At 44.2% G+C, this 72,089-nt stretch overlaps 2 protein-coding genes across 2 annotated transcripts; both read right to left on the bottom strand.

The window, feature by feature from the left end:
- Positions 1–35,413: 35,413 nt before the first annotated feature.
- LOC114811159 (tumor necrosis factor ligand superfamily member 15-like) lies at positions 35,414–37,708 on the bottom strand. The gene is given in 6 exon segments (XM_029062716.1): positions 35,414–36,455; positions 36,458–36,571; positions 36,574–36,616; positions 36,618–36,721; positions 36,724–36,790; positions 37,694–37,708. Coding segments are annotated over 6 exon segments (459 nt in total). The 3' UTR covers positions 35,414–36,339.
- A 602-nt stretch (positions 37,709–38,310) lies between these two features.
- On the bottom strand, positions 38,311–51,839 carry LOC100076790 (TNF superfamily member 15). Its single transcript, XM_029063534.2, has 3 exons — positions 51,520–51,839; positions 41,284–41,326; positions 38,311–38,427 (listed from the first exon to the last, which is right to left on the bottom strand). The coding sequence occupies exons 1-3, from the start codon at positions 51,766–51,768 to the stop codon at positions 38,366–38,368; spliced, it is 354 nt and encodes a 117-aa protein (XP_028919367.1). The 5' UTR covers positions 51,769–51,839; the 3' UTR covers positions 38,311–38,365.
- Between the last annotated feature and the right edge of the window lie 20,250 nt (positions 51,840–72,089).

The following is a 72,089-nucleotide window of genomic DNA, read 5'->3' as shown; positions in this document are numbered from 1 at the left end:
AGACACAATCTGACAGGAGCAATGTGGAAAATTCTGGTTTATCAGATGGCCTAAGGAAGATGAGCTCCTATTATCTTTGAAACTGTTCCTTCCATTTTTTACAGGGCTTCCAGCTGTGTTCAAATCTTTCATGACTGGAGGGTACAATTTTATTCACTGAAGTAATGTTGACACTGGCAGAATCAAACTCTAAGCAAGCTTATAAATTGTTAATAAATGTCAAATATGTGAGCCTGGATAGGCTGCTTATCGTACCAGAATTCCCCTGCGGGGGAGGAGGGAGCGGGGGAGAGGGGGAGGAGTGGGGCTGGGCTTTGAAACTCACCTCCCATCATCTGGAAAAAATTAAAGGTCAGTGGAGGAAGTGCAGGGAAGAGAATTTGAGAATACTTCAATTATGCTCTTCTTCCACTTTAAAAAATGGCCTTGGAGGATTCCTTCTCTTCTAGGGGTTGGAAAATTGTGTGGGTGGTGGTGAGAAGGGGTGAAGCAAATTTTGATTCCAGATGAACAGACTATATGGGGCTGTGACCCATTAGAGTCTTTTTTTTTCTTTTTTCATTATGGTATTTGATAAGTGCTTACGAAGTGTCAAACACTATTCTAAGTGCTGGGTTAGATACAAGTTAATTAGGTTAGACACAGTCCCTGCTCCCTTTGGAGCTCACAGTTAAAGCAGGAGGGAGAACATATATTTAGTACCCATTTACTGTTGAGGAAATGGAGATACAGAGAAGTTGAGTGTCTTGCCCAAGGTCACACAGCACACAAGTGGCAGAGCTGGGATGAGAACTCAGATCCTTTGATTCCCAAGCCCAGGATCTTTCCCACTAGGCCACGCTGCTTTTGTGTTCTCTGAACCTCTTCCCTCCTCCTCCTCTCTCCCCTCATAAAATGACAAGTCTGAATTACAATCACTCACCCGTGATTGTTTAGCAAATATTCCATTCATAGTTTCAATGATTTGTGTTTAATTGTTTTCTTCTCACTTTATTCTATTGGACTTATATTTGCAGCCTGCCTTAATTATATAGGAAGTCATCCTCCCAACTGTGTTTTTCATATCTCTCTGAAGTGAGAGCCAGTCAATCATCAGTTTTTATTGTTTCCCCTATGTGCTGAGAACTGTCATGAGCACTGAAGAGGATGGCTGCAGATTGTACCATCCCATTTAATTAGCATAAATTAAAGTAGTCCATTTTTTTCAGATCTGAATATTATTTTGACTATCCTTTCTCATGTCTGAACTTGATTTCTATTTTAAACCAACTTTAGCTTCTACAAATAGAGTTGTTCCTATGTCATGATAAAAAGGGAGAAAAACCCATTAAAAGATTTGATTTTAACAGAAAAAGATGTCTTTGTTAAAACTTAATCATAAATATTAAGGATATAGGATAGAGTATAGGAAACAAAAATATAGCAGTTCTTTTTGCATTGACTGATAAATCTGATTTTCACCTTTTAATCAAAGGCAGTAGATGATTTTTGGCATTAGCTGTCTTTTACATAGTACTCTGCAGGCTCAACATTCCCTACTTTATTAAAAAGTCAGTTGATGAGCTTTGAGCAGAGTTGACTAAGTAATCCCCCAGCAAATAGTCCTCCCAGCACACAACAGCATTACTAAGTAGTTCAAATGAGTGTGCTTTTACAGAAAACTCAGTAACAGCTTTGTCAAATTGTTTTGTTATTACAAGGAAACTGAGGCACCAATAAGAAAAGCATCTTGCCCAAGTCATTCAGCAGACAAATGGAGGAGCCAGAATTAGAACCCAGGACCCCTGAATCCTAGGCTCCGGGCTCTTTCCATAGACTCCTCCCTGAACCTCTCTCACTCCCAAGTGCCCCCAGGACTAAGAACAGGGGCAATAAGATGGGGAGGAGGGTGAGCCAGTCAATCTTATTTATTGAGGGCTTACTGTGTGCAGAGCATTGTACTAAGCATTTGGGAGAATACAAAATAACAATAAAGAGACACATTTTCTGCCCATAAAGAGCATAGAGGGTGAGACACATATTAAGTACTTTCCCTACTACTATTGGTGCTGCTGCCATCATGTCACCATCGTTGCTAGACTGTAAGCTGGTTGTGAGCCGGGAATGTATCTACCAACTCTGTTGGATTGTACTCTCCCAAATGTTTAGTACAGTGCTCTGTACACCTTAAGTGCTCATTACATGCCATTAGTTGATTGATTCTCTTGCCCACACATTTCAGGTGAAGACGCTGGTAGGGGTTGGGAAGGCAAGAGAAGCATCATGGCCTAATGGATAGAGCACAGGCCTGGGATTCAGAAGGAACTGGGTTCTAATCACAGCTCCATGACTTGTTTGCTGTGTGACTTTGGGAAAATCACTTCACTTCTCTGTGCCTCAGCTACCTCTCCTGTCAAATGGAGATTAAGACTGTGAGCCTCATATAGGACTGGAACTGTGTCTAACCGATTTGCTTGTATCTCCCTAGTGGTTAGTACAGTGCCTGGCACACAGTAAGTGCTTAATAACTACCACCATTATTATTAAATAATAATAACCTTTGACCCCTTGTGGTAGCTCTAGTGCAAAAACCCAATTTACCACTTAGATTTATAGCTCCCTGTGGTTTATTTTAACATCTGCCTCCTCCTCTAGTCTTTAAGAGCCTTGTGGGACAAAGGTCATCTATACCCACTCTTTTGTATTTTGCTATTCCAAGTATCTAGTATAGTGCTCTCTATACACATCCAATGCTCAGGAGAGTCCACTGATGGATTGAGTGATTGGATAAGGATGTCCTGGTTCCTAATTGCTCTGCTGGGTGACTTTGAGAAAATTACTCAATTTTTCTGGGGCCCCGTTTTCTCCTCCCCACAAAAGCTGGTCCCTCCCTTAGAGGGGTCTTAGAAAATGAAGTGAGCTCATGTACATTTCCTGTACACTTGGACAGGAGGAGCCTTGTACACATGATGGTGAAGGCAGGCAAAGAATTATGATTTTTGCTTCAGAAAAGGTGCTCAGAGAAAAAGAGAATATTTCTGAAACATCAAAATTAATATCTCTTCCCAATCCCACTGCATCGTCCACAAAACCCTGTCCCCACTGATGCTCTGCCACTGCCAGTGTGAAGGTCACAAACCACAGACTCCAGGGCTGAGGAGATGAAGCAGCGGGAATGAAAACCTAAGCACAGTCACTGCAGTTCCTCCGAGGGCCTGTCTGTTCCTTGGCTGTACCATCCGGGAGGGGTGGGGACAGGGCTTCCATGTGGCCCAGGCTCCATCTTGGCAAAATCATTGATTCCTGCCCATTCCGAGACTGTGCCTCCTGGGCAGGGAACAGAGAGTCAGTCAGTCAGTCAATCACATTTGTTGAACATTTACTGTGTTCAGAGCACTGTACTAAAAGCTTGGGAGAGTACAATATAACAATGCAATGGACACAGTCCCTGCTTACAAAGAGCTGACAGTCTAGAGACCAGCTTACGGTCTAGGGAGGCCTCTGCAAGAAGCTGGGAGCAGGGCAGTAGTGGGGTCACGGAAGTCCTGTCTGCCACTTCCCTGCTACCTCCCCCTTGTCAGTAGGCCAGCAACTATGTAGTTTAAACCACCTATAAAATAAATGAGGTGCCAGGATAAGCCTCCCTCTTACAGGGTAGTCTTGTGGAGTGCTCGTAATAAATGTGTCATGGCTCTAATTGCTGCTACTCCTTCCTGGAATTGGGATAGTCCTTCCAGCAACAACATACCTAGATGTAATAGGAGCTGAGAGAGGAAGGGGAGGGATTTGGGGAATTATGTTTACTGAAAATGCCAGGAGAAGAGACAAGCTGAATCCACTCCCAGTGATATTGATCCTGGAGAGGGAATACTGCCTAGTCAAAAGAGCATAGGACAGGAGAAGTGGTTTCTAGACCTGGCTCCACCACTTGCCTTCTGTGTGACTTTAGGCAAGTCCCTTAACTTCTCTGAGTTTCGGTTTCCTTAGCTGTAAAATGGGGATAAAATTCCCATTCCCTCTAGACTGTATGCTTATTGTGGGCAGGGAATGAGTCTACTTACTGTTATATTGTGCTGTTCCAAACACTTTGTACAGTGCTCTCCACACAATAAGCACTCAGTAAATACAATTGATTGATTATTCTCCTTCCCTCTAAAAGTATGAGCCCCTAGAGAGGCAGTGGTTCTATCTGATGAGATTATCTTTTATATACCCCAAGATTTGGGAAATAGTAAGCCCTTAACAAATACTATTATTATTCTTATTAACTTAGGATTCTAAAATCAATATTCAAGAAGAAGCAGTGTTGCCTAGTGGAAAGAGCCCGGGCCTGGGAGTTAGAGGTCATAGGGTATAATCCTGGCTATACCACATGTCTGGTGTGTGACTTTGGGTAAGTCACTTCACTTCTCTGTTCCTCAGTTACCTCATCTGTAAAATGGGGATTAAGACTGTGAGCCCCATTTGGGACAGAGACTGTGTCCAACCTGATAATCTTGTATCTACCTCAGTGCTTAAAACAGTGCTTGGCACATAGTAAGCCCTTAACAAATATCACAATTATATAATTATCATAATTAAGGAAAATAAAAAGAGCAGCCTCCCTCTTATGAGCCCTGACTAGGACAGGACTCTGTCCAGTCTGGTTATCTTGTATTTAATTTAGTGGATGTCGTATAATAAGCACTTTTCAAATTTTATTATTATTATTACCTTGTATTTAGCTCAGTGCTTGACACATAATAAGAACTCAATAAATGCCATCTTTTTTATCACTTTGCATTCTGGAAAGTCATGAAGCCCTTTTTCCTTTTCTGTACCCCTGCTTCTTACTTGTTTTCACACTCTCCCAAAAGGAGACTGAGCAACACTAGATTTAGTCTTAATATTTAGGAACTGTCTGAGAGCTGTTGGCTTCCATCCATGCAGACCATGGTTTTGTCCAGGAGATGGCGTCCTCCAATGGGCTTCTAAGGGAATGTTGCCTGCCACCTTGGTGTGCTGGTCTTCTGTGTGGCGCTACCAGCCTGGCTGGATTCTGTGGGCTACCATAAAGCTACCAGGTCATCGAGGGGAATGGAGGGGCAAGGCTGGGGTCAGGGCTGGGCCACGGAAGTCATATTATTGGTTGATGTCCTGGTTCCTGGGTGGGCTCTAGGGTGGCTGTAAAGGTAAATGGCTCCCCAAGCACCCTCCTGCTTTGAGGAGGCCCACTCCTTCTTCAGGAGGATTAGCCAGGCAGTGATACTTCAAGTGTCCTTGGGAGCTTTGGGTCAAAAGAGGACTTCCATACCAGGAAATTTATTTCCAAGCGATTCCTCTTCCTTCAAGACCCATCTATTGAACTCATACTCTTCTAGATTGCAAAACCCATCCTTTGAAGTTTACAATTGTTGGGAGGAGTGGGTGCTGGGTTAAATAGTGATAATCACACCTCAAATCTGTTTAAAGCACTTTGGCATTACTTATTACATTTCATCCTCCCAATCCTGTGTGATAGGAAGAGGTAGGTATTACCATGCCCACTGAACAGTTGAGGAAACTGAGGCCCAGAGAGGCTGATGACTTGCCCAAGGCCACACAGAAAGGTGGTGGAAGTGCTAGGATGAAGAATCTAGTTTTGTGACCCTCAATTCTTGCACTGTCCATTAAGCCTCACTACTTCCCTGAGCCAAGCCCCTTGTTTTCCATTTCTTCACTAGGATTCTGTAAAGTCTGGGACAGCAGGGGCTGTTTATCTAGTGGAGTCATTCATCTGGCAGAAACTAAGGAGTAGAAGTAGATGGGGGAGTTTGCTTTTCCTTTCACAACTCCTGAGGATGGGAAGTCAAATCGAGAAGCAGTGTGTCCCAGTGGTAAGAACAGGCATGGGAGTCAGAAGAACCTGGTTTATAATCCTAGCTCTGCCACTTATCTTCTGTGTGACCTTGGGCAAATCACTTAACTTCTCTGGGACTCCGTTCCATCATCTGTAAAATGGGGATTAAGACTACAAGCCCCATGCAGGACAGGGACTGTGTCCAACTTGATTAGCTTGTATCTACTCCAATACTTAGTTCAATGCCTGGCACACAGTAAGTGCTTAATGAATACCATAAAAGAAAAGTCCCATTGGGAGCTCTGGAAGGAAGAATCAAACTCATGATGGACTCAGGAGGTTAACTGTAAGCTCATTTTGGGCCGGAATGTGTCTAACTCTGTTCTGTTGTACTCTCCCAAGCAGTTAGTACAGTGCTCTGCACATAGTAAATACTCAATAATACCATTGATTGATTGATTAATTGAGAAGCAGCATAGCCCGATGGAAAGACCATGGGCCTGGAAGTCAGAGGACCTGGATTCTAATCCCAACCCTGCCAACTGCTTGCTGTGTGGATGTTAGGCAAGTCACTTAACTTCTCTGGACCTCAGTTTCCTCATTTCCAAAATGGGGGATTCAATACCTGTCTTTTCTCCTACTTAGACTACAAGCCCCATGTGGGACTAGGTCCAATCTGATAAACATGTATCTACCTCAGTCCTTAGAACAGTTTGACATATAGTAAGCACATCACAAATACCATAAAAAATTTCCCCTAGATACTTTTTGTCAATTTGGCATTGATAATAATAATGGTATTTATGAAGCGCTTGCTATGTGCCTTGTCAAGCATAGTACTAAGCACTGGGGTAATAAATCAATCCATCAATTAATGGCCTTTATTGAGCACTTACGATGTGCAGACCACTGTACTAAATCCTTGGGAGAGCACAATATAACAGAATTAGTGGATATGTTCCCTGCCAATAATGAGCTTGCAGTCTAGAGGGGTAAATAAAAGATAATCAGGTCAGACATAGACTTGTCCCTTATGGGGCTCACAGTCTTAGTAGGAGGTAGAACAGGTACTGAACCTGAATTTAGAGTTGAAAATATTCATTCATTCATTCATTCATTCATTCAATAGTATTTATTGAGCACTTACTATGTGCAGAGCACTATACTAAGCTCCTGTAATGTACAATTCAGCAACAGATAGACACAATCCCTGCCCAGTGATGGGCTCACGGTCTAAATGGGGGGGGCACAGACAGCAAAGCAAAACAGAACAAAACAAAAACAAGACAACATCATCAAAATAAATAGAATCAAGGAGACATATACCTTATTAACAAAATAAATAGGGAAATAAATAATATATTCAGATGAGCATAGTGCTGAGGGGAGGGGAAGGGGGAAGAGCAGAGTGGGGGGGGGAGGAGGGGGAGAGGGAGCAGAGGGAAGGGGGGGCTCAATCTGGGAAGGCCTCCTGGAGGAGGTGAGCTCTCAGTAGGGCTTTGAAGAAGGGAAAAGAGTTAGTTTGGCGGATGTGAGGAAGGAGGGCATTCCAGGACAGCATTAGGACGTGGGTCAGGGGTCGACGGTGAGATAGGCATGAACGGGGGACAGTGAGGAGAATGAGCGGCAGAGGACTGGAGTGTATGGGGTGGGCAGTAGAAAGACAGAAGGGAGGTGAGGTAGGAGGGGGCAAGGTGATGGAGAGCTTTGAAGTCAAGAGTGAGGAATTTTTGTTTCATGCAAAGGTTGATAGGTAACCACTGGAAGTTTTTTAAGGAGAGGAGTGACATGCCCAGAGCATTTCTGTAGGAAGATGATCTGTGCAGAAGAATGAAGAATAGACTGGAGTGGGGAGAGACAGGAGGAAGGGAGATCCGAGAGGAGGCTGACACAGTAATCTAGTCGGGATATTATGAGAGCTTGTACCAGCACAATAGCAGTTTGGATGGAGAGGAAAGGGTAGATCTTGGTGATACTGTGAAGGTGAGACCGGCAGGTGTTGGTGATGGATTGGATGTGTGTGGTGAATGACAGAGCTGAGTCAAGGATGACACCAAGGTTGTGGGCCTGTGAGACTGGAAGGATTGTAGTGCTGTCCAAGTCAGGGAGAGGACAGGGTTTGGGAGGGAAGATAAGGAGCTCAATTTTAGACATGTGGGGCTTATAGAAATGAAATGACTTGCCCAAGGTCTCATAGCTGGCAAGTGGCAGAGTTGGGAGTAGAAGCCAGGTCCTCTGATTCCCAGGCCTGTGCTCTTTCCACTAGGCTTCTCTGCTTCTCAGTTTAGCTTAGGGCTGAGCTCTCAGATGATGTAGCATGACTATCCCCAACTACTTACGGCTTGACAAAGTATCCGTGATTTATTTTAAAGTTTGTCTCCCCCTCCAGGTCTCAAAGTCCTTATGGGCAGGGAATGTGTTTAGCCACACTGTTGTATTGTACTCTCCTAACTCCTTATGGGCAGGGAATGTGTTTAGCCACACTGTTGCATTACACTCTCCCAACCATGGAGTCCTGTGCTCTTCACATAGTAAGCTCTCTATAAACACCATCAATAGATTGATTGCTTGTTTAATTGAACCTGGGCTGGCTCTAAGCCAATGCCTTCTCTGCTGCTGGCTATCCCAGGTTGGCCAGCTACGGCCCTGCTCCTGACCAGGTTGGGAAACTTTTGGCCAGGTGTGGGTGTTGAAGGGTGCCTGGATTTCTGGCCCCATACAACTCCAGCTGGAAAGTATTTTGCAATCCAGAATCTGGCACACTCGTAAGTTGACACAGTGTTTGATATAATGAAGTCCAACCCAGCTTTACCCAGAAATGATCTTGTGCCCCCAGCTTCACACAAGAGAAGGTTTATCCCTCCCATCAGAGAGAAGTCACAAACTGTGCTTGACAAGCCATGCCTCAGACCCGAGTGGTGGGGCTATTAAAGAGAGCTGCCTTTCAGAGCTGCCTGGCTGAGATCGAAAGGTCCCAGAGGTGAGACGTGGGGGTCTTGGGAATTTCCCCATGTGGGGCTCCAAGTATGGTCCTGGGCCCTGCTGCAAGGAGGGCTGACATTAGGAGGGACTGACCATCTGATGGGAACAGTAGACAGTGCTTGTGCTGCCTGTTGACATGAGGTCTCTTCCTGCCTGGAATTTCCAGCTTCTCTGGGAAATCACATGGAGCCACATCCAAGGGTCATAAATGGAGCTGCTTCAACCTCTGGGAAATCTGGGTAATTGCCCAGCACCCACTGCCTTCAGTTCTCCAGAACTGTGGCTGACAGGGACCCCAAATGTCTGTAACCCAAAGGGCCCACCATAGCCCACTCAACAATCCCCACGCCTACCTCCACTGCTGCCATTATTAGGGGCTGAAACTAGACCTTAGACCTGGAGAGTTGTAATAGTTGTCATAGTAGCTGTAGTCCTAATAGTATTAGTAGAAGTAGAAATAATGGTATGTTCTAAGTGTTTACTTCAACTTGCTTCTGTGTCACGCTGAGTTGCTCCCAACCTAGCCCCACAGCACTTATGAACATACCTGTAATTTATTTATATTAATGTCTGTCTCCCCCTCTATACTATAAGCTCATTGTGGGAAGGGAATGTGTCTGCTTTATTGTACTCTCCCAAGCACTAGTATAGTGCTCTGCACCCAGTAAGTGCTGACTAAGTGTGATTGGCTGAGTGATTTACTGTGTGCAGAGCATTGTACAAAACACAGGGGAAAAAACACACAGTTGAGAGTTGACAAGGTCTCAGGCCCTCCAGCCACTTACAATCTAGAAACAAGGTGGGGAAAAGTTTGGCAACGGACAGAGAAGGAAAGATGACCCATGTTTCCGATGTTTCTTTGATCTTAGCCCTACTGCCTTCTACTTGCTCCATGCTGGGCTCCCAGCTGTCTCACTACTGTTAAATACCATGATTGGAATCAGGCCATGGGAAGGGGTTGATCCTACTTGTCTTTCAAATGGTGAGGTGTGAGTTGAAATTTTATTATGGTCCTGCCAAATGAGACATATCTGGTAATTGTGGTTTAGCTCCGGTTGAGAAGTAGCATGGCACAGTGGATAGATCATGGGCCTGGGAGTCAGAAGGTCATGGGTTATAATCCTTGCTCTATCACTTGTCTGCTGTGTGACTTTGGGCAATCCACTTCAGTTCTCTATTGGTCATTTATCTCGCCTGTAAAATGGGGATTGGGATTGTGAGCCCCACATGGGACAGAGGCTGTGTCCAACTCAATTTGCTTGTATCCAGCCCATTATTTAGTAGAGTCCCTGGCACATAGTAAGCACTTAACAAATACCACAATTATTATTATTACTGGTTCAAGGGGAATGTGGCTAAAATGCCCAGTTTCCTCTCTGGTCATCACATCAGGTGGTTCCTTCCTTGACTGTTCTTGTTTGTGTTTCATAGCTCTCCCAGTCTACCCTTTCCTCCTTCCTGCCTCACTAAGATCTGTCTCCATCTTCCTTTCTTATGGCTTCTCATTTTGACTGACCCATCTCATCCTTTCTCCCCTCTTCGTTCTTGGTATGGGACCAGAGTGTGGGACCTGGGCCTGGACCCTGGCCATGTACCAGCGCTGGGCAGCTCTGACCCTACCTGGGTCAGACCTAATCTGACCTAAGGCCTTGTCACTTGGCAGTATGGGGGTGAGGGAGTGGAGGTTGGGGAGACCATAATGGTTTTGTTGGCAGCAACAATACTGATAGGGCTGTCTTCTTATCATCAAGCCCCTGCATCCCCCCAAAATCCTGTGCTCCCAAACAGTACTCTATGCCCCTGAACCCTAAGCAACCCTAATAGTATGCTGCTCCTCTGTTCTCCCAATCAATACACTGTACCCCTGCATCTCTAAACAGTTCCCTGTCCCCCATAACCCTGGATACTCAGAGTACCCTGCTTCTCAGCATCCCTAAACAGCACCCATACCTCTGGACCTTCAAATGGTGTCCTGTGCTCCTGCCCCCTGCAATGCAAGCAGAATCCTGCTCCTCTATACCCCATCAAAAACCCTGCACCTATCCACCCTCAAACAGCACCCTATGCCCCTGCACCCTGTGAGTCACCATCCATGCCAATATAGGCTATGAAGGACACCTCTATTGACTGAAATGTGGTGTGAGGAGGGGAGAATAAGTCTCTCCCCTGTATCCAGGGTGGAGGCTTTGGAATGCTACCTTGCTTGGTATACACCCAGCAGGGTTGCTCTAAGAGTAGGGAGGCAGAAGAAGGGCAGCTGGTGTTTGTTGACTGCAATTTTCCTGCCTATACATCCACTCCAGTGTCTCTGGAACCCAGCTCCAAGAGCAGCTGTAGAGGGAGTCCCTGGCAGATGGGAGAGCAAGATGATCCTACTATCTGGGCAGAAAGTCTCTGTTTGAAGAAGGTGAAGCCAAGTGAAGGAGCTTGGTTTCCTTGCCTGGCAGTGGGCCTCTTCAGACAAGCTAGAAACAAGATGACAAGAGAATCAGGAATACTGGAACCTTGCCTTTCATCACCCCTCTGATAGAGAACTCATTGATATTGTTAAAGCAATTGGCTGGCCTAATTCTACCTCTTTCAGAATCCTCTGTTCTTCCAACTTTCACGTCAACCCTTCCACCCCACTTAAGTATTTACTTGTAACCCCCATAGCATTTAGGTAGATGTCTTTTATATATTCTATTACTTTCTCTTATTTGTAATTTATTTTAGTGTCTTCTTCCCTGATAGGTTTTAACATGCTGGAGGGCAGAAGTCATGTATCCTAATGCTATTGTACTCTTCCAAGTACTTAGTATAGAGCTCTGCACACAGTAGGTACTCATCTAAGCTACTGATTGTTTTATTCATGGGGGCAAGTTTCCTCGTTTCACTTCTCTGCTCACCCAGTGGGTTGTATTGGGAAATATCCAGATCCTAGTAAGCTTAGTTGGAAGCTTTTGTCTGCTCCTGCCTGTAATCTGGCCAGTACATTCTTAACTTCTATCCAAAGCTTCATTAAGTGAACACCACAGCTCATTCTTGGTCTTCTGCCCATTCTGCTGAGACTATGGCATCAGCATCAGTGAATGCTTATTTATCGTACTACCCCTGGTGATCACTATTACACTGAATGCAATTTAACACTTTCTAGAGAACACGGTGATGTTTGAGTTTCCATCCTCAAAGAGTTTTAGTCTTGGCAGGGGGATGGGAGAATTGAACAATAAACCAAAATGACATTCAAAGCCCAGCAGCACTGGCATTCATGCATTCATGCAATCGTATTTATAGAGCGCTTACTGTGTGCAGAGCACTGTACTAAGAGCTTGAGAGGTACAATTCAGCAGCCAGGCTGGTGTGAGAGCCACTGTCTTGTGGGAGAGCTCTACAGAGGCAGTGGGGTAAGAAGAGGAGAGGAGCACACCAAAAGCACAGCTAGAGAATCCTTGACCATAGGATAGCTGGGGAAAAGGAGCCACCAAAGGAGAGGAAGAACAGGCTATATCCAAATAATAGCAGTAGTAATGGTTATCTCTTGAGTGTCCACTGGGCTCAGTGCACTGTACTGTGCTTGACAGGGTACTGCTCATGGGGTTGGAATACCCCAGAGAGCCTTCAGGCATTTTCCTAGTGGTCTATGGGTATACCATATTTTTGCCCTCTTCCAGGGTAGGGGCATGGGTGGGGCAATAGGGAGAAGCAGCATTCCTCCAAGGTTTCTCAGGATAATAATAATAGTAATAATGATTGTGGTATTTGTTAAGTGCTTACTATGTGCCAAGCACTGGGTTAGATGCCAGATAATTGGGTGGGACACGGTCTCTGTCCCATGAAGATCTCACAGTCTTAATCCCTATTTTACAGATGAGGTAACTGAGGCACAGAGAAACAAAGTGACTTGCCCAAGTTCACACAGCAGACAAATGGCAGAGCTGGGATTAGAATCAGGTCTTTCTGACTTCCAGGTCCATGTATTTTGCACTAGGCCACCCTGCTTACTCAGTGGCCAGTGCTGATATCACACATACTATCACCATTTTCCAGTAGCCTCATCCAGGGAAGGGCCTCAGGACAGAAAACGTGTCTATCAATTCTATTATACTCTCCCAAGAGCTTAGTACAGTGCTCTGCACCTAGTAAGTGCTCAATAAATGCCATTGATTGATCAGGAGACGGTAGTCTATTTGTCAGTGTTAGATATAACAGAGTACCTTGAATTCTCTCCCTGGTCCTCGGTTCTTTTGGGAACAGTCATCTCTGTGGTCTCCTGCTCCCTCCATTTCCACACAGCTTTCCAGGGCTGCCATTTTCTGCATTCCCTGAAGGTGAAGTAACCCAGACAGGGAGACGAGGCTGCATCAGGCCTTGGAGCATGTACAATGCAGGGGAAAGCCCTATAGCCTCAAATGTTCCAGAGCTTTTTGACCCTTTGGAGACTTGACAGCAAAGACAGATTTGGTGAAATTTCTACATGTTTTCATGGAATTTCCAGAAGTTTTTGTGTTAGAGAGCCAAGTCAGGTCAGAGCAATAGTGAAAATAAAATTGTTTCTTCATTTTGGGGGCATCAGGAAGAATAAATCTCCTACTTTAAACTGTACTTGGTACAGTGCACTGCACAGAGTAAGCACTCCATAAATATGACTGATTGATTTATCTCAGATGTGACCAGTGGTCTCTGAACATAGTAGGGGGGAAAAGGCAATTGACTGATTTTTTTTCTCTCCTGGTATGGAATTAGGGAATATTCCTTCTAGTCCAAGAGACTTCCAGCCTTAAAAAAGGAGCCCCTGACTTTTCTTGTGGCCAGTTCTTTCACATTACAGCACTCTTGGGGAGAGAGTGCCTGGCTGGATTTGTATGGATGAGCCTCAAGAGCTAAAGAGAAATTAATACTTTATCTTCCATGTTATCAGTTCCAATCTATTCCAGATATGAAGATTGGCTAACTTTTTGCTCGGTACTATTTTGGCTAAGGAAAGTGGTGGTCCAAAGATGAGAATCTGGAATGAAATCACTTCTCTGGTGCATAGAAACTTTCCTGGATTGATATTCACCCTATTTTCTCATACGGCTGTGGCAGTAGTGTCCATACAGGAAATGAAAAAGGCAGATGGACTGAGGAGAAGATCAATGCTTTGACAATAGCACCCTCAATCCATCAAACATGGTTATTTTACCAAACTACTTTCCCAGAAACAAAATCACTTTATCTTTACAACTTCTCTATTGGGTAAGGAAGAGATGGATATTATTTCTATTATTTTACAAATTAGGAAACTGAGATACAGAAGATAACTTTTCCTAAGTCACCCAGTGGCAGAACTCTAACCAGAATCCAGGGCTTTCTTTCATGTGTATTATGCTGCCTCCTGAACTAGAAAACAAGTCTTCATCTCAGAATAACTAACCCTTTAGAGTATAAACTTCTTCAGAGCAGAGATTGGATCTTTTACTGCTGTTGTTTATTCCTAAGTGTTTAGTATGGTTTTCTGTGTGCAACAGAATACCCAGTACAGTGCTCAGCACAGAGTAAGGAGTCCACTAAGTGCTCTGCACATAATAGCCACTCAGTACAGTACTCCACACCCAGTAGGTGCTCAGTTCAGTGATCTGCATGTACTAAATACTAAATAGAGTGCTTTCTCATGCTGTAGAGACTCAGAACAGTGCTCTGCCCAGAGAAGATGCCCATTTAATTCTAGACTTGATATGGCTGTTGCCAGAATCTTGCAGAGAAATTTCAGTTATTTGTTAGGTCATTGAGACCTATATTATTCTTGAGGTAAGTGCTAGAATTCATGCACTAGCAACCTGGGAAATTGGGAACTGAATGAGTTGATCAAGAATCCAGGCTGGGTAAAATCATTCTTTTCCAACATATAGAGTGGGGCTCCTGGAACCGAACTGCAGAGAAGGTGAGTTAGGAAGTAGAAAATACAAGCCTTCAAGCCTATGTGCCTCAGTTTCCTCATCTGTAAAATGGGGAAAGAGACTATGAGCCCCATTTCTCTCTTGGACCATAACCTTCTCACCTGCCTCCTCTCTCACACTCCCCTTCTCAGAAACCTCCAGTGGTTGCCTATCAACCTCCGCGCAAAACAAAATCTCACTCTAGGCTTCAAGGCTCTCCATTACCTTGCCCCCTCCTACCTCTCCTCCCTTCTCTCTTTCTACTGCCCACCCCGTGCGCTCCGCTCCTCTGCTGCTCACCTCCTCACCATCCCCCATTCATGCCTATCCCGCCATCGGTCCACACCCTATCACTGTCTTGGAATGCCCTCCCTCCTCACCTCCGCCAACCTACTCTCTGCCCCTCTTCAAAGCCCTACTGAGAGCTCACCTCCTCCAAGAGTCCTTCCCAGACTGAGCTTCCCCCTTTCCCTCTGCTCCCTCTGCTCCCTCTCTGCTCCCCCTTCACCTCCCCTCAGCTAAGTCCCCTTTCCCCCCTTTGCCTCTGCTCCTCCCACTCTCCCTTCCCCTCCCCTCAGCACTGTGCTCATTTGTATATATTTTTATTACCCTTTTTATTTTGTTAATGAGGTGTACATCCCCTTGATTCTATTTATCGTGATTAAATTGTCTTGTTTTTGTCCATCTCCCCTGATTAGACTCTAAGCCCGTCAATGGGCAAGGATAGTCTTTATCTGTTGCCGAATTGTACATTCCAAGCGCTTAGTACAGTGCTCTGCACAGGGTAAGTGCTCAAAAAATACTATTGAATGAATGAATGACTGTGTCCAACACAATTTTCTTCACTAGGCTGTAAGCTCACTGTGGGCAGGGAATGTGTTTGTTTTATTGTTTTATCCTACTCTCCCAAGTGCTTAATAGAGTTCTCTGTACACAGTAAATGCTCAATAAATATGATTGAATGAATGAATGAGTTCAGCAGTTGGTGTAGGTGCTGCTTCCAATGATGGAAGCCCTGATAGAGTTTCAAATGATTCAAAAGTCCCATTTCCAGTGAGGGGATTTTCTTTTTGTGTGTCTGTGTGATTCACCATCCTCAGCCAGCATAGACCTGGCAGAACAGCCATCTGGGTAACGGATGGGTGAACATGTTGATTGAAGATAAATCCCCATCAGCCACTGGAATGAATAAATCCCATCCAGCCCTGAGGCAGGGTGTTACAAGTTGGGAAATAGGGATAAACGAAACCATCATCATCGTGTGGTTAGCAAAGTGAAAGGAAACAATAATTAGGCAAAAGGAAGAACTTAGAGTTTCTCTGCAAGATGAAATCCTCCAATAGGCCAAAAGGGATGTGGGAAGCAGTGTTGCTTAGTGGTAAGAACACAGGCCTGGGAGGCAGAAGGACCTGGGTTGTAATACCGGCTCCTCCACTTGTATGCCAGGTTACCTTGGGCAAGTCACTTCACTCCTCTGTGCCTCAGTTGCCTCAATTGTAAAATGGGGATAAGAGTGTGAGCCCCATGTAGGACTGTGTCCGCCCTGATTAACTTGTTTCTATCCCAGTGCTTAGAACAGTGCTTGACACAGAGTACTTACCTCTCTTTCCTTAGTATTTACTAAAAATCTCCTGTATGCAGAACACCGTACTAGGTGCTTAAAGGTGTGCAATAAACATAGTCTAGGCGGTCACTGTCCTTGAGAGGCTTATGGTCTAAGTTGTGTGGCCGGGGGGGATGTAACTGGGTATGTTGCTCGAATGGTGGAGGATATAAATCGGTATGTATGAAATGTTTTGGGTAGCTATGAAGGGCAAAGTACTGAGACATCAGTTGAAAGAGGTGACCTAGGGAGAAGAAAAAGTGCTGGAACAGGTGGATTTTGAGGAAGGCTTTCAAGACAGGATGATTTGAAGGAGTGTGGCAAGTTCCAGGATGAAGAATGATGAGAGCAAGAGGGAGATGCTAAGAGAACTGAGGAGTCACAGTGAGGTTAGCTTTGCAGGAATGAAGAGTGCCAGCTCAGGTGTAGAGAAAGAAGAGGAGAGCTGAGTAATGAGGGAGGGAGCTGATGGAATGCCTTAAAGTCAAATGTCAGAGTTTGTGCTTGATGAGTTTGGGAATGGATAACATCTCAGGTTTCTGAGGATTGGGGAGATATGTGCAGAATGATGTTTGAGAAAAATGATCCATCGTCCTATGTTTTCCCTTTCCTAAGTTGCCAGACAGCTGTATCATCTTTTCTGGGCACCAGAAGGTTTTGTTCTGCAGTTCTTTGAAGGTTTTAACTTCCTCCCTCCTCTCCTAGAGTTGGAGATTATTTTAACCTTCAAATATGGGAAGTACAACATCCAACCACAATTACTTTTTAGACCCAAAGCCACAGACAAGTCCATGGTCCATGACCTGAAAGCATGTCTCATCATTCCTCTTCCAGCATGAGGATCAACTATAGATCTGTATTGTCCTCTCCCAGGTGCTCAGTACAGTGCTCTGCCCACAGTAAGTGCTCCATAAATACCATTGATTGATTGATCTGCAGGTTGGCTGAGCCTTGATCCCAGGTGTGCAAGAATGGGAGAGAGTCTTTGGGGGAGAATCAGGATTGAAATCATCCCTCTACTACAACAGCTGCTATAGCTGCCCTGACACATTCTCCCCACTATTGCCTGTGTTCTCCTAGAAGGGACATCTGGACCTTCCTTCTTTCCTCCCCTGCAGTTAGCCCGAAAGAAGACCACTGAATCACTAGCATAATTCTCCAAGTGGTGGCTCATTCACTAATCCCTTTCTGAAATCCAGGCATGAAATCATCCATCCATCCATCCATCCATCCATCCATCCATCCATCCATCCATCCATCCATCCATCAAGGCTAAGAGACTCCCCATCCTACCCAAGGTAGGAAGATCACAGATTTCATCCAAGTCCTGCTACCACTAGAGTGAAACCCCGGTGATATAACAAAGTAGCCAACATATAGGTAAGCTCCTATGAGGGCTTGGATTGGCTCAATGTGGCCTCTAAGCACTCTGAATGGCTTGGCCCTGCCTCTGAGGATTTTGATTGGCTCAAAGATGACTCCCAGGCTGGGAATGTAGGGTCACGGGGAGGGTCAAGTGTAGGAGTGGGTGCAAAATCTAGGCAAGGAGAACGGGGAGGGGGAGGAGGAAGTACAGGGGAATGAAGGTGAAAGAGGTCTGGGACCTACGAGTCATGAGCCATCACGGCTCCTGGGCCTTCTGGAGAGAATCTTGCTAAAGAGGGAGAAGGGGCAGGGATTTTGGAGGCATAGGAACACTGGTAGGGACCATGACAAGGTTGGGGGGGGCAGGTCAAGAAGAAGAGAAGCTTAGAGAAGCAGCGTGGCTCAGTGGAAAGAGCGCGGGTTTGGGAGTCAGAGGTCATGGGTTCGAATCCCCGCTCTGCCGCTAATCAGCTGTGTGACCTTGGGCAAGTCACTTAACTTCTCTGTGCCTCAGTTATCTCATCTGTAAAATGGGGATTAAGACTGTGAGCCCCACGTGGGACAACCTGATGACCCTGTATCTACCCCCAGCGCTTAGAACAGTGCTCGGCACATAGTAAGCGCTTAACAAATACCAACATTATTATTATTAGGTCAAGGATAGAAGCAAATGGATGGAAAATGGGAACTTCATTAATTCAATTATATTAAGTACTTACTGTGTGCAGAGCACTGTACTAAGCACTTGGGAGAGTGCAAATTAACAATAAGCAGACAAATTCCCTGCCTACAACAAGCTGTAGTCCTGAGGAGATAGTTGAATTGTATGCCAGTCCTTGGGCTTTTGAGAGTGAAGAGGCCAGTGTTTAGGAGAAAACGGGATCTGGGGTGGTGCTTTACTTTTTCCCCTCTCTCTTCTGGGTCACCCTGACTTGTCCCTTTATTCAACTCCCCTCCCAGCACTTGGGTACATATCTGTAATTCATTTATTTATATTTGTGTCTGTCTCCCCCTCAAGACTGTGAGCTCATTGTGGGCAGGGAACGTGACTGTTATATTGTTATATGGTACTCTCCCAAACACTCTGCACACAGTAAGTGCTCAGTAAATACAATTGACTGACAGGACTCCTCATTACAAGTGAGGAAGCTGACATAAGAAGAGCAAAATGTGCAGGCTAGGCTGTAGAAGAAAATCAGTAACTCCATCTCATCTATCTCACCACTGATCTTTCCCTCTGACCTTCCATATACATAAGACCCTCACACTCCCCACCTTTAAAGCACTATTCAGGTCACGTCTCCTCCAAGAGACCTTCCTCAACAAAGCCCTCTTTTCCCTGGCTCCCTCTTTTCTGTGCCATCTGTGCTCTTGGAGCTCTGCACTTTGGGCATTTGGAATTCACCTCTCCCTCGGCTCCATGGTATTTATGTTCATATCTATAAATTATTTACTTATATTAGTATTTGTCTCCTCCCTAGACTGTAAACTTGTTGTGGGCTGGGAACGAGTCTACCAACACTGTTGTAATGTAATCTCCCAAGCATTAGTACAGTGTTCTCCTCACAGTAAGCATTCAATAAATGCTGCTGAGTGGTTGATTGATAGAGACACAAGGGACCACATGGACATAGGCACATGAACACATGGGCACACACATCAGGTGGGCTTTATCAATCAATCAGTCAGTAGTATTCACTAAGCACTTGGTGCAGAGCACTGTTCCAAGCCAGTGGGAGAGGGGAGAAGCGAAGGAAGAGTGGGAGAAAGTGATGGGACTAAGAGAAAGTAAAGAGGTAGGTACAAGGGGGCAGTCTCACATTATTTCCAGGAGATTCTGGGCTACATCACACCTGTTGACAGATATCTTTCCTTCTGCATCACAAGGTACAATCTGAAAACTAAGTCTCTTCTTTAATGTTGGATTAGATCTTAAACTGATGCTGGGAGTGAGGTGATGTCCTCTGAAAGTCTAAAATGTTGGGAAATAACAGGGGAAAATGTCAGCTGAGGGGTGGGGGAAACCCCATCTTTGGTATATCCTGCACTGGGTGTGTGTGACTGGGCTTGAGTGTGTGTATAATCAACCACAGAGGGTGAGCACACCTCTGCCCACAGAATCTGCTCAGTAAGTGTGCTGGGCCAGTGCCAGCCCTCAGCACACTCACCACCAAAACACTTCCTTCTCTTTCTCTCAGAGCTCCTCCAAAGCAGCTTCTGGAAATTCCTGCTAAGTGAATCATGAGGCTTTGGAGGCCTAAAATAGAGCAGCTTTGAAGGGTTGCACGGCTGGTTGCTCATTCCAGAATTGAAGATGGTCTCTGCCCAGGGGCCTGAATGAGAGGACAGAGGCCGAAGATGCTGTCAGAGAGGTTTCCATTCAAAATCAGAACTTGAATTGAGGAAGCATTGGTGACCAGCCAGGTGTTTCTTATTTGGGGTGGGCTGACAGAGCCAACTGGGGAATTGCCATGTCTTTAACCAGGCTAACTGCCTAACTGAGACAGTGCTTCCACTCCGGTCTCTGATTCTTTGCACACACTTTTCCTCCTAGCTGAAACTCAGGCAATTCTTCTGTAAAATGGAAATTAAGACTGTGAACCCTTAGCAGAACACGGATTGTGCCCAACCCGATTAACTTAATAATGTTAGTATTTGTTGGTATTTGTTAAGCGCTTACTAGGTGCCGAGCACTGTTCTAAGCACTGGGGGAGATACAGGGGGATCAGGTTGTCCCATGTGGGGCTCACACACTTTTAATCCCTATTTTACAGATGAGGGAACTGAGGCACAGAGAAGTTAAGTGACAAGTGGCAGAGGCGGGAATCGAACTCATGACCTCTGACTCCGAAGCCCAGGCTCTTTCCACTGAGCCACGCTGCTTTTCCAACTTGTATTTGTATTTGTATTTATACTTGTAACTTGTATTACCCCAGCACTTAGTACAGTGCCTGTCACATAGTAAGTGTGTAACAGATACCATAAAAAACTCCTTTTCTCTCAAATATGCTGAATTACATTCCCTCTTCACCTGCAAAGCCTTCTAAAAGGCCATTTCCTCTAGAAGGCCTTCTCCCACAAATCACCTCCTAATAATAATAATAATGATAATGGTATTTGTTAAGTGCTTACTATGTGCCAAGCTCTGCTCTAACCGCTGGGGTAGATACAAGGTAATCAGATTGTCCCACGTGGGGGTCACAGTCTTAATCCCCATTTTACAGATGAGGTAACTGGGGCACAGAGAAGTTAGGTGACTTGCCCAAAGTCACATAGCTGTCAAGCGGCAGAGCCGGGATTGGAAGATTGGAACCCATGACCTCTGACTCCCAAATAATGATATTGGTTAAGCATTTACTATGTGTCAAGCACTGTAGTAAGCACAGGAGTAGATACAAGATAATCAAATTAAACAAGGTCCCTAAGCCACTGGGGGCTCACAATCTATGAGGAAGGGGGAACAGATCCTTTGGCATGGCCCACCAGCCACCCTTAGCATTTATGTTATAGATATTGGTTTATTTAGTTCTCTATTTCTTCATTTATTTCTTCATTTTTGCTTTACTTCTGTTACCAGTGTGTCTCTAGATTTTCCCTGTTGTTCTCTTAGATGTAATCTATGTGTCTCGAGGGCAGGGACCATGTCTCAATCAATCAATCGACTGTATTTATTGAGTGCTTACTTTCTTGCAGAGTACTGTTCTAAGAAGTTGAGACAGTACAGTATAACAGAGTTAGTAGAACTATTTTTTGCCCACAATGAGCTCATCTCCTATTATTATGGTGTGTTTCTAAGCCCCATTTTACAAACAGTAGCTTATACATAGTAGATGTTCAATAAAAACCGATGATAAAGATTACAGCAGTGAGGTTTCAGTGGTGACATGGCCGGTTCAGAGCAGAGAAATGAGATCATAGGTTCCAGAGCAGGATTTGATACTTATTCATCTCCACTCACAACCCAGGAGGTTGAACTGCTAGACTTTGACTCAGTGCATGGAACAAAGCTCATTTTAGCCCCCCTGAGTTTTAGCCTGGATCCTTCTTCCCATCTCTACCTTCTGCTTGTTTGGCCCATCTGATTAGCTCTGGCTGGTTTTCAACTGGAAATGAGACCAGACATCTACCCTCTTGCTCTGGCCTGATTCACTCTAGGGGCTGCTTACTCTCCATTCTAGTTTTAATATTTAAACCACCATTTCCTCAACAAAGGCATTCTTCCATGTTTTGTTTATAAGGGTTTTGTCATTCACCCCCAAATAAATGTTTCCTTTGAAATGTCTGACTCCCAGAATTCAGTAAAGAAGTTGTAGTGTGTCATCCTTCTGACTTGATTTGGAGCTCTATTCTTTAATTTCAATGTATCAGTTAAATTCCAACCTCATTCCCAGCATTCCTCCTTTTTGTAATCTGGGCCAGGTTCTAGAACAACAATCCAATTCCAAGAGTGGTGGTGGGGAGGAGGCATTCTTCGCATTCAGACCTACCCTCCCAATACTAAACTCTTGAGGTTTTGAATTCTAAATTCTTGAGGTTTAAGTCTCAAGGGGTGAGTATTGATTATTATCCTGTGCACTCTCAGTTGGGACCTGGGGAGAAGTTGGTTCTGGTACCAGTACCAGTATAGAGAAGCAACGTGGCTCAGTGGAAAGAGCCCTGGCTTGGGAGTCGGAGGTCATGGGTTCGAATCCCTGCTCCACCACTTGGCAGCTGTGTGACTGTGGGCAAGTGACTTGATTTCTCTGGGCCTCAGTTACCTCATCTGGAAAATGGGGATAAACTGTGAGCTTCACGTGGGACAACCTGATTACCCTGTATCTACCCCAACGTTTAGAACAGTGCTCTGCACATAGTAAGCGCTTAACAAATACCAACATTATTACCAGTGTTGTGTCCAAATAATTTAAATTTTCTGTAGCTGAATCACACCCCATGATAATGATGAAGAGGATCCTCGATTCCTGGAGATCTTTACAAAATAAGTGGTATGGGCATCAGGACTATCTTGATCCAGTCAGAGTCCTGGGATAAATGACCCCTGGAGCAACTTTTATCTAATTTTCAATTTTGCAGTGTCAGGGAAAATGGGAAAAATTTTCCTGTGCATTTCCAAAGAAGCAAAATGGAATTGGCTGGGTTGGCTACTTTGGATGATGTCTGGTTTCACTAGGTTCTATTGGAAAGCAGCATGGCTTAATGGAAAGAACATGGCCCTGGGAGTCATTCATTCAATAGTATTTATTGAGCGCTTACTATGTGCAGAGCACTGTACTAAGCGCTTGGAATGAACAAGTCAGCAACAGATAGAGACAGTCCATGCCATTTGATGGGCTTAGAGTCAGAGACCCTGGGTTCTAATTCTGGCTCTCCCACTTACTTGCTGAGTGATTTTGGGCAAATCACTTAGCTTCTCTATGCCTCAGTTCCCTCATCTGCAGAATAGGGATTTCTATTTTCTACCTTCTACTTATTCTGTGAGCTTTCATGTGGGACCTGATTATCCTGTATCTACCCCAGTGGTTAATAAATGCCATTGATTGACTGATTGTCTTCTACTTCTATGAGGGGAATAACTAAAGCATCCAAGTAGGCAGATGCCTGCTTTTCCCTTAAAGATCCCCACAACCACCTTAGAAATCCATTCTACTATCACATCAACTCCACAGTCAATCAATCAACGGGTCACATTTATTGAGTGCTTAGTCTGTGCAGAGAACTGTATTAAGTGCTTGGAATAGCACAATGAATTAGAGTTGGAAGACACATTCCCTGCCCACAAGGAGCTTACAGTCTAGAAGGGGAGACAGACTTTGATATAAATAAGTAAATTACGGATATGTACATAAGTGCTGTAGGGCTGACTGATTAAAAAAGGGTGCAAATCCAGAGTTGACTCAGAAAGAAGTGGGAGAAGAAGAAATGAGGCCTTAGGGATGCGCTCTGGAGGAAATGTACTTTTAATAAGACTTGAAGGTGGAGAGAGTGATCATCTGTTGAATATGAAAAAGGAAGGCCCTATAGACCAGAGGCAGGACAGGGGTGAGAGGTCAGCAGTGAGATAGACAAGATTGAGGTACAGTGAGTAAATTGACATTAGAGGAATGAAGTGTGCGGGCTTGGTTGTAGTAGGAGAGTAGTGAGGTGAGGTAGGAGAGGGCAAGGTGATAGAGTGCTTTAAAGCTGATGCTAAGGAGTTTCTTTTTCATGTGGAAGTGGATGGGCAAACCACTGGAGGGTTCTCGATGAATGAGAAATGTGGCCTGAATGGTTTTATAGAAAAATAAGCCAGACAGTAGAGTGAAGTATGGACTGGAGTGGGAGAGACAAGAGGCAGGGAGGTCAGCAGGAGGCTAATACAGAAATCAAGAATGTGATAGGATAAGTGCTTGGCTTAACATGGTAGTTTGGATGGAGTGGAAAGGATGATTTGAATGATGTCTGAAGGTCAAATTGACAGGATTTGGTAATTGAATTATTTGGGCAGAATGGAGAGAGATGAGTCAAGGAATAATGTCAAGGTAACCAAAGAAGTTCTCCTTATATCTATGAGAACTTTATCTTATGACAATTTAAACCTACTTCCTCTTCTTGGACTGCTATAGACATGGAAAGCAAATGACCAGTTCCCTCCCAATCAAACATGGGGTAATAAAGAAGAGAATGATATAAGATAGGAAAAAATTAGGAATTGGATGTCAGTAGTCAGTCCTAACGCTGAGAAGCATGATGGGAAAGTTAAAGGAGAATATAAGCCTCGTGGCCCCAGGGATAAAGGCTTCTTGGGGCTAGATAGTTCATTTTGTTGTTGCCTATATGTGATGGAGTCTTAGAGAAATGAGCAGGAGGTAAGGCTTAATCAAGGGCTTGGCGAAATAGAGGTCATAGGTTCTGCCAGGGCCAGGATAGACATTCTGAAGCTAATAGCACCATTAAGGTGGCAGAAAAGTAATTAGAGTGCAGAGGGGGAATACACCTCTACGTATACCTCCTGGAGACACTGCTTCTGTATACTCTCTGGATTCACAATGTACACTGAATAGAGTGAACACTAACTTTGTAACCCAGAGAAAAGTTTCTATCTACCCTCTTGAAATGAGCAAACCTTTTCACTATACTATGAACCACCATCCAAGGACTAATGAAAACAAAATGAAGCAGTGTGGCTTAGTGGATAGAACACAGGCCTGGGAGTCAGAAAGACCTGGGTTCTAATCCCTGCTCTGCTCCTTGTCTGCTCTGTCACCTTGTGCAAGTCACTGAACTTCTTTGTGTTTCAGTTTCCTCTTCTGTAAAATGTAGATTAATACTGTGAGCCCCATGTGGGACATGGACTGTGTCCAACCTGATTAGTTTCTATGTACCTCAGCATTTAGTACAGTGCACTTAGTACACTTTGGTGGGAAGCATATAGGATTTGTTGCCAAAGGAAGTAAGGCAGGCTGAAAATATCAGTATAGACTCAAAAGGGATTTGGAAAATTCCTTAGTGAGTGGCTCATAATTGACTACCAGAGGGAAAGGTAGGGATGATGGATGATCCATCCCTAAATGTGAGGATGGGTGTCTAGGAGAGCATTATTATTATTAACATTATTATTCTGTTATTTGTTAAGCACTTACTATGTGTTAAGAACTGTTCTAAACACTGTGGTAAATACAATTTAATCAATCAGGTCAGACACAGTCCCTGTTCCATATGGGGATCACAGTCTAAGTAGGAGGGAGAACAGGTACTGAATCCTCATTTTACATTTGAGGAAACTAATGCACAGAGAAGTTAAGTAACTTGTCCAATGTCACACAGCAAGCAATTTTCAGAGGTAGGATTAGCACTCAGGTTCTCTGACTCTCAGTGTCATGTTCTTTCCATTAGGACATGCTGCTTCAGTGACATGAATAACAGCTGGTCATTCCAACCAGACAATTCAAGTGGACTTGGACCCAGATGTTTTCAGATCCAATATCCTGAGCTAGATGGACAGTTAGACTGCTCCAATAATATCCCTGCTCATCATCACATTCTCTATTATAAATCACTAGGAATGAAGACTCTACTCCTCCCCTAGTCATCTATTCTGGTATTCATCTCCTAGCCAATCCAACTGAACTCCTTTTTTTAAAAGTAATATTTGATAAGTGCTTACTGTGTGCCAGGCTCTGAAGTAAGTGCTGGGGTAGATACAAGATAATCAGGTTGGACACAGTCTCTGTCCCACATAGGACTCGAGGTCTTAATCACCATTTACTAGATGAAAAAACTGAGGCACAAAGAAGGTAAGTGCCTTGCCCAAGGTCACACACCATACAAGTGGAAGAGCTGGGATTAGAACCCAGGTCCTCTGGCTCCCCAGTTCTATATTTTTTTAGTAGGCTATGCTGCTTCTGCTCACTCTTGCTGTACTTTTATCCCATTTCCTCTTTGGGGTGGAAGAAGAGGGTTTGAGTTTTTGTGTTGAGTTTTCTTTTCTGAAGAAATGAGTAGGCTGCATTCTCAGCCCAGAGAAACTCCCATACTCCAAAGGGAAAGTCAGGTGAAACCCCAGAGATTCAAGAATCAAATCTTGGAGAAATCACCATGACTGGAACCCTAACACCAGCTTCTGTGGGGAAAACTTTGCTCTGCTAGCTTTCTCTGGGCCCCTCAATGGGCAGAGAAGCAGTTTGTTCCTTCTGGAATATGAAAACCTCTTTACCCAACAGACTTTGAGGCCTTCTACAACCTAGCTCTATAGGAAACTGGTATAGAGTTTTGTGCCTATAAGCATAAAGAAGCAGGTGAGTAAAACTGCATTTTCCTCAGGATCACTGGCTCTTGTAAGGGAGAAATTGATTAGTCAATCAGTCATATTCATTGACTACTTACTATGTTCAGAGCACTGTACTAAGCACCTGGGAGAGTGCAATATGACAGAAGCAATCAGTCAACCAACAAATGGTATCTATTGAATGCTTACTGTGTGCAGACCTCATGTACTTAGGACTTGGGAGAGCACAACACAACAGAGTTGGTAGACCCAATCCCTGCCCACAAGAAACTTACATTTACAGGACAAAATAAACATTCAAATAGATTAAGCACAGGGGAAACAGTAGGGTAGAATTTTTATATAAATACTGCTGGGGTGGAGACGGGTTGGGAGGAGCTCATTGTGGACAGGGAATGTGTCTGTTTTTGTATTGTACTCTCCCAAGTGCTTAGTACAGAGCTTTGCATACAGTAAGAGTTTAATAAATATGATTGAATGAATGAATGAGGAAAGCTACTGGGTGGAGACACTGTAGCTTTGGTAATCTCTTCAGTGATCTTCACAGAACTTTTTTGAAGGTCTGAAGACATGTGTGACCCCTTTTTAAGGGGGGGAATCATCATTTGACCAGAGCCCTCTGCCATCAGAGCATGGTCATTGGGTTGGGTGGTTAGCCCTCTTCTTGTCCTCCCTATCAGAAATGCTGCTCATAATTGGGGTATTCAAGCCTCATTTTACATTGGATAGTTGGCTGTTTTCAACTAGGATATAGGATGAGGATTAGGTGAGTTTTATATATATTTGTTTCTGTGAATATAATCTTATCCATTAGATTATAAACTCCTGTTGGCAGTCCTTAGTAAGTATGCTTCTTATAAATTCCCAAAATACAGTGCTATGAACAAAATATGTACCCCCAAAATGTTAGTAGTAAATCAATCAATCAATCCCCCTCTAGACTATAAGCTCATTGTAGGCAGGGAAGGTCTGTTACATGGTGATATTGTACTCTTCCAAGCGTTTAGTATAGTGCTCTGTGCACAGTGAGCACCAGTAATACGATTGACTGATTGATCAGGGCCCTTTGAGGGGACTCTGAGATGAGGAAGCTATTTAGTGGTCATTCTTGGCAGTCAGGCTGAGTACAGGACCGATACAGGGGTTGTCAAGGGGCTGCACATCTGTGTGGCCTCGTGGAAAGAGCATGGACCTGGGAGTCAGAGGACATTGGTTCTAATCCCAGCTCTGCCACTTGCCTTCTGTGTGACCTTGGGCAACTCACTTACTTTCTCTGTGCCTCAGCTTCTTTATCTGTAAAATGGGGATTCAATGTCTGTTTTCCCTTCTATTTTGATTGCAAGCATCATGTAGGTCAAGGACTCTGTCCTACTTGGTTATCTTTTTTCTAGTACAGTGCTTGGCACAAAGTAAGTGTTTAAACAGATATCAAAATTATCTGCTGGTGGGTGGTGGCACATTGAGACCCTATTTCCCAGGGATTACTCCTTTTTTAAATGGTATTTTTTAAGTGCTTACTATGCACTAGGCTCTGAACTAAGTGCTGGGGTAGATACAAGCTAATCAAATTGGACAGAGTCCATTTCCCACATGGAGCTCACAGTCCTAATCCCCATTTTACAGATTATGTGACTGATGCACAGAGAATTTAAGTGACTTCCCCAAGGTCATACAGCAGAAGGAGCTGGAATTAGAACCCATGTCTTTCTGACTCCCAGGTCGGTTCTCTATTCATTAGGCCACACTGCTTCCCTGCTTTCTCCTGCAGGGTAAGTTGCTCCAGTGAAAGCAAATAGGAGGGTTGGAGGAATTACCCTTCTATATAGAAAGCATTTTGCTTTTTTCAGGGTAAGTGCCTCAACAGTGATCACAGTGAACTTCAGGACAGTAAACTTTTCAGTCATTTGTGTCCATAAACAACTCTGGAAGTAATTAAATTCATTCCATCATATTTATTGAGTGCTTACTGTGTGCAAAACACTGTACTAAGTAATGTGATGTACATGCTTCACTGCATGTTAAAACTACATAAAACTAAATAAACAGATTGAGTCTTTTGCTAAATGAGTCCCTCGACAACTGAAAGGCTTCACTATGTATTATCTCTCAGTGCTTAGTAATAGTAATAATAATTAATAATTGTGGTATTTGTTAAACACTTATTAGGTACCAGGCACAGTACTAAGCTTTGAAGTGGATACAAACAAATCAGGTTGGACACAGTCCTTGTACCATGTGGGGCTCTGCACCCAGTAAGCTTTTGATAAATACTACTAACTCCTAATGTGGGGTCTGGGCTACGGTTAAGGGTCGGGGATTCTTAGCTGACTAATTTGTCTTAGGCTTTCCCCTGATTCCTGGGCACTGCTTCCCATGACAAAGGTGAATCCCAATCACCTTGTAGAAGAGCTTCTTTTAGCTCTTAAATCAGAAATTCGGCTGCAAAAGTTTCACACTTACCTAAGGAGAGCTTGACCGCTTGAAACTCTCTTCAGGGAATCACCGTCTCTTTAATGGATGATCAGGTCAGTTTAGTACCGTCAACTCATGTTTCCATATCACATAAAAGGGACTTTCTCAATAAAATATTCACTTACTTTGGGGTTAAATGGAAATTCCACCCATCCATCCATCCATCCATTTAGCCATCCATCCATTCAGCCATCCACCCATCCATCAGTCCATTCATCTATTCATCGTTCCTTCCCTCCATCTGTCCTTCTTCCTTAAGAGAAGCAGTGTGCCCTAGTAGAAAGATAGCCTGGTTCTATCAGTTGCCTGCTGTGTAACCATGGGAAAGTCACTTAACTTCTCTGTGCTCCAATTTCCTGTAAAATAGTAATGGAATATCTGTTCTCCCTCCTACTTACATAGTGAGTCCCTTATGGGACAGAAACTGTTTTGACCTGATTATCTTGTATCTACCCCAGTGTCTGGTACAGTGCTTGGCACCTAGTAAGGACTTAACAAATTCCAGAATTATTATTATTGTCTACCCACCCACCCACTCACCCATTCATAGATCCACTCACCCACTTTTTATCCATTCTTCTATTTGTAATGTTGGTACTTGTTAAGCGCTTACTATGTGCAGAGCACTGTTCTAAGCGCTGGGGTAAACACAGGGGAGTTTGTCCATCCACCTATCCATCCATCCATGGATCTACCCACCTACCTATCCTTCCCTCCATGGATTCATCCACCCATCATCCATGCATGCATCCATGGATCCACCACCATCCATTCATATCTAACTGTCCATTCATCAATTAATTGCAATCCAAATTAATCTATTTTGTCATTAATTTTTCCAAACTTTAATCCAGGAATAAAATAGAATAAAATCCTATGCATTATAGGTTTTGAGATCATATTTTATTAAAAGTTAAATCTATTAAATAAGATATAAGCACGACAGTCTATTATTGAATTTCTACAAAATTAATACAATAATAATAATAATGATATTTCTGAAGCATCCACTATGTGCCAAAAGCACTGTGCTAAGTGCTGGAGCAGATACAAATAGAATCCACACAGTCCCTGTCCCACATGGGGCTCAAAATCTAAGAGAAGTACATAGAAATAATACCTGTTGGTACACATCAATAAATATACAATATGCATTTTACATCATGTATATGACGTTTTAACATAAAACGTAAGCCTGATGAAAATGAAAGGCATTTGTTTCTCACTAAAAGAATGAGAGCTCATGCCTAAGTCAGGGTTTACACCTCTGAAAACAAGGAGAACTCAGTCCCATGAATAAGGGAATAGAATCAATATAGATTGGAAAGCAACAAGTAGATAGACTTCAAAATACTTGGTATCTCACGAGTTAGAAATGGATAGGGCAGTGAAGTCAGACTCCATGAGCAATACAGGGGTAGAATCTATTCTGGAGGAAATGGTGGTCAGCATTTCCAAGTTCTCTGATTCCTGCTCAGAATAAATGAACAAATGCAAGAGGTTCTGCAGGGTCTGTCTGGATGACCCCAGGAAGACCAGGAATGGAAGGCTGTTGAATAAGGAATTTAGACGTATGTTGTTCCCTGATGGATTTTTCTAACAAAAATTCCTTATGAGAGTACATTCAGCCTATAAAATTTATGGCTGATGAGCAAGATATCTTCCAGCAGAAACATTAAGTCCATCTTCTGGAGGAAGATGGATGCAATTTTAAACATTAAAGAGGGTAACCAGGACAAGGTGGGGATTCCCTATGGGACGACTCAGTGATGACTGCCAGTGTCCAGCGGCCCCATGCAGGCACTAATGGATTCCACTAAACCTCATGGAACTATCTAAGTAAGGTCAGTTCTAAACTCAGTAACCTGATTTCCCCCTGATTTTCAAGTACATTTCTGGGGAATTGCACATAGATCTTGTAAACCACATAGATTACCTCTCCACATTTCAACCCATGGAAGCAAACCTATATTTTACTTAAAAAAATCACAGAATTAGGCTAGATTAAAAATCTCAGAACCTGGTCAATAAAACACCATTTAGTTTCTGGCTAGTCTTGGGTTGATCAGGAGTGGATAAACATCAGCCTTGGGATTGAAGCCAAAAGGTTCTTGTCAACATCTTCAGAATTTCTACTCCATCAAAATGGATGTGAAACAACAATTTGAAAGCCTGAAGATGCTAATTGCTATATCAGATGGGGTCATGTTCCCTTTGTGTGTCCTCTCCTGAAAAGAGGAAGCAAATGTTCCCCTGAATGACACCAAGTTTCACTTATCTAGAGAAATGCTCTGCACCTTGGTAAAACCCCAAATATTTCCAGAAGTGTTAAAGAATGAGTTAGTACCTTCTTTAAATAGCATGCAGTAAGAGATGCTCAATAGGGGATATACTTGTGTATTTATATAAACATACACACGCACACATATACATGCACATTATCCACCAACTCTCTTGTACAATGAGCAGAATATTTTCTTCTGTGGAACCGTCAACATTAGTGTCACCCCAATTTCATCATCTGATCCTTTAGCCAATGAGTATCTCCCATTCAAAATTAGCTAATAAGCCACTGGAACATTTTGAGGCAGCTAACATAGAGGTCACATAGAAAGAAATTCATTTGTATTGATAGAAAATATCGAGCTTGAGCAAAAGGCTAATGATCTTATACTTAATTTGGGCAAAACATTCTGATATAAATGATGGGTCTGTCAGAAAATCACAAGAGAATACTTTCCAGATAAAACAGTGGTTCAAGGTAAATAAGACTATCTGATTGCTTTTTAGTAATATTTAAGATTCAACATATTGAATATCAAAATGCAAAGCATGGTCAACACTACTACAGCCATACTACTACAGTGTGATCAATAGACCAAAAGCTAGGGTTTGGGCAAAGTGTGATTTTATTTTATATATTGTATATATTTTGGGTTTTGGCCAATTGTGTAGATCATTGATATATAATTTATGTGTGTTTGGGGCACAGTCACTTCCTGGATCCATTATACTAGTGCACTGATCCCAGAATTTCAGTCATTTATCAGTGTAATAAGGCTCCAAGTATTTTTTTTGAGTTTAAACTAAATGATGTCCCTTTGGCCACACAGAGAGAAGAATGACCTCCTGTAGTTTGACTCCCCTAGGCAAATTTTTCTCTTGGAAAATGTTTTTTTGACATATTGGCCTCCAACACTATCACTGAAGCAAATTTATGGAACACAAAAGGAATCACCTTTTGGTTCCAGTTATACCTTTAGGCTGGGTGTAACTCTGAAACAAATGGCACAAAACAAAATTCTGGATATATGCAACACAAAAACAAAGGTCAACAAACAAAATCAGCTAATTCCCTTAAACTAAGCTTGAGGGCTTGAATTCTGCTAGCTTGTGATCACACACACTTGGTAAAAGATGAAAATGGTAATAATTGAGGTAAGTGCAAAATGCAAAATAAATAGGCCCTTGACATTTCTAAAGCTCCAAGCTACCAGGAAAGTCCTATCATTTTCCAATGAAATTCACATTCAAATCTGAAATGTAGGTTTTCATATCCTTCCAAGATTTTCCCCAATTTATACACAGAGTGAAACCAGTCAGAAGACCATTTAATGGACCAATATTGTCTTGACCTAGCACTGAGATTATACACCAGTGAAAATCTCACTTCAGAGGCCATAAATCAAAATAACCCACTAGCCTTCCCTTATTACACCCTTATTTCTCCTCTCCCTCTCCCTTCTTAACCTGCCTACATATTTAGATCTGTACACTTCAAGCATTTGAAAGTCACCCCACCCTCAGTCCCACAACACTTATGTACATATCCATAATTTTTTTAATGTCTGTTTTACCCTTTAGAGTGTAAGCTTCTGTGGGCAGGAATTATGTCTACCAACTCTACTGCATTGTACTCTCCAAAGTTCTTAGTATAATGCTCTGCACACAGTAAGTGCTCAATAAATTCAGTTGATTAATTGATTGATGGTGAAGGGAGTCTCCTTAATCAAATGTTACCTTATTTCCTATTCTTGTCAACAAATTTCCATGGATTCCAAGCTTCTGGCAGTGGAGCATGTTGCCTGAGAAAGGCGTTGGAAAAATTGATTTTTTGCTAGGAGGGTATAATGATCTCAGAGCTAGGCCACTATCATTTGATGTTCCCAGTGGAAGAGAATTAGGATTCTCTTCTTAGGGAACATGAGAAGACTCTCTCTTAAGCTTCAAGGAAAGATTTACATGGCAGAGCAAAATTAGGACTTTTTTATGGTACTTGCTAAGTATTTATACTATTCCACGCATTGTACTAAGTGCTGGGGTAGATACAAGCTAATCAAGTTGGATACAGTTCCTGTCCCATATGGGTCTCACAGTCTTAATCCCCATTTTACAGATGAGGTAACTGAGCCACAGAGAAGTGAAGTGACTTGCTCATGATCACACAACAGATAAGTGGAAGAGCTGGGATTATAACCTTCTGACTCCCAGGACTGTGCTCTGTACACTTGGCCATGCTGCTTCTCTGCTTGCTTGGATAAATTACCACAGGGCAGGGATTTCACAAGCAGAAAGGGGCTTGCACCAACAACTCCACATTGACAGGGCAAACAACTAATTTCCCTCCTTCCTTTTTTTTTTCTTTTTGGTATTTGTTAAGCATCTGTTATGTACCATGCACTGTTCTAAGAGCTGGGATACATACAAAATAATCAAGTTGGACACAGTCCCTGTCCCCCATGGGGCTCACAATCTTTATCCCCGTTTTTCAAACGAGGTAACTGAGGCAGAGAGAAGTGAAGTGACTTGCCCATGGTCACACACCAGACAAGCATCAAAGTTGGGATTAGAACTCAGTTCTTCCTGAGTCTCATGCTCTCTCCACTATGGCACGCTGCTTCTTCTCCCACACTTCTCTATCAACCTTTCTCCCCTCAGTCCAGGCCATCCTACAGTTGTCCCCACGTGCTAGAGCCCCAGTCAGTGGGACTGGACAGAGGGGTGGAGACGAGTTGGAACATTAAGGGTGACAGGAAGTAGAAGCAGTGGAGCTGGCTTACCAGCTACCATATTCACCCCTCCCTGAATGGTCCACATTAACCCAGAGCCCTTTATTTGCAAAGAAGACCCCAAACTCATTTCCAAGCCAGATTCAAATTTACTTTTCTTACAGGAGTGAATATAGACAGTCCTGAAAGGGGCAGGATGAACCAGACCTGGGGAGGTGCTCAAGAGAAGAAATAAGACACCTTATTGCATCTTACTGTAGCTGCACTGGTGAAAACATGAGCAGTGTGATTTGCACGAAGGGGGCACTGAGAATCAAAATTCCCACTTTCTTCTCTCTTCCTAAAGTTCTTTCTTTCTGTCCTTCTGTAGAGGTGATTTGCAAGACAGAAGTCCTATTCTTTTAGTTCTTAGGCAGAAAAAAACTTCTTCCAAACTTTCCAGTGACTTCCCTGCCAGAAACTAAGAATCACTATCATATCTGGGACATGTGTCTAAGCATTTCACCCCTCTCCTTAGAAACTGAACTCAGTCTTGCCATTGAGTAAAGACTTCCCCTATTTTTCTCAGCTCTGGCCATCAGTCTTGCACTCTTACCCACCCAGAAAGAGGTAGAGGACAGCAGGGCTATCCAATTTATCACAGAGAGCCTCCTGGAGTGATTTAATCTGCCTGGGAGCTCCAAAATTTTGAAAAGGGAATATGCAAGTCCTGCAAACTTTGGAAGAAATCACGGTGGATTTGCCAGCAACAGCCATTGTGAACAGCTCAGCAGTCTGAGTGAGAGTTGAATCATGGGGTGAAACCTACCATGATTTATCTACCACCCCAGGCCTTCACATCCCTAGATGGGGTTTTTTTCTGTGCAGAATGTCCAGCTACTTCTCTCCAATGGGCATGTGGAACTAATTGCTGATCCCCTGATGGGCTGTGTGCATTTGCTCTAGGACAACAACTAGCATGAACTCCCAGTTTTGAAGGAATTCACAAGAAATGCAACCCCACTTTCCATTCCACTGTGACTCACAGTGGAAAGAAAAGCCAATCATTTCCAGGGAAAATCGCAATAGTTTAGCAGTGCTGTAGAGGACAGATCAAATAATTTCTTTTTTTATGGTATTTGTAAGTGCTTACTTTGTGCCAATGCTGTTCTAAGCACGGTTAGGTACAATGTAGTCACTGAACATGTCCATGGCCACATGGGACTCACAGTTTTAATCTCCATTTTACAGATGAAGGAAACTGAGGCACAGAGAAGTGAAGTGACTTGCCCAAAGTCACACAGCAGACACGTGGCAGAGTCGAACTGAACCACAGTCCTTTTTATTCCCAGGCCCATGTTGTATCTACTAGGCTCTACCACTAGGCCACAGTGTTCCTCTAATGTCTGATGGCAGAGAGATTACAGTGGAGATCCAAAGTGGAGGAAAGTTGTTTTAGGTGACCGGGTTGGTCATTAGAGTGTAATTCTAGATGGTAAGTTCCTTGTGGGCAGGAAACATATCTACCAATTCTGTTTTATTGTATTTTCCCAAAGTCCTTAGTACAGTGTTCATGCACGGTAACCACTAAATAAATACCATTGATTGATTGTTTGCATGGACTGTAAGGATCCCACAAATCGGAATGCACGCCCTTTTCCAAGTTTGATACAAGTCATTGAGTTTGGTCATTTCTGTTTGGCTGCCTGGAGTGGCCCTGGAAGGGTCTCTAGAGTGGCTCTTTTAGGCCCTTGAAAGGTCAGGACACTGAACTTCAGTTTCAGTGCTTCAAAGGGAGGGAAGGGGAGCGGGGGAGAGACGTCAATGCTGGCTTTATTCTGAGGCCTTGGGCCCCTGGGTCCTCCCACTGATGGCTGCCTGCATCTCTAGATTTCAAAAGCAAAGGGAGTTTGTGACTAACTAGTGGACAATGATGAAAGCATAAGTAGAAAGAACCAGAGACACATTTTTAGGGGAAGTCAAAACCCCTCCTCCCTACACATCAGCATATATACTACTCCTTAAATCCAACCTCTAAAGCCAACACCTCAATTCTCTGCTTCTTCCCAGCTAGATTGCAAACCTCTTGAGGGCATAAGCTATTATACTCTCCTATACTCTCATTTCAGTGCTCTGCCCACAGAAGGTACTCAATAAATACTATTGATGGATTGATTGTTCTCCAGAAACCTCCCCAAGGCCAGAGGAAGAAATTATCTTTCCCATGGCTTCTTATTTTTGTTTTGTATCTTGCTTTGGTTGTTGGTGTCACCAATCAGAGCTCGCTTGCATATCTAGATCCTTGCAAATGATTCTCCTACCTGTACCATCAACTCGAAGGAATTTCCCCAAATAAATCACTGGTCACTGTTGTATGCAAATAAATAAAACTGGGAACTGGGATTATAGCTGCTGAAGACAGAGAACAGTTGCCACAAGAGTATCAGTTCTTAATGACAGAAACCTGGTGTCTACAGTAAAAAAGCCCCAAAAAAGGTTTTGTCTTCTTTTGTGTAATCCACCAGGGAGATATCACTAACGTTGACCATAAGCTTATCTCCTTCCTGCATGGAAAACACGGCCCCAGGTAAATGGGCTGGAACCAACTACTCCCTATCTCACACACAGACTTGGTGCCTGTCAGGAGCTTGGTGGGCTCTGGGTAGCTGTCGGTTACTTTGGTGATAATCTGGGTTATATAACGGGTTTGCTGGATCTATTCAGTTGAGTTATTTTACCACATTCTGGGTGTGGTGCCTCTGAAGGTCACTTGCGAATAAACAAAATAGTCTCCAGACTCTGGAATCACCAGGAACTTGTTAGTGTAGTTCATCCGATTTTTGATGAAGGCAAGCCAAGGTCGTGTTCCCAAAGGAGAATCGGGAACTGATCCTTTACGTTGGAGCAGGATTCTGTGGACAACTACAACAGAAACAATTACTTTTCATGTATTTAGAGAGTTCATGTTTGTGCAGCACTTGGAAATCGCTGATGGTGAACAGAGCTTGGAAAAGACGCTAGATTCTAAATTAATGATAGTGGTCTTGTTAAGTGATTACTAATTCCAAGCATGTACTAAGCTCTGGGGTAATACAAAATAATCAGGTCCCACATAGGGCTCACAGTCTATGTAGTAGGGTGAACAGCGTTTTGAATCCCATTTTACAAATGAGGAAAATGAGGCACAGGGAAGTTAATTTAATATAATAATAATAATGTTGGTATTTGTTAGCACTATTAATGTGCAGAGCACTGTTCTAAGCGCTGGGGTGGATACAGGGTAATCAGGTTGTCCTGTGTGAGGCTCAGTCTTAATCCCATTTTACAGATGAGGTAACTGAGGCACAGAGAAGTTAAGTGACTTGTCCATAGTCACACAGCTGCCAAGTGGCAGAGCCGGGTTTCAAACCCACGACCTCTGACTCCCAAGCCTGTGCTCTTTCCAATGAGCCATGCTATTGAATGCTTACTATGTGCAGAGCACTGTACCAAGCACTAGGAATATACAATTCGGCAATTGTATAACAATTGACAATTTTTGGGCATTAGGCACAGCCTACCCTGTCTCCTTTTTGGGGTGGATTGTGAGTGTGTGTCTCTGGAGCCCTTCCTTGGTTTAGAATGTGGAAGAAATGCAGCCTCTTGTCATGTGCCATTCAAGCAGGTCCAAGATTAAACCATAATTCTTGGGGCAAGTTCATCCCAAGGAATGTAAAGGATTGAGCAGCTCAGCATTTGGCTTGCTCCATGTAGACAGTCCAACCAGATAATTTAGGCTGCTAAGTAGATTTTACATCTCAATAAATACCATTAACTGATTGAAACATGCAATTGTTTCATGCAGTACCTTCAAGGAGAAACCATAATTATCTGGATTGGGGAGGTTTAGCCATTGGTTGAGGCTGCCCAGAACAATTGTTGGGAATCAAGTTTGAATTGGGCATGTCCCTGAGCCAGTCAGGATCCCTTTAGGAGCAGGAAGACTCCCTGGGCTAGAGAATCTTGTTGACATTTGTGAAACAAGATAGAGCTCAGCAAATCTATACTGCCTGGCATGGAAATGGCCCCTTCAAATCTTTTTTTAAATATATATATATTTGGTATTTTTAAAGTGCTAAGAATGTGCCTGACATTGTAGTAAGTGCTGGGATAGATAAAAGCAAATAAGGTTGAATATAGTCCATGTCTCAAATGGGGTCATGCCATTAATCCCGATTTACAGATGAGATAACAGCAGAGAGGTTACACGACTTGATCAAAGTCTCACAGCAGACAAGTAGCAGAGCCAGGATAAGAAATCAGGTCCTTTTGACTCCTGGCCTGTGTTCTATCCAGTAGGCATGCTGTTTCTCATTTTGTTAGACTGAGAAATAGGACTGCAGAATCTCCACCATAAAGAAAGACAGTTTAAGGGCTTCTCTAAAGGATTGTTTGTTCAGCCTTGTGTTGGCAGATTGAACAAGTGGGAATTAAAAATATCTCTATTGAATCTGCATTCTATGTTGACTGTACTGTCAGGTGTGCTCTTGGTTTACTGGCCTTAGCAATGGGAGGTTCATCTGCAATTCAAAATGGAAACCAATTGATTACACAGACATTATTCCACATTCCTGAGCAGAAGTACTGGCCATCCAAGTTACATTGGCTGCAGTGATGAATACCTCTGGTGGGATTTGGTGGACATGGTGGATGAGTCTGTTACCGATTTGTACATTCCAAGCGCTTAGTACAGTGCTCTGCACATATTAAGCGCTCAATAAATACTATTGAATGAATGAATGAATGAGTCTTTGTTCAGTCTCATCCCATAACTGGGTAAGTGGCAGCCCCGTCCAAAGGGCAGAGTTTATAAGGGGGTCCCAACCATCATGACACAACAAACAGGGGCCATCCTGGTATAGGCCCTCCCTCCTCCTCCCCTCCCCTTATGAGATGATAATAATAATGATAACAATGTTAATAACTGGTATTTGTTAAGTGCTTACTATATGCCAAGCACTGTACTAGGTGCTTGGTAGATATAAGATGATCAGGTCTCACATGGGACTCACATTCTCAGTAGGAAGAGAACAGGTATTGATTCTTCATTATACAGATGAAGGAAGTGAGGGACAAAGAAGTTGAGTGACTTGCCCCAGGTCATAGATCAGACAAGTGGCAGAGCCAGAATTAGAACCTAGGTTCTCTGACTTCCAAGCTGGAAGCCACTTTCAACTAGGTCATGCTGCTTCCATAATGGGGTTTCTCATTGTACAGGGGTGAAGGGCCTGACTGGGCCCTCATCTGGTTCTTGGTCTTGCCTGGAGCTGGGGGAGCAGGCAGCCAGTCATCCATCAGTAGGACCATCTGCTCCAGCAGTGAGACTGCCAGGTTTCTAGAGTGGGGATGTGGGAAGGGGGCAGGACACAGGACTGCTCCAGGATGCAGCCCCCCATTTTGGACAGGGCCCTGGATTCCTTCTAGTGTCCTTCTGTTATTATTATTATTATTATGCTAAATGTAACTCAGGTGACCAGGAGCAACATTCCCTGCCAATCCTCACCTCTCTCCTTTGTCCGTAATGTACTGGCCCAATCAGCAGTGATGGCAATGGTTTGAAAATTATGTTTTCTTTAATCCTGTCTGCTCAGTACCCCTTCCTCTACCTTCCCAGTGCTACTTTTGCCAGCCCACTGGACAGTGTCTGGTTAAAAAGACTAGGGGCGGGGCCAAGCAAGGGTGCACTGGGATGTGAAATGCCAATGGGGAGGGGCACAAATGCTACCAGGACTATAAAATGGGCTCTGACCCCTCATCCCAACTGTCAGGGTGTGTTCTGGTCTTGGCAGAAGCTGCATTCCAATTCTTTGGGGAGTATAGGGTTGTGTTCAGGGAGGCAGGAGCTCAAACCTCCCTGCATAGCAACAGGGAAACTGAGCCTGGGGTGGTGCACCCCCAAACCTGCTACCGGGCACGGCATTCCTAATTTCAGGAATCTTGCTGAATTCAAGCCATCTTGAATCAACCCATCAGAGACAGAACTAGCCTTACCTGACCACTAATAATGTTAGTATTTGTTAATAATCATAATTGTGGTGTTTGTAGTTCCAAGTATTGTACTAAGCACTGGATAGATATAAGACAGTCAGGTCAGACACGTCCCTGTCCACATGGGGCCTTGCAGTCTAAATGGGAGAGAGAACAGGTATTGAATCCTCATTTAAAAGATGAAGAATTGAAGCCCAGAGAAGTGAAGTGATTTACCCAGATCATGCAGAGCAGGCAAGTGGTAGAGCCAAGATTAGAACCAGTTCCTTTGACTTCCAGGCTTGAGCTCTTTTCACTAGGCTACATTGCTTCACATCGGCAGGGTCATTGATGGAGCTCTGTATGCATTTGTTTTGATCTTAGCCATCAGACTCTCATAATTATGTGGGTTACACTGACTCCACTTCTGCATATTTCTCTACAGCACGAGAGGCTAAATGCAGAAATCATTTTAAAGGAAGAAAGGGGTCAAGCAGGAATAGTTGTATCCAACCTCTCTGGTCTGAAGGTTAGAAGGCTAAAAGCAGGCAGGATGCTCTGCAAGGGATCCACCACAAGATAAGCCTAATCTCCCCCTTCCTCCCACTCTGAGTTTGGTGTGTGATTTGGTGCCATGTCCTATGCAGTCCAGCTGATCAGCGGCAGCTGTTCCAGTGTTCCAGTGAGGTTGATTACACTGATGCTGAAGCAGGGAATTGCAGCTTGAAAAACCCATTCCCGAGGGGTGAATGTTATCGGGGATTGAGTTCGAGAATCTAACCCCACTGGGAACTAACTCGGCTCCTTGATCTGCTAACTTCCACTGGGATCTGATCTCCTTGGGACATGAGTTTACCTGACAATGCTGAGCATAGGATCCAGTCCCTGACTTGGCAGAATAGTTCCTGCTGGGAAGTAGAATAGCTGTTCAAACTCTCATCTTTCAGATTCAGAATTGTGAATTCTTCATCCCTCAGACCAGCCTCAGCCCACGAGAAATGGATCCCCAACTTTCTTGGAGCTTTCTGCTTTAGGGCTTAGTGGAAGACCAGGACTGGGGATCGGAAAACCTGGTGTGATTCCAGCTCTGTCCTTGGAAGGCTGTGTGACCTGTGGAAAAGTCAATTACCCGCTATGGACCGCAGTTACCTCATCTATAAATGGAGATAAGATAGACTGTGAGCCCATGAAGGACAGAGGCTGTATCAGATCTCTTAACTGTTTCTACCCTAATGCTTAGCACATAGAAAGCACATAATAATGCTATAATAATTTGCACATAATGATTTTTATTGTGAGTGATACCCTGCCTCGCACTCCTGCTCAACCAGGATGAATCCTAGTACAAAAAAGATTCAACACTTTGAAAAAACAAAATAGCACAAAGAAAGAATGCTGATCCCACTTACAAGCTCGTTGATAGGAGATCTCTGATTCTTTTCCCAGTGGGGCCTGCAGGAAAAATAGAAGTGGTTAGTAGCATCCATAATCATCCTCCCAAATATGCTGGATTGCAAAAGATGAAGCAGCTTGGCCTAGTGGAAAGAGTATGGACCTGGTAGTCAGAAGGCTTGGTTTCTAATCCCAGCTCTGCCAAATGCTTGCTGTGTAAACTTGGGCCAGTCACTTAACTTCTCTGTACCTCAGTTCTCCTGTTCTCCCTGCTATTTGGAATGTTCTCCCATGAGGCCAGGGACCGTGTCCAACCTAATTCACTGTATCTATCCCAGTGCTTAGAATACTGTTTGCTACATAGTAAGGACTTAACAAATACCATAAAAAAAACAACAACCTGGTAGCTGATCGAGGCAAACAAAGAGGAGTGAAGCAGGAGCCAAAATGCCTTTCTATTTTCTCCCTCTCAATTTGGATCGCCTGTTCTTGAAGGTGGAACTCTCCTCTTTAACTCTATTCTGAGTGTTTATGTGTTTTACAGTTTCACATTAAGCATGTATTTTGTGTCTGTGTATATATGTATATATACACACATACTTGTTTATCCTTCCATACTCATACTATTCCCAGTTGTGACCCTATCCATCTTCTTGTTTCCATTATTTGTGAATTGTTCCTACTTGTCTTCTTCCTGGTTAGAATGTAATCTCAATTGGGATGGGCATGTGCCTTTTAGTTCTACTGTTCTCTCCCAAGCACTTAAAACAGTGCTTAGCACACAGTAGGTACTCAATAAACACCATTTGATTGGTTGATTGGACAAATAGAAAGCCAAATTGCCTTAGGTTTTACTGAGCATCTTATGTCTCGGAGAGTTTGCTCATCCCTCCAATGGAGGGGTGTATCTTAGGGAGCGGAGGATTAGGAGCTTCAGTAAACAGGTTGGTTTCTTATTTGGATGGGCAGGTAGGTGCAGCCTCCTGAGATGTAGCTGCAAATTTGGCATCAGGCCGGTGATGCCTCCATTTTAAACAAGACTCCGGCCCAGTTTTTGGTTTACGGGTAAGGGAAAACTCCATTTGTCTATATTATATATGGGTATGTGGCTTCTGAAAACTGCCTCCAGGTTCCCTAAAAAGCAGCTCTGATTTTCCCCAAACTCATGTTTCATTAATCAGGTGGTTCCTTCAGTGATCTACAACAGCAGTAGCTGCATTTGGTAGGGTCTGAGAAAGGCAAGGCATTAGTTCCAGCCAAGAACCTATGAGCCACTGGGAAAAAATGGATCTGGTTCCCTTAGCAGTTATCCAAATAAACCAGACTTGGCTATCAAGATGATGAAGATGTGTGCAATAATTGGGAGGTGCTGGGGTCATTTAGAGTGTCCATTTGGATAAGTTAGACCCCAGTGGATCTGGCCTGTGAGGCTGAAACCCTGAGATGCTGCCCTTTAGTGATTCCCTTCATTTCCATGTTTATGCAACTACCTGTTCCTCTGGGTACCCGGCTCCGTAAGCTACGACTTGCTGAGGCTTGCTAAGCTTCTGAATGGCTTTTGTGGAGCATATTCACCAGTTATGACTTGTCCTCTTCTGATTGGTTGCCCCATCATGGTACCTTCATGATATCATTCTTTCTCATCGTAGATCCTCTCTTGCCTGTTTCCAGCTCCTCCTCCCTCTCATTGTACTCCCATCTCTAATTTCCTACTAAGCAACAGCATAAATTAAATCAAAAACTTTAAAAACTCAGTCAAATATGAAAGTACTTCATCTTTAAATGTGTCTCTGCCTGTCACTGAAAAGATTTTAGAATATAAGCTCCTTGAAGGCATGGAGTTTAATTATACACAGTGTCCAGAATGGTAGAGAAGCAGTGTAATTTACTGGAAAGAGCATGGGCTTAGGAGTCAGAGGACCTGGGTTCTAATCCTGGCTCTGCCACTTGTTTGCTGTGTTATCTTGGGCAAGTCACTTAATCTCTCTGTGCCTCAGTTCCCTCATCTGCAAAATGGGGATTCAATAACTGTTCCCCCTCCTTATTAGACTGCGAGTCCCTTGGTGATACCTGATTATCTCGTCTCTATCCCAGCACTTTGTACAGTAATTGACACATAGTAAATCCTTAACAAATGCCATTGTTGTTATTATTTTTATTATTATTTAAAATCAAGTAGAACACCAAAACACAGCATGGCCTAGTGGAAAGAGCATGAATTTGGGAGTCAGAATACCTGGGTTCTAATCCCAGCTCTGCTGATTGCTTGTTGTTTGACCTTGCACAAGTCATTTATCATCTCTGTGACTCAGTTACCTCATCTGTAAAATGGGGATCAAATCTTCCTCCATCCAACTTAGACTCTGAGCCCATGAGGGACAGGAACTGTGTCCAGGCTTATAAACTTTTAATCAATCTCCGAGCTTAGAACAATGTTTGACACAAAGTAAGTGCTTGACACACGCCATAAAAATAAGACAAAACAAAATTAGGAAAAATTACTGCATGCCATACCCAGATATTTTTCCAGCATTTTCTGCGAAAATTTTTTAAACAGAGTTTACATTAAGTAACGGTCCAATCAACCTTCAACAAGACAGTGCATAATTACTCTCTGGTGCACTCTCATAAGAAAGAAAATATGTTGGCTAATTGCAGATATAATCAACCACTAGAATACATTTACTAGAATACTAATTCATTATACCCTATAAAATGCTCGCAGAAGATGCTTAATAAAATCCTGCATCCATATTTGCCTGGAAGAAAGCTAGGACTTCAGAACCTCTAACAGAACTGCAACTTCTCAGCTTGTTACAATAAACTGCCACTGACCTGTTAGGTCACAATATGATGTTGTATAACTTCTTCCACAAACTAGGAATTTAGTAGAGCTCTTGAGTTAGCCAGTTGGTCTTGGACTCTTGCTCTCTAAATGCAAATATACGAGGCCTTTATCTCCCCTCTTGTTACTGTCTATAAAAACTGTGATATTTGTTAAGAGATAACTGTTTGCTGAGCACTATACCAAGCCCTGAGGTAGATACAAGATGATTGGATCCCTGTTCCACAGAGCGCTCTTTAGTCTGACTAGGAGAGAGAACAGGTACTGAATCCCCACTCTACAGATGAGGTAACTGAAGCATAGAGAAGGGAAATGACTTGCTCAAGACCACACAGCAGGCAACTGGCAGAAGCGGGAATAGAATCCAGTTCCTTTGAATCCCAGGCCCATCCTCTTTCCACTAGGCCCTGCTGCTCCTTTAGAGTTTCAAGTTCCATTCATTTCATTCATTAGAAATCCAGTTGAGTTTGATGTATTTACTCCTCCTTAATAGTCCTCTGCTTATCCTCTGTGGGTGTAGAAGTGTTTCCTTTGGTTTCTTTTCAATCTACTACCTTTGTCCACCTTTCTAATAGCCGGGGAATCAGGGCACCTGGGTTTTAATCCCAGATCTGCCATCTGTCTACAGTGTGACTTGGCAATTTCTTTGGCCCTAAATTTTCTCACCTGTAATATGAGGATAATATTCCCTATTCTTCCTCCTTGCTAGAGTGTGAGCCCCATGTGGGAAGCAGTTATGGACAGCCAAGTCAGAACCACCTCTGGAGAGTCGAAGTGAAGTAGATGGATAGAAGTTCCTGAGGATTCTTGGGTCTGCTTAATAGCCATTTGGAACTGGTGGTCCAGGGTGATCTAACTGGCCCTTCCAACTTCTTCAAGCAACAACAGAGCTTCCTTTTTGTCTAGATGATATGAGATGGTTATTCCAATACCTGGCTCTTTGCACCTTGGTCCTGGCTTCACAGTGGCTGGGGAAAACCTACCATCAATCCAGCAATGGTATTTATTGTCATTTACTTCATGCAGTATTAAGCAATCAATCAAGCAATCAATCATATTTATTGAGTGCTTACTGTGTGCAGTGAGCTATTCTGAGTGCTTGGGAGAGTACAATATAAGAGAGTTCGTAGACACATTCCCTGCCCCCAGGAGCTCATAGTCTAATTTGCAGTCTAATCTACAGTCTAAGGGCTGTACTAAGCACTTGGGAAAATACAATACAATAGAGTTGGTAGACATGATCCCTGCCCATAAGAAGCTTAGAGTCTACAGTCTACAAGTTTAGAGGGTTTTTTTAATGGTTCAGTGCTTATTATGTGCCAGCACTGTAGTAAACACCAGAGTGGATACAAGATAATCAAATTGGACACAGTTCCTGTCCCATATGGGCTCACATTCTAAGTCAGAGGTCACATTTTAAGTTTTGAACATTGGATGATGCAAAGTTCCAGAAGGAAAGTTGAAAATTCTCCGTAAGGTCTCAGTTTATCTCAAGTAAATAAGATCTCTCTCTTGCTGTCTCTGTCTCTGTGTCTCTCAGTCTTTCTCTTTTGCTTTGCCTCCATCTTGCTCTGTGTCCATTTTTTTTGTCTCTCATTCTCTTTGATTATATCTCTCTGTTCCTTTCCCACTTTTCTTTATCAGTAGCAGGTAAAGCCAGATCATCATTCAGTCAGTCAATCATATTCATTGAGAGTTTACTGTGTATAGAGCACTGGATTGAGCAGTTGGAAGAGTACATTATAAAAGAGTGGGTAGACACATTCCCTGCCCACTAGGTAGCTTTCAGTTTAGAGGGGGAGACAAACATTACTAAAAAAAAAAATTAGATATGTACATAAGTGCTGTGAGGCTGACTGAGGTGAATATAGGGTGCAAATCCAAATGCAAGCACAACATAGGAGTGGGAGAAGATGATAGGAGGGCTTAGTCTGAGAAGGCCTCTTTGAGGAGATTTGCCTTTACTAGTATTTGAAGGTGGGAAAGCGGTTGTCTGTTGGATATGAGGAGGGAGGGCATTTCAGGCCAGAGTTGGGTTATGGATGAGGGATTGGCAGCAAGACAGATGAGATTGTTTTTTTTTTTAATAGTTTGGCTTTAGAGAACTGAAGTACCTGATCTGCTTTGTAGTAGGAAATGAGGAAGGTAAGGTAGGAGGGAGCAAGGTGTTTAAGTGCTTGAAAGCCAAAGGTAATAAGTTGATATGGAAAATCACCTCCTCCAAGAGGCCTTCCCAGATTGAGCTCCTCTTCCCCCTCTACTCCCTCTGCCATCCCCCCTTTACCTCTCCGCAGCTAAAGCCTCATTTTCCCCTTTTCCCTCTGCTCCTCCACCTCTCCCTTCCCATCCCCACAGCACTGTACTCGTCCGCTCAACTGTATATATTTTCGTTATCCTATTTATTTTGTTAATGAATTGTACATCGCCTTGATTCTATTTAGTTGCCATTGTTTTTACGAGATGTTCTTCCCCTTGACGCTGTTTAGTGCCATTGTTCTTGTCTGTCCGTCTCCCCCGATTAGACTGTAAGCCCGTCAAACGGCAGGGACTGTCTCTATCTGTTGCCGACCTGTTCATCCCAAGCGCTTAGTACAGTGCTCTGCACATAGTAAGCGCTCAATAAATACTATTGAATGAATGAATGAATATGGAGGTGAATGGGCAACCACTAAAGGTTCTTGAGGAGTGAGGAAACGTGGATTAAATGGTTTTGTAGAAAAATGATCTGGACAGCAGGGTGAAGTGTGGACTGAAGTGGGGAGAGACAGGAGGCAGGAGGTTCAGCAAGGAGGCTGATGCACTAATAAAAACAGGATAGGAGAAGTGCTTGGATAAACATGGTAGCAATTTGGATGGAGAGGAAAGGGTGGATTTTAGTGATTTTTGAAGGTGGAACCGACAGGATTTGGTGACATATTGAATATGTGTGTTGAATGAGAGAGATAAATAGAGGATAATGCCAAGATTACAGGCTTTTGAGACAGAAAAGATGATGGTGCTGCCTACAGTGATGGGAAAGTCCGTGGGAGGGCAGGGCATGGGTGGGAAGATGGGGAGTTCTGTTTTGGACATTTTAATTTTGAAAAATTGGTGAGATATGCAAGTAGAGATTTCTCAAAGGCAGGAGGAAGTGTGAGACTGCAGAGAGGGAGAGTAATCAGGGCTTGAGGTGTAGATTTGGGGATCATCTGCATAGAGATGGTAGTAAGAACCATGGCAGCAAATGAGTTCTCTAAAGGAGTGAGTGTAGTCTATGCACTTGGCTCTGTGGCCTTTGGACATTTGATATTTGCCCCATATGCAATCCCCAGTAATCTTGTACATATCCTTAAATTATATATTATAAATTACTTTTTTATTCATATCAATGTCTGTCTCCCTCTCTAGACTCTAACCTCAATATGGGCAGGGAACAAGTCTGCTAATTCTGCTGTAATGTACTCTCCCAAGCTTTTAGTACAGTTCTCTGCTTATAGTTACTCTCAATAAATATTAATAATTGATTGAATGATTGAGAATAGAAGGGGACCCAGAACTGAGCCTTGTGTGACTCCTACCCATAGACAAAGGGGAAGCCCACGAAAGAATGAGAATGAGCAGTGAGATAGGAGGAGAACCAGGAGAGGACATTGTCAGTGAAGCAGTGTTTCAAGGACAAGGGGCTGATTTACAATACTGAAGGCAATTGGGAAGTCAAGGAGGATTAGGATGGAGTAGAGAGCATGTGATTTGACAAGCAGGAAATCATTGGTGACCTTTAAGAGGACAGTTTTGGAGGTGTGAACAGAGCGGGAGCCAGGTTGGAGGGATCAAAGATAGAACTGGAGAAGAGGAAGTGGAGGCAGCAGTTGGAGACAACTTTTTCAAGGCATTTGGAAAGGAATGGTAGATGGGAGATGGAACAATAACAAGAAAGAGTCATGGGGTCAAAGGAGGTTGTTTTTAGAATAGTAGAGACATGAGCATGTTTGAAAGTAGTGGGGAAGAAGCCATTGGAGAGCCAACAGTTGAAGATAGTGGTCAGGGAAGAAGAGGAGAGGGGGAAAGCACTTTGATAAGGTGCAAAGGGATGGGGTCAGAGCACAAGGGGAGGGAGTAGATTTTGAGAGAAGGCAGGTGATCTCCTCTAGAGATACTGCTGGTAAAGATGGAAGCACTGAAGAAGGGGTAGGGGGAGGGAGGGACTGGAGAGGAGCATTGAGATTTTAGGTACTTTATCTCCATTTAACAGATTATGTAACTGAGGCATGAGAAGTTAAATAACTCACCCAAGATCACACAGCAGGCAAATAGTAGAACTGGCATCAGAACCCATGTCATCTGACTCCCAGTTCTGGGCTTTTCCCACTGGGCCCCTGGAGCAAAGTCCAAACTGGCTCAAAACCTGCATTTCTGCTCGTGAAGCCCTTTCCTGGAAACTGATTTTTTCAAAGAAGGTTTCACTGTTCTCCAGTGGGGAGGGCTGAAACTTGGGCCTGTGGTTGGAGAACCCAGGCCAATCTAAGGAAAACCAGGCCCTTGGAGAAAGAGGCAGGAGGTGGAAAGGGGAGGGTCCTGTTTGGGAACATTTTGAAGAAATCCACTGGTAGAGTTGGGGTCCACAGGGAGGAATTCAGGCCACTCACCCAACAGGATGGGAGTTCCCATCAACCTCCAGCATGGATCCAGAGGGCAAGCTGGGCAGGGGAAGAATTGCCACCGGTGTCCGAATTATCACCTGGCCCCTCAGCCAATAGGAGGAGACCTGCTTGAGGAGGAGCATCAAAGTGTGGAGGCATAGTCCCCAGCTCTTAGTGCTGGGTTTAAATCCTCAGGAGGGGATTCAAATGGGTAGGATACTAAAGAAGTGCCAGGGTGGTCCTTGGTGATAGCATCATCCCCTCTCCAACTGCCAACCCCTTGAGTTTAGGACCTAGAGAGAGAATGGATGTCCTCCTTGGGGCCATGCTACAGTTCCATGAGGACTTCTCGGGATTGGTGCCATGCTTTGGAGTGGGTGTGTTTTGGGAGGTTGGTTCCAACGAGCTGAGGAACACAGGACTAATGGGTCAGTTGAGAAGAGTCCCCTCTGCTGGCACCTGGGGAAAATGCCAAATCCTTCTGTAGATTGTAACTTCCTTGTGGGCAGGGATCATGCCTACCAACTCTGTTATAATGTTCTCTGGTAAGAGCTTAGTATAGTGTACTGCACACTGTATACTCTCAGTGAATATAACTGATTGATTGGTTGATTGATTCTAGACCCACCTAGCCCAAGCAGTAGAGAGGGAAACAGGGGTATACAAAGGAATTCCCCTAGTTAAGCTCACATGTTCCTCTCTGCCAGGCCAAATTAGGACTCTCTGATCCAAATGCTCCCCTCTTTCCCTCTATCCTTTCTCTCTTCCCTCCCTCTCTCCCTGAAGTCCACACTTCCACCTGCTGTCCACACTTCCCTCCCTGACACAGCTGGGTGTGTAGAGCTGTAGCCACAGTAGGGGGAAGGCATGAGGTAGAGGGATGGTAGAACTTGTAGCAGAGGCCCCATTGTAGCCGTGGTGCTCTCTCTCTCGGGAGATTGGAGGGGTCTGGGGTCTCTTTTCCTAGCTGTTAAAGATGCCTGGCATTTGAATGCTGAATTATCTGCCTAATGGCTGTGAGGATGGCCCAGATCCATGGGCCACTTTTCTCAATCTTCTGCATCTCTGTCTCACTGGCATTGGAGTGCTTGAAAGATCAGTCAGCCAGGACTCTAAAACTCTTGATGGAGGAGCCAGATCGAGATCAGGATGGATGTGGTGGGTACTTCAGAAGAGATGTGGAGACCATTTCCTCTATTCATCCTTTTATTACTTCCCCCTTTTTCTTTCTGAAACCTAGTATATGAACTGCACAAGCTACAATAAATACTATTCATACCACAGCACACCCTGTCAGGAAATCATAAAGTCAGGCTTCCTCGAGGAGTCTTACCTCACCTGCATTGCATAGTGAACAACGACTCACGGAAGGCTGAAATATGGGTGTGCACTTCAGCCTTAAGCATTATGGTTCATTTTTGGCCTTATGCTATTCACACCACAGATTTTTCTGTGTTTTTCTGTCAATTGACAAATTCCCAAATGTCAACTGCAATCGATTTCCCAGAGCTTGCTGACTGGGATGCTCAATATAAGGGATTAAAATGGTCTAAAGTCCATTACTTGGTTGGTAGGCTATGTCAACCTTGACACAAAACAAGCCGATCTGAAGTAAGGCCCTATAATGCTCTTGTACAACTCAGGGGTTAGAGCACAAGTTGTCAACTTGGAGAACCTATGAACAATCTCCTGAGTAGCATTTATCCATGGCAATACAACAAGGGACTGCTTTTCTGGGAACACAGTGTGGCCAGGACCGTGGTTCTGCATTGCTCTTTCCAGACACATAGTCACACGTGCACGCACACACACACACACACACACACGTGAATTTCACCATCAGTGGGGTCTTACTCATGGTAAAAGAATATTTTGATAATTTCTTTTCTTGACAGTAATGTAACCAGCAGCATCCCAAGAGACCATAGAAGCCTCGGCTTTTAAGATGACATAGGGAGGAACTGTTTCTCTCTTGGAGGTAAGTTTTTGATGGTCCCAAACTTGACTGTCACTGTTTTGATCCTCTGCTTTCTCATGTGATGAGTTTTGTTTCTGGAGACCTAAGGAGAGTCACTATCCAGACTCTCAGGACAATTGCCTAGTTACCAAAATGAGCTCTTCCCATAAAAAATCCAACAATCAGTGGTATTTTCTGAGCACTTAACTGCATGCAGAGCAATGTATTAAGTGCTTGGGAGAGAACAATACAACCGAGTTGTTAGACACATTCCCTGCCCACAAAGAGCTTCCCATAACCTGTCAGGTACCCAGCTGAGACTTCAGGCTTTCCCCAGGATCCTCAGAGTCAGACAGAGAAAAAGCATGGATAAAACATGAGCCTGGGAGTCAGAGGACCTGGGTTCTAATCCTAACTCCTCCACTTGTCTGCTATGAAACCTTGGACAAGTCACTTAACTTTCCTGTGCTTCAGTTACCTCATCTATGAAATGGGGATTAAGAGTGTGTGCCCCAGGTGGGAAATGGACTGTGTCCAACCTGATTAACTTGTATCTACCCCAGTGCTTAGTACAGTGCCTGGCACATAATAACTGCTTAGCAAATTCCAAAAAACAGGAATAAATATAGTGTGGACCATCAGCCCCACTTTCAAGGCTAAATACACAAATTTGAGCAGGACAGGTCACTACTTAGGATTCTTAGAGAGTTTTTCCCCCAGGAGTGCTCCAGTACTATTTTCTTATACCCTCTCCCAAGGGCAGGACCTCCTCTTCTCCAGGCTGGGGCCAGGAACCCAGGTGTCAGGGTCTGAACCCAAGCTGTTGGCTTACCTGAGCCAGGCAGGCTTCCTGTTTGGTCTTGAGATGTCCGATAAACAGATAGGTTGTCAGCATGGCAAGAACCCCCACGCAGAAGAGGCAGAAGGCCATAGCCCAGTGGACTTTCTTTAGGTCTCTCTTGGATCTCATCCTAGCTCTTTGATTGGACCGGTGAGTTCCTTCTGCTTGAAGCATTTCCAGCACGATCGCTCGACCTCGACCAGGAGTCAGCCCTCTAGGTGCCTCTGGCTTCCCCGGCATCTGGCTGTTCACTGGGAGCTCAGCCAGCTTCTGTCCTGCAGAAAGACCCCCCCATTAAATAAGACCAACTTCTGAATGTGGGTCAGTTCCTCTCCCTCCTTCTCCTCCCTCTTTTCCCCTCCTCCTGGTCCGTGACCAAGGCTCCCCGCCCTCCCAGGGAATGCCCCGCCTACAACAGAAACTATGCTCGGTTTAGAAAAGAGAAAAAGGCTTTTCCAAGCATATTTGTGTATGTGAGGCTTGCTACTTCTTCCTTAGTTTACAGAGGGAAGTTAGGAAAGTCCCCGGGGGAGGGGGAGGGATTCATGAAACCAGAGTGCTGGCCAAGTGAAAACTAATTGACTGTATACCCCCAGAGTCTCTGACCCCAGGCAGTAAAGGGAATGAGAACTTTGTGGGAATGGAAAGGAAGCTGAGGGGAGCTACCGCTCCTTGCAGGGTGAACCCGGGGACTACAGGTGAGTGAGATGGATGTGAATGGGTCAGCTTCCTGGCAAGGGAGGACAAATTTTCTGGAGTCATTAACAGGTGAGAGGGACAAAGAAAGCAGTTCAACCCATAAATCCATCTCATTTCTCCAGCCCTGAGGTTGGAGAATCTTACTAAATTCAAACCTGTGATGGTGGTTTTGCTCTTCTGAGTTTGGAAACACCATCTCTGTGAAACCCATCCCAGGCTCTGATGACCCTCCCTATCAGGAAATCCTTTCCCAGGTCTACCCAAAGTCAGCTGTGCTTCAAGTACAATTCCATTTCCTCCACATGGGGCCTCAGTAGAAAGGGAAAGAAAGAGAAATGGACCCTGGCACACTTTCTGCTACTTCCCGCTGTTTACTGTAGGCAGTCACTAGGATTGCCACCCCGACAGACATTTCATGTCCAAACAGGCCGGTTTCTCAACACCTGTCTACTCCACCTAGGTTTAGCCAGACGGCTTCTCCTGCTGCCCTTTTGACTGCTGGATGCACCAGGTACCTTGGTTTTCAGAAGTGTCTTCCAGGTCGGAGCTGGTGGTTCCCTGGGAAGCTGTTTCCCGTGCCAATTTGTGACCATACCCAGATAGGGACAGCAATCAGGTGAGTCCCGGGCCAGGGCTGGGATAACTGCATGGCAGGGAAAATTTGGTGCAAGAACTGACTAGGGTCATATGACTTGGGGTTCTTTGCAGGGAATAGAGAGATTATTCACCCTCCTGGGCCTAGTTCAAAATGGAAGCCTCAAGACCTCGTCCATTGCTTATTTTTGAGTCAGGGGGAGACCACTGAACAGAAGGGGGGCATCTAATGGCACTTGAGTGGGTATTGCTCAAATATCTCCTTTATCATCCTTCCCACATCAACATGATATGGGGGTGGAGATTCATTGCTCTGTCTGTCATCTTCCTCACCCCTAATGACTAAACTGTTCTGCCAACAGAGCCAGCCTGAGAATTCAAGATTTGCTGGTACTGTGCTGGTAGATCCTTAAATTGAAATACTGACAGTGCCACCTACTAAACTGTGCCTGCCTCCTTGATCTTAACATTCTCCCTGACCAACACCAAGTCCAAAACTCAGTCCCACACCTAATTCATCCATCCATTTATATCCAGATCTGTGGAAAATCCATTTTGGCCAGTGGTCCACTTCACACATCCACCACCTGCAGACTGTTGGTTGGACAGCCCCCAAGGATTCATTTTCGTGGTGAGTTTGCTGCCCAGAAGATGGGATCATATCTCATCTGTGAAGTGCTCATTCCCAGTCCAAATTGGTCAGGAGTGATGAGAATCAGGCCAGTCAATTGTAATCATCTTCAGAGGCCTCAAGTGGACTAGCCTCAAGCTACTTGGAAGAAGTCACTGATGAAGGGAAGGAAGGGTAGACTGGATCTGCAAAAGGGAAGGAGAGGCTAGGGGAGGAGTTTGAGACAATATGGCCAGACCCCTAGCCATGCAAATAGGAGAAGCCACCCCAACTGGCCAGGAGGAAGGTGAGCTTGACTCTAGCAAAGGGAGTGACTAGAGAAGGGAGAGAGTAGGAGATGACTCACCCATGAGGAGGAGGATGTGAGTCATGAAGGAGAGTTAACATTTATTTGGAAGTTGATCAGAGCCAATGGCATAACATGAGGAAAGGGTAGAGGGTTTGTAATGACAGGAAAGGAATTCTGGAGAGGAGAAAGACTCATTAAGCTAACTGGAGAGGAGAAAAAAGGAAGAGAGAGCAGTGAAGAGAAAGTTGAGAAGGAAGATAGTTGAAACAGAAGATAAAAGCATGAAAGAGGAGTTTTTGTTGAAAGATTAAAGGGTAATAAGTAATAATACTAATAATTGCACTATTTGTTTAGCTCTTCCTGTGTCAAGCACGGTTCTAAGCTCTAGGGAAGAAATAGCTTTTGAAGATATGGAAGAGAAGGAAAATGGACCAATCTCAGGAAGAGTGGAAGAAAGGATTAGACTGTACGATGACTTCTAAAGCTTGGGTTTCCAGAGCTCCCCGCTTTACCAAAGGGGATCTGAAATATTCATTCATTCATTCATTCAATAGTATTTATTGAGCACTTACTATGTGCAGAGCACTGTACTAAGCGCTTGGACTGTACAATTCGGTAACAGAGACAAACCCTGCCCAATAACTGGTTCATAGTCTAAATGGGGGAGACAGCAAAGCAAAACAGACAAAACAAAACAAGACAACATCATCAAGATAAATAGAATCATGGAGATATACACCTCATTAACAAAATAAATATGGTAATTAATAATATATACAAATATGCACAGTGCTGAGGGGAGGGGAAGGGGGAAGAGCAGAGGGCAAGAGGGGAGGAAGGGGAGAGGAGGAGGAGCAGAGGGAAAGGGGGGCTTAGTCTAGGAAGGCCTCCTGGAGGAGGTGAGCTCCCAGTAGGGCGTTGAAGAGGGGAAGAGAGTAAGTTTGGCGGGTGTGAGGAGGGAGGGCATTCCAGGACAGTGGTAGGACATGGGCTGGGGTCGACGGTGGGACAGGAGCAAGCGGGGGGCTGTGAGGAGGTGAGCGGCAGAGGAGCGGAGTGTACGGGGTGGGCAGTAGAAAGAGAGAAGGGATGTGAGGTAGAAGGGGGCAAGGTGATGGAGAGCTTTGAAGCCAAGAAGGAGAAATAGCAAAGCACAGTCAAGTGGTGGGTCCTTGGCTACCATTAGTGAGGAATGGCATTGCTCCATTTTAAGATCTCATTCATGTGGAACCAAAAAAGCTAACAACAAAAGTTGTGGTGTTTGTTAAGCACTTACTAAGTGCTCAACAGTAAAAAAGAGCAATCACTGGACTAAGCACTGAGATAGATTCAAGATAATCAGATCAGACACAGTACAAGTCCCACATGGGACTCAAAGTCTAGGATGGAGGGAGAATAAGTATTGAATTCTCATTTTCCAGACGAGGTAACTGAAGTACAGAGAAGCTAAGTGACTTCCCCAAGGCCACCCAGAAGACAAGTAGTGGAGCCAGGATTAGAACCTAGGTCCTCTGGCTCCCAGGCTCATACTCTTTCCTCTAGGCCACACTGTTTCTTCGCTTAAGGGGATTTGGACTGTGAGTGGAGGGAGGGAGGGAGGAGAACCCACTCCAAAGGATTAAAATCAAGTTTCTTTGGATTGAAGCCTCATTCTGAATGGTGGAGACACACCCCTGGATTTTCACTCCTCCCCTCTCTCAGGGCTCAAAGTTCACAGTGAGTTATAACATGGGAAGATGTCTTTTTTCAGGAATACATGATTGATCACACTTCTTCCTCTCCCCCTGGCACACTGAGATTACTGGAGGCTGCCAGGCTGGGATATTTAGATATCATTACAAGGCTTGTGATAACAAAGCTATGCAAGGAAAACCACTCAATCAGTAACATTGCTTAGGCATTGACAATGTGCCAAGTGTTATTCCAAAACCTGGGAAGGATCCATGGGGCTGAATTCTGACCTAGGTCTGTCCCATGTGGGTGCTCACAACCTAGAGGAGAGAGGGGAAAACACAGGGGAAAATTAACAAATTGGGTTGTACAGAGCAAGGGCAGGACCAATAAAGTTATTGTTTCAAGGAGTCCTGGGTGTCAGTAGCTCCTCTGGCCTGTCACTGCAGGCAGGCCAAACAGGGTTGCTGAGGCTAAAGTCTGCTTTCAAGGGGAACAGCCATTACACTAAGGGCAAAAGAAGAGGCAGTGGGAAGAGAGGATGCTGTGTCCATATAAGAAAGAAATAGTAAAAGTGAATTACAGTTAATCAGCTACAAAAAGGCTGTGTATGTGTTTGGTTTCCCTTCTTTGGACCCGACTAACACCTGGCCCCAAGACTATGCACGTCCAACTGCTTAGTGGGAAGGTCTTTTCCCATTGTACAGTGGTGTTTGCTGATTGTGGTTTCCCTTGTTTCAATCCAAGGACCCAGATATCGATTGTTTGTCACCATGGATTTTAATTTGCCCCAGAAATTGTCTTTTGGACTAATGGATACAGAGCAGGCTGCCCTCAACAATGTTTTCTCAGAGCTGCCTCCCGAGTAGGCCAGGACTACCCATACATAATTGACAGTTGATACCTGGTGGTAGTCTGCATCTCTTCCCCACTTCCCCTGCCTCCTTGCTCCACTTCTCAGCAACTTGGACTCCAGTAACTCCCCTGAGCTCTTCTGCCCGAGGCCGGAAGGCAGTAGGAGATGGTTGTGGGGACAAACAGGCTTAGGTGCATTTTGCCTCCTTGTGACACAGAGAGCTCTTTTGCTTCCGTTGGATTTTCCCAAATGCTCTGTTCAGTGCTTGGCATTCAGTAGTTGCTCAATATAGGCTACCAATCAACTGATTGATTGGTTGTCAGTCAGGGTGATGTGAAGGGGTCAGGGCTCCTGGTTGGGGCTTGGTGGCCAACTAGCGGCCTTCTTACAGGTGTTGGCAGCTATCTGGCCTGCCCACTCACTGTGAGCTTTGACTAGGAGCTTGCCCATGGTGACTATCAAACAGAACTTTCTCCTGAAATATTCAGCTCAGAAAATCACCAGCAGATGTGGCTATGGGAAGACCAGGAGAGTGGCTATTGAGCAGGCACTATCACATACAGCCAAATCCTCATTCACTCTAAGCTTCTTCCTGGTAACACCCTCGGGCCCTTCTGAAAGCTGCATTTACTCTCTGAGGTGCCTAGGGAGGTGATGCAGGGATAGAGAGTGTCTCAGGGTGATGGAGAGGGAAGAGATGGAGAGGGATTGCAGTTGGAAGATTATGCAGGAGGAGGTGAGGAAAGGCTCACAGAAGAGGTAAGGTGGAAGTGCTGAAGAGTTATGGCAAGGCCCATAGACAGGTGATGGGGGAAGTGGAGGAAGCAGACAGAGAGTGTGAATGACAGTCCACCATTATCAAAGAACCTTATGGTTTTAGTGCAAAGTGATATAGCTAGTAGAAAGCGCATGGACCTGGGAGTCAGAAGACCTGGGTTCTAATCCTGACTGTCGGTTGCCTGCTGTGTGACCCTGCGTAAGTCACTTAACTTCTCTATAATAATGTTGGTATTTGTTAAGCGCTTACTATGTGCAGAGCACTGTTCTAAGCGCTGGGGTAGACACAGGGGAATCAGGTTGTCCCACGTTGGGCTCACAGTCTTAATCCCCATTTTACAGATGAGGGAACTGAGACATTGAGAAGTTAAGTGACTTGCCCACAGTAACAGCTAACAAGTGGCAGAGCTGGGATTCGAACCCATGACCTCTGACTCCAAAGCCCGTGCTCTTTCCCCTGAGCCACGCTGCTTTGGAGATTCAATACCTACTTCCTCTCTTCTCTAGGCTATGAGCCCCACTTGGGCCAGTGCCTATGGCACTTAGAGTAGTGCTTGATACATAGTAAGGGCTTAACAAATACTCTAACAACTATGACAACAACCATAGCTACAGGAAATAGAACCAAAATGTTCAGTCATATGAGTGAAGAAAGATCCAACATTTGGTTTTACTGGAAGTGGAGATCAAAGTTTGAATTTTCTTCCATGTCAAATGGTTCCAAAGATGACTTCTCCTACCTTGGGTCTAGAACTAGAGAGAGGTTTAGAGATGTCCATGGAAATTGAATCCATGGGGAGCCCTGGTTTGGGGAGTCACTGTCAACCATTGCACAACCTTAGGGATGTTAGGACTTCGGAGTTCATTCCTGCACTGGAATCAGGAGCCAGCATAAAATGAGATGTTTACTTTTGGTGTGGCGATATATTGAGAGTTACATGGAGTTATCGTTGGGTTGGTACTTTCAAGTTCATTTGTACAAATCTGAACCAGGACTCCAAAAATGGATCATGAAATGAGTTGGAGAGACGATCTAGCCTAGCCTATGTCACCTACCCTCCTCCCTTCACTCTCTGTCTCTGACTCTGTCTCTCTCACTTTCTCTCTCACTTCCTTTTTCTCTTTCTCTTCTCTCCCCACCTCTCCCAGCCATTTTCTTTCCTATTCTCTCCCACTCTACTTCTTCTGTTTAAAATGTATGATTGACTCCCTGCACACCAACTGCTTTAAGCTTTCATTTTGTTTTCCTCTTCTGCCCCCTGCAAATTTGCAGCACCCCGTTTAAATCTTTCCACATGGGACTCCCTCTCCCCCTATAGATTATATGGTTCCTGTAGGCCAGAGGACCCTGTCTGAATTTCCAAGCTGGTTCTGTTCCCTGGGACTTACTACAGTGTTTTGCACAAAGTAGTCACCAATTCAGTCCTCTGCACAGAGTATGAACTAAATAAATATGCTTAGTACAGTCCTCTGCATACAGTAAGTGTTCAATAAATACAATTGAATGAATGAAAATGGTGAGGATGTTTCTGGTGATGATGAGCATGGTGATTTTTTTTATGGTACACGTTAAATGGTTACTATGTGCCGAGCACTGTTCTAAGTTCTGGGGTACTTAGCTAATCAGGTTGGACAAAGTCCCTGTCCCACATGGGGCTCACAGTTTAAGTAGGAGGGAATAAGATTTCATCCTCATTTTATGGATGAGATAACTGAGGCATAGAGAAGTTAAGTGATTTACCCAAGATCACACAGCAGACGTGTGACAGACCCAGGATTAGAACCCAGGTCCTCTGACTCCCAGACCCATGCTCTTTTCACTAGACTATCCTGCTTCCACTGATGATGATATTGATGATATTTAAGATGATGATAATGATGAAGGTGACATCCATCTATTGTAATCTGGGAAGCAGCATGGCCTAGTGGATAAAGAACAGTCCTGGGAGTCAGAAGACCTGGGTTCTAATCCAGGTTCTGCCTTGTACCTGCTGCATGACTTTGGAAAAGTCATTTAACTTTTCTGTGCTTCAGTTTCCTCAGCTGAAAAATGAGATTCCAAATCTATTCTTCCTCCTACTTGGACTACGAGTCTTATGTAGAAGAGGGACTGAATCTGGGCTGATTAGCTTGTATTTGTCCCAGTGCTTAGAACAGTGGTCTACACATAGTAAGCACTTAACAAATACCATTAGAAAAAAAAAAACAAACCCTGGACCCTATCACCTTAAGGTACTTATAGGGATCTCCATTTTCTCCTTCCCTTTTCATTCACTCATTCATTCAATCATATCTATTGAGCACTTACTGTATGCAGAGCACTCTACTAAGCACTTGGAATGTATAATTCGGCAACAGATAGAGACATTCCCTGCCCAACAACTGTCTCATAGCCTAAAAGGGGGAGACAGACAATAAAACAAGTAGTCAGGCATCAATATCATCAAAATAGATGAATAGAATCATAGGTATATAATAAAATAGCATAATACATAATATGTACAAATATACACAAGTGCTGTGGGGAGGGGAAGGGAGTAGAGCAGAGGGAGGAAGTAGGGGCAATGGGGAGGGGAGGAGGGGCAGAGGGAAAGGGAGGACTCAGTCTGGGAAGGCCTACTGGAGGAAGTGAGCTCTCAGTAGGGCTTTGAAGAGGGGAAGAGTTAGTTTGGCAGGTATATATACCAACTCTATCATACTTATTGAGCAATGTAGCACTCAGGCTAATGCAATACAACTGAGTTGGTAGACACATTCCCTGGCCACAATTTTAGGGCCTGTGTCCAACTTGATTTGCTCGAATCCACCCTAGCACTAAGTACACATAGCACATAGTAAGCGCTTAAGACAATTATTATTACATCATCATCCTCACAGACCACCCTGACCCATATTCATTCCTCTATCACATCAACAGTTCTCCCCATTCAAAACACTCCAGCTTTTCCACCTCTACCACAACCAGGAACTCCAACCACTGGCTCTAAGGCGCTCAATCTGACTTCTCTCCATTTATCCTTGCTATTCCTCCACTCTACCCCAGCTTACATAATAATGATGGTATTTGTTAAGAGCTTACTATGTGCCAAGCACTGTTCTGAGCGCTGGGGTAGGTACAAGGTTATCATGTTGTCCTATGTGGGGCTCACAATCTTAATCCCCATTTTACAGATGAGGTAACTGAGGCCCAGAGAAGTGAAGTGACTGCCAAAAGTCACACAGCTATCAAGTGTCAGAGCTGAGATTAGAACCCATGACCTCGGACTCCCAAACCCGGGCTCTTTCCACCAAGCCACACTGCTTCCCCGGACTGCTTTACTGGGCTTTGCTGTCAAAACTCACTGGCCTTACTAAAGCCTTCCCTTCTGAGAGATGACCTCTCTCCCCAACTTCAAGGCCCCTGTGCATCACCTGAGAATTTTCAAACCTGTTGGACTCACATACCCACCTTTCTATTCTATTATTTCCTCCTACTTGTATTGGTCTCCCCCACTAGAATGTAAGCCCCTCACAGGCCAACAATCACACCTTCCCTTAGTTCAGGGGCACTGGCTCAATACTGATTTGTAGAGCCCGGGTTTGGGAGTCAGAGGTCTTGGGTTTTAATCCCGGCTCTGCCACTTCTCTGCTGGGTGACCTTGGGCAAATCACTTCACTTCTTTGTGCCCTCAGTTACCTCAGCTATAAAACAGAGATTGAGACTGGGAGCCCCATGTGGGATAGGGATTTGTTCAACCTGATTACATTGTATCTACCCCAGTGCTTAGAACAATGCTTGGCATATAGTAAGTACTTAAAAAATACCATTATCAAGCGCTTAGTACAGTGCTCTGCACATAGTAAGAGCTCAATAAATACGATTGAATGAATGAATCTAATTCTACTCTTCCAACTTCCCAAATCCCTGCAGACTACCACTCTGCCAGGACCATGTCTCCTCCAAAAGAAGGTGAAAGAAATAATAATGAATAATTATGGCATTTGTTAAGGGCTTACTATGTGGAAAGAGCACGGGCTTTGGAGTCAGAGGTCATGAGTTCGAATCCCAGCTCTGCCACTTGTCAGCTGTGTGACTGTGGGCAAGTCACTTCACTTCTCTGTGACTCAGTTACCTCATCTGTAAAATGGGGATTAAGACTCTGAGCCCCACGTGGGACAACCTCATTCCCCTGTGTCTACCCCAGCGCTTAGAACAGTGCTCTGCACATAGTAAGCGCTTAACAAATACCAACATTATTATGTGTCAAGCACTGTTATAAGTGCTAGAGTAGATACAAGTTAATTAGGTTGGTTACAGTCCCTGTCCCTCATGGAGCTCACAGTCCAAGTAGAGGTAGAACTGAGTCCCACAGAAGTTAAGTGACTTGCCCACGATCTCACAGCAGGCAAGTGGCAGAGTCAGCATTAGAACTCAGGTCCTAAATGCAAAACTGTTTGGAAAAGTGGATGTGAATTAGAGGCTTAGGAATCAGCAACTGATTTTGATTCAAAGAAAAAGAAAGTGGTGATTTCTGTTCTCCCTTGAAAATGACAGAACTTAAATGTCCATAAAGCAAATGAAATGTCATTTTCCCTCTCTCATTGTTTTGCCTAGGGGCTGCTATTTTTTAACACCAGGAAACACTTTGTTTACTTTCAGATGTTCAATCCAGCACTTAACAGCTAAGCTTTGGAGAACAAGCAAAAAAGAAACTAGATTTTCCAAAATCTTGATCTGTATGCAAATGAGTGGGACTCAAAAGGAAACTGAAGTATATTCTTCTCTTTATTGCTCACCTGGCCAGATTCTCAGTGGATTGCTAATAAATGAAGCTAATGGGCTGAGAATCTGTTTTTTCTTGAAGTTTTCATCTTCTGTAGCAGTAGCAGAATATTGACTTTACAGGAGAAACCCAAGGACCTATTTGCAAATAATTGGGAGTTATGTGAGCTTAATTAATAAATAGCATTTAGTAAGTGCTTACTACTTACCTAGCACTGAATTGAGTGCTGGACAGGGTGTCATAAAGGTAGTAGATGTGATGCTGTGAATTTAGAAAAAGAAGAGTTCAGATAATCACACTGAAGTGGGTATGGCTGTGTGTGGCCACTGAATGCCCTCACTGGGTTCATTTTCCTAGTGTCTATTTCTAAGAATACAATTTGGTGGGCTAGTGCAAAGAACTAAGAGGAGTTAGATGGAATGGTATACCTGACTTTGGAGGGATTGCACCAAGAACTGTAAAAAGGTGAATTAAATAAACAATCTCTGTCCTCACCCTCGAGAAGCTTAGGGTTCTAGTTCTTCTTCTTCATTATTATTATTATTGCTATTATTAGTAGTAGTATTTGTTTTATATTTAAGCGTTTGCTATTTCAAGCACTTTTCTAAGTAATGGGTAGATACAAGTTAATCAGGTAGGACATAGTTCCTCTGCCACATGGAGGGGGTCACAGTCTTAAAAAGAGGAAGAGAGTTTAATCCCCATTTTAAGTATGAACTAATTGAGGCATAGGGAAGTTAAATTATTGCTCAAGGTCAGGCATCAGGAAATTGGCAGAGCTGAGGTTAGAACCCAGGTCCTCTGACTCCCAGGCCTGTGCTCTGCCTAGTAGACCACATTGCTTTTTCCTTGCTGCGGTATCTGGTAATTCCTCTGTCTCTGTTCTCAGATGAGTTGGGATTGTTTACCAACTCTATATTATTATACTCTCCCAAGTGCTTAGTACAGTGCTTAAGGTGCTCTACCCATAGTAAGCACCTAATAAAAACCATTCATTGATTGATTGAGTGATTGGCAAGGGACCTGAGTGGGGGAATAGGGGGCAGGGCTGGACTGGTTCTGCAAAACCACTGGGAGGAGTTGGATCAGCCTAGAGTGACTTCTTCCTTCTGGCTGATTTTTACACACTGAACTTTAGATGAACAGTTAATTGTGGTATTTGTTAAGCGCTTATTGTCTGCCAAGCACATAGCAGAAACATCATGGCCTAGTGGAAAGGGTGCAGGTCTGAGAGTCAAAAGACCTGGGTTTTAATTCCAGCCCTGCCAAATGCTTGCTGGTTGACCTTGGGCAAGTCACTAAATTTCTCTGGCCTCAATTTTCCTGTTCTCCCTCCTACATATACTATGAATCCCATGGTTGGACAGAGAATGTGTCCAACCTAATTGACTTCTATCTACTCCAGCACTTAGAAAAGTGTTTGACACATAGTAATGACTTTACAAATACCATAAAAAGCACTATATAAAGCACTGTGGTACACTCCAAATACTCAGGTTAGACACAGTCCCTGTCCCACATGGGACTCACAGTCTAAAGAATCAGTCAGCCAATAGTGTTCATTGAGCACTGATTGAGTACAGAGCACTGTACTAAGCACTTCGGAGAGTACAGTATAACAATGTAACAGACATATTTCCCCTGTCCTCTCCCCCTCCCTTCAGGCTCATATCTCCTCCTGCCTCCAGGACATCTCTACCTGGATGTCTGCCTGACACCTAAAACTCAACATGTCCAAAACTGAGCTCCTTATCTTCCCTCCCAAGCCCGGTCCTCTTCCTGACTTCCCTGTCACTGTGGATGGTACGACCATCCTTCCCGTCTCTCAAGCCTGCAATCTCGATGTCATCTTTGACTCGGCTCTCTCATTCACCCCTCACATCCAATCCGTCACCAAGACCTGCCAGTCTCACCTGTATAATATCGCCAAGATCCGCCCTTTCCTCTCCACCCAAAAGGCTATCTTGCTGGTACAGGGTCTCATAATATCCCAGCTGGATTATTGTGTCAGCCTTCCCTCTGATCTCCCTTCCTCCTGTCTCTCCCCACTTCAGTCTATTCTTCTTTCTGCTACCCAGCTCATCTTGCTGCAGAAACGCTCTGGACATGTCACTCCCCTTCTTAAAAACCTCCAGTGGTTGCCTATCAACCTCCGCACAAAACATAAACTTCTCACTCTATGCTTCAAAGGTCTCCATCACCTTGCCCCCTCCTACCTCTCCTCCCTTCTCTCTTTCTACTGCCCACCCCGCAAGCTCTGTTCCTCTGCCGCCCACCTCCTCACCTTCCCCCATTCTCGCCTATCCTGCCGTCGACCCCTGGGCCACGTCCTCCCACTGTCCTGGAATGCCCTCCCTCCTCACCTCCGCCAAACTAATTCTCTTCCCCTCTTCAAAGCCCTACTGAGAGCTCACCTCCTCCAAGAGGCCTTCCCAGACTGAGCTTCCCCTTTTCCCTCTGCTGCCTTTCTACCCCCACCTTCACCTCCCCTCAGCTAAGCCCCCTTGTCCCCCCCTTTCCCTCTGCTCCTCACCCTCTCCCTTCCCCTCCCCTCAGCACTGTGCTCATCTGCTCATTTGTATATATTTTTTACCCTATTTATTGTTTTAATGAGATGTACATCCCCTTGATTCTATTTACTGCTATTGTTTTTGTCTATCCCCCCCACTTAGACTGTAAGCCCGTCAATGGGCAGGGACTGTCTCTATCTATTGCCGATTTGTACATTCCAAGCGCTTAGTACAGTGCTCTGCACATAGTAAGCGCTCAATAAATACTATTGAATGAATGAGTGAATGAATTTCCAGTCCACAGTGAGCTTACAGTATAGAGGGGTAGACAGACATTAATATAAATAAATTACAGATATGTACATAAGTGCTGTAGGGCTGGGAGGGGGGATGAGTAAAGGGCAATGCAGAAAGGAGTTGAAGAAAAGGAGAAGAGGGCTTAGTCAGAGAAGGCCTCTTGGAGGAGATGTACCTTCAATATGGCTTTGAAATGAGGGAGAATAATTGTCTGTTGTATTCTCATTGTTTATTGTTGTACTGTACTTTCCCAAGCACTTAGTACAGTGTTCTGCACATAGTAAGCGCTTCACAAATGTGATTGAATGAATGAATGAAAGGACATGAGGAGAAAGAATATGAGGTGAGAGGACATTCCAGGCCAGAGGGAGGACATGGGCGAGAGGTCGGCAGGAAGATAAACGAGCTCAAGGTACAGTGAGAAGGTTAGCATTAGAGGAGTGAAGTATGTGGGATGGATTGTAATAAGAAAGTAGCCAGGTGAAGTTGGAGGAGTCAAGGTGATTGAGTACTTTAAAGTAAATGGTGAAGAATTTTTGTTAGATGCAGAAGTGGATGAGCAACTACTGGAGGTTCTTGAGGAGTGGAGAAACATGGCCTGTACATTTTTGTAGAAAAATGATCCGGGCAAGCAGAATGAAGTATGGACTGGAGTGGGGAGAGACAGAAAACAGGGAGGTCTACTAGGAGGCCGATGCAGTAATCCAGGCAGGGTAGGATGAGTGATTGGATTAACATCATAGCAGTTTGGATGGAGAGGAAAGGGAAGATTTGAGTTATGTTTTGAAGGTGGGACTGATTGGATTTAGTGATGGATTTAATGTGGGTTGAATGAGAAAGAGGAGTCCAGGATAATGCCAAGGTTATGGGCTTGTGAGGCAGGAAGGATGGTGGTGCCATCTACAGTGATGGGAAAGTCAGGGGGAGGACAGGATTTGAGTGGGAAGATAAGGAGTTCTTTTTAAGCACATTAAGTTGGAGGTGACGGTAGGACATCCAAGGAGAGATGTCTTAAAGGCAGGCAGAATCGTGGGACTTTAGAGATGGAGGGAGATTGGCTCTGGAGCTGTAAATTTGGGTATCATCTGCGTAAAAGTGGTAGTTGAAGCCATGTGATCGAGTGGGAGTGGATGTAGATGGAGAATAGAAGTCCCAGAAATGAATCTTGAGGAACCACCTCAGATAGGGGGTGGGAAGCAGAAGAGGAGCCCGCGAAGGAAACAAAGTGAACTGCCAAAGAAATGAGGAGAACTACAAGAGGACAGAGTCAGTGAAGAATAAGACTGGATAATTTTCCAGGAGAAGGGGATGGACCACAGTGTCTAAGGCAGCTGAATGGTTGAAGAGGATTAGGACAAAGTAGAGGCCATTAGATTTGACAAGAAGGAGATCATTTGTGACCCATGAGAAGGAGGTTTCTGTGGAGTGAAGGGGACGGAAACCAGATTGGAGTGGGTCAGGAAGAGAATTGGAGGAGAGAAACTTGAGACGGTGGTTTTGTAGACAACTTGCTCAAGGATTTGGGAGAGGAATGGTATGAGGGAGATGGGGTGATAACTGGAGGGAGCCTAGGGATCAAGGGAGGGTTTTTGTAGGATAGGGAAAACATGGGCATGTTTGAAAGCAGTGGAGAAAAAGCCAAGAGAGAGCAAACAGTTGAAGATGGCAGCTAGGGAGGGAAGAAAGGAGGGAAAGAGTTTTGATAGGTGTGAAGGAATTGGGTAGGATGTGCAGGTGGAGAGGGTGGATTTTGAGAGAAGGCAGGCGATCTCCTCTAGAGATACTAATGGTAAAGATGGGAGAGTTGAAGAAGGGTCAGGAGGAGGGAGGGACTGGGGAGGGGAAGGGGAGATTTTAGAGAGATTATGCCTGTAGTGTCAATTTTCTCAATAATGTAGGTGGCAAGGTCATTAGGGGCAAGGGGTGGGGGAGGCTGGGGATTAGGGGGTTTGAGGAGGGAGGCAAACATCTGGAACAGCTGCTGAGGGGAATGGTCATGGGTGTCAATGAGGGCAGAGAAATAATTTTGCTGGGCAGAGGAAAGGGCAGAGCTACAGTACGCAAGGATAAACTTGAAGTGGATGAAGTCTGCCTAATATTCATTCATTCATTCATTCATTCATTCAATTGTATTTATTGAGCACTTATTGTGTGTAGAACACTGTACTAAGCGCTTGGGAGAGGACAAAATAGCAATAAACAGACACATTCCCTGCCCACAATGAGCTGATATCTAGAGTTTCCCAGCAGGGCTCGGCAACTCATGCATAAGACCAAAGAAGATGGACTGTGAAGACGATCCAGAAATGTGGATTAGAAATATGCAGCATGGCTCAATGGAAAGAGCCTGGGCTTCGGAGTCAGAGGTCATGGGTTCGACTCCCCGCTCTGCCACTTGTCAGCTGTGTGACTGTGGGCAAGTTACTTAACTTCTCTGTGCCTCACTTACCTCATTTGTAAAATGGGGATTAACTGTGAGCCTCATGTGGGACAACCTGATTACCCTGTATCTACCCCAGCTCTTAGAACAGTGCTCTGCACATAGTAAGCACTTAGCAAATACCAACATTATTATTATTACAAAGTGATAGGGGAAACGAGTGAGTTGAGTTCAGCAGAGAGAGTGGTGTTGAAAGCATCTTCTTGATCATCAAAGAAAGGTAGTTTGGGTTTGGGGGCTAAATGGGGTATGATGGCTTGAGAAAATTGGATGGGGTCAAAAGGTTGGAGATCTCTGTGGGGAACAACACAGATTTGTGGGGGGTAGGCATGTCGGAGTAAAGGCGGAGGAGATTGTGGTCAGATAGATATATTTCATAGTTGGTGAGGGTAGAGATTGGCAGCGGTTAGAGACGAGAATGGAGTGTGTCCAAGTTAGTAAGTGGGTGAGTTGGGGTGGAGCAGAAGTTCAGTGGAGTTGAGCAGTGATAGAAAGTGGGCAGCAGAAAGGTTGTTAGGAACATCTATGTGGAAATTGAAGTCCCCAAGGAGCAGTGTAGAGATGGAAAGAATGGATGGGAAGGGAAAGAAGGGATGGAAAGATGGATAGAAAGAGAGAAGGAGGTAGAAATTGGGTAGCAGTAAATAACTGTTACTAGAATCTAGGAGTGGGTGGTAGAGGTGGGTAATCATGGGATAAAGAGAATATTGCAGAATATGTGGAGCATTGTATTGGCCACCTGTTGTGTGTGGAGCACTGTGCAGGAGACCTCTCTGAGCAACTGTTGTTTGCCAAGCACTGTACAGAGCAACTACTCTTTGTAGAATTGCATTGAGCACCTACAGTGAACAAGGTTCTATACTGGGTGTTTACTGCATGCAGAACCTTATACCTGGTGCTTACTAAATATATGCCTTTCTTATAGCCCTCCCAGCCTGGCTCTATTTCTTTATTTGGGGGAATAAAGGAGTTAAAGGTGAAGCTGCATGGGAAGCTAATAATCAATCAATAAAAGGTATTTATTGAGCATTTATTGTGTGCAGAGCACTGTACTAAGTGCTTGGGAGAATATAGTACAATAGAATTGGAAGATGTGTTCTCTGCCCACAAGGAGGTTGTAGTTTAGAGGAGGGGACAGACATTAAAAGAAAGTACAGACAGGGGAAAGGGCAGGGTAGAAGGACATGTTCACAAATGCTGTAGGGCTGAGGGTGGGGTGAATATCAAGGATTTAGTGGGAAAGATCTAAGTGCATAAGGGAGGGAGGAGCCAAAGTCCTGGCTTGCTATGAACTTCCCTCTGGTCTCAATCAAATCTCGTCCTCCTGATACTCTGCTCATTATTCATTCCTTGGGATTGTGGGGAAAATAAGCACCAGCTCCCCTCACCTTCCCCAGGACACTGGGCCCCTACTTCTGCAGACCCTCTTAGTGCCCTCCGCTCCCCTCATCTTCCCCAGCTCACTTGGCTCACACTTCTGCACACTTTTCCAGCGTCCTCAACTCTCCTGGTCTTCCCCAGGGCACTGAGTCCCTGCTTCTGCAGATCTTCCCAGTGCCCTCAACTCTCTCCCCTTCTTCAGGTTGCTGAGCTCCTGCTTCTACAGACCCTCTCAGTGACCTCAGCTTCCATCCCCCTCCCCAGGATGGTGAACCTCTACTCCTGAACGCCCACCCCTCCCTCCCCCCAAGAGCCTTCAGCAAGACACTCCTCAAGGAATGTTACCCTAGGGATGTCACTCCTTCTTCCCTGGCCAATGAGATAAAAATCCACACCTTATTAACTAGGATTCATTCAGTAGAGTTTACCTATGTATTCATGGAGCAGAATTAGAGAATGAAAGTGACAGGAAACAATGAATCACTCCTGCTTTCTCACAGCAGTTCTGAGTGACAGTTTGTTTTCCTCTCTGCCTCCACCCCCACCCCGCCCCCGTTCCCTAACAGAGTCAATCAGCAAATCCTGATGAAAGAAAGCCCTCGTTAAAGTGATAATCGCCAAGTTGGTTAACAAATGAAAATTAACCAACAAAGCTGATTACTTAAACAAAAGGCAGTTCCACTATCACCAACCCCTCCACATATTTTACATTTACTTCTTTCTTTTCCCACTCTTTTGCACTCTACAACTGACACTTCCATTACTAAATAGCTTCTAATCCCTCATATTGTGTGTGCTGTAAGTGAGAGACTCTCTCGGTAAATAGTATGCAAAGGGATCCAGTATCCAAAGGGCTATAAGCAAGGTAAGCCATTTCTCTTGTTTTTTTGTTTATCCACTGACCAGATTCAGGAAAGGGGTTTCTGGGCAAATGAGTTTTCCCTCCTTCTGGCTACCTGTCTAGTGGGAAGGTGATGCAGAGTTTGAGTTTTTCACATTTTCAACTGTACTGTTTTGCTCTGGACAAGCGTCCTTTCCTTCTGGTTTCCCTTCTGATTGAGTTGTTCCATAAAGTCACTGTTCAGAATGCATATGGATTGGCTGGGCAGGGAGTCACCATCTCAGCCCTGTGGGAGGTTCTATGGCCTATGGAGGTAGGTGCTGAGCCATCTTGTTTTGGAGAGATCTTCCTTTGCTGGAGCTGTGGTTATCAGGGGTGGGAGTAAGGGTTGGGAACCGGGGACAGGGGCTACCTAGCAGTCAAGTCATCTCTGGCTTCAGAAGTTTCTCAAGTATGCACAGAGGGAGAAGTAACTGCTTGCTGATTCTGCATTGTCTCGTGAAAAAAACACCAGGTTTGTCTTTGTTTCAGGGGGAGAGACACGTGGTGAGGCTCTCCCTCAGCCCTCTTTGACTGTCAAAAGGAAAGGGAAATTGGCTGCCAAGTACAGTCCGGGGTGGGCATTGTTTGGGTCTTTGGGCATGGCTCCATTTTCTCTCCCAGGTACTGGGAGCAAGATACTTGCCATAGACCTTAGGCACTTTCACATACCACTGGGCATGTGGGCTACCAGAAGGATGTTCCCCAGGCTACCCTCTAAGGAGGTGTGGCCAGGGATAGAGCAGTGAGGAATCACCATGGGGTGGTGGCAGGAAGCCTCTTGCCTGGAGGTTTCACTGTGGCTTACGAGCATCCTGAAAACACCAGGAAACAAATTCATGGTTGAATTCCTGGAAAAAAAATCAACCGAGTTCTAGTGACATTCTTTCCTAATTCCCAAAGGAATTTCTGGATATGTGATTAGAAAACAATGGATCAGGACACCCAAGACATGCAGGGTCTTGCTTTGTGCAGGGTGCCAGATGGTGTCTCCTGAAACAGCACACCTGACCCTGTGTACAGAAATCTACAGGTAGGAGAGGAAATCTGCTTCTTGCCCCTCCTTACCTTGGGGAAAACCTTCTTTCTATTAGCATCCAAATGTTCCTTGAAGAACACCTGAATCCTTCTGGAGGCCATTAGGAAAGAACAAGTAACATCACTGACAGGGGTGGGAGCTGGGGGGTCATGAGGATATTAGTCTCCAGCTCTGTGATTCACTTGACCGAATTTAATCTTTTTTTCCTATAAGAAAGAACCCCTGTAACTCACCTTTAGCAATCAGGAGAGGGTCCTGATCAGACAGTCAACAGAGGCCTTTAGAGCATGAAATCTGTTTATCTCAAACACTAAATGCCATATGGAATGAAATCTTATTAACCTTTTTAAGATGGAAGCATAGCATCCATTGGCTGCTTAGTACAGTCCGGGGTGGGAATTGGTTGGGTCTTTGGGCATGGCTCCATTCTCTCTCCCAGGTACTGGGAGCAAAATAGTTGCCATAGGTGTCTGGCTAATGACATATGGTCCTTTTTGGCAAGTTGATGGTGTTGAATAAGTCAGGCAGTGGGGAAAAAAGCTTTCCCAGACTAAGCGCTCAGTGTTCATATTTTCCCTTCTCAATCACCTTTACACTTGGATTTTCACCCTTTATTCACCCCTTTCTCTCCCCTTTGGCATTTATGTACATATCCACAATATATTTTAATGAACAAAATGCAATTTGTTAGTAACTGCTAGATGATGTTGAGGATGATGGTAGTTTTCCTTCTCTTTCTCCTCTTCCTCCCCCTCTTTCTCTTTCTCTTCTTTCTCTTCTTCCTGTTCACTCTCCTTTTTTTTTCTCCTCTTGCAGAGTCTAGGAAAGAGGGTATAACCTCTCTGATAGACTGTAAACTCCTTCAGAGCAGGGAATGTGTCTACTAACTTTGTTGTATAGTACTCTCCCAAGTGCTTAGTGCAGTGCTCTGCACACAGTAAGCACTCACCAATCAATTAATCAATCAGTGGTAATTATTGAGTGATTACTATATGGAGTGCACTGATCTAAGCACTTGGGAGAGCACAAAACAAGAAAATTAGCAGGCACATTCCCTGTCCAGAATGAGATTACAGTCCAGAGATAAATATGATTGATTAATTGATTGATAGCTACTGGTTGCTTTGCTTGACTGAGCTCACATCCTTTTCTAGATAGGGAAAATAGAAAGGGAGTAGGTGCATCATAAACAGGTAGGAAATTATGGGTGTGATGAGTCCTGTGCTTTGTCAGGTTAAAAAATCAGTCCTAAAACATAGAGGTTGTATTCCCAAAGGACACTATTTTAAAGAAAATCCTTGTTACAATATGAGCATGGTGTCTGATGTGATGCACATGCAAAAAGTGGTTTCTTCCAACACTACATGGTATTCTATCCAGATAGATGCACTCTATTGGAAGAACATTCCCTAATTCCCTAATTGAAGCAGCATGGCCTAATGGAAAGAGTACAGGCCTGGGAGTCAGAGGACCTCGTTCTAATCCCAGCTCGGCTAATATCTTGCTGGGTGAATTTGGACAAGTCACTTAACTTCTCTGTGCCTCAGTTATCTCAACTGAAAAATGACGATTAAATACCTGTTCTCCCTCCTACTTAGACTGTGAGCCCCACATAGGACCTGATGATCTTGTATGTACCCCGGAGCTTACTTGGTCCATAGTAAGCACCTAACAAAAAGTACCATTATTCAATCAATCAATCAATCAATCATATTTATCGAGCACTTTCTCTGCA

The sequence above is a fragment of the Ornithorhynchus anatinus genome, chromosome 4 (assembly GCF_004115215.2).
Source record: "Ornithorhynchus anatinus isolate Pmale09 chromosome 4, mOrnAna1.pri.v4, whole genome shotgun sequence".
Lineage (NCBI taxonomy): Eukaryota > Metazoa > Chordata > Mammalia > Monotremata > Ornithorhynchidae > Ornithorhynchus > Ornithorhynchus anatinus.
This window is presented reverse-complemented; position numbering and strand designations above follow the sequence as displayed.

What these genes read in the sequence shown, in the direction of transcription:
- LOC100076790 (XM_029063534.2), bottom strand. Translation starts at nt 51,768, where the DNA reads ATGCCGGGGAAGCCAGAGGCACCTAGAGGGCTGACTCCTGGTCGAGGT. An exon ending in AGGAAGCCTGCCTGGCTCAG is followed by an intron (nt 41,327 to 51,519) that starts GTAAGCCAACAG and finishes TTTTTCCTGCAG; the next exon opens with GCCCCACTGGGAAAAGAATC. An exon ending in GATCTCCTATCAACGAGCTT is followed by an intron (nt 38,428 to 41,283) that starts GTAAGTGGGATC and finishes TTTGAATTGCAG; the next exon opens with ATGAACCTCCCATTGCTAAG.